We start from the raw sequence: 59,956 nt of genomic DNA, 5'->3' as shown, positions 1-59,956 counted from the left end.
TGTAAATCTCCCACCCGCTTCAAAGAAGCCAAGGCTAACAAAAGAGTAACCTTGAGAGTCAGAATCCGCTCTGGAGCTGACTCTAAGGGCTCAAAGGGAGCTTCCGTTAAGCCCTCCAGGACGACCGACAGGTCCCAAGAGGGAATTCCAGGGGAGCGTACTGGTTTCAGGCGCCTAACCCCACACATAAATGCTGAGACTAACCTCAATTTACCTAGGGGGTTCTCATCCGACTCCCTATGAGCGGCAATAGCAGCAACATACACTCTCAGAGTAGTAGCGGCCGCTCCAGAAGCAAACTTCTCCTGTAGGAATTCCAGCACTGAACCGACTGGGCAGCTGACTGGGTCCGTAGCATGTGTCGAACACCACGACTCAAAAACCCTCCACTTGGAGGAATATAACCTTCTCGTGGAAGGGGCTCTTGCACTCGCAATGGTCTCCTGGACGTCAGCGGGAAGACCAAAGCTCAAAGCTAGCGGCCTCTGATGGGCCATACGCATAGCTTCCAAATTTCGGGGCGATGATGCCATATCCTGCCCTGAAGCTGGGACAGCAGATCCTCCCTGACCGGAATCTCCCAAGGGGGGAGTTCCAGAAGAGGGACCAGCTCCGAGAACCACGGCTGAGAGGGCCAGAATGGGGCTATAAGTAGAAGACGGGCTTCGCTCTCCCTCACTCTGGACAGAACTGCCTGGATCAACTTGACAGGCGGGAATGCATAAAGTTTCTGCATCGGCCATGGGTGGGCGAATGCATCTATCCCCAATGGTGCTGGGGGGCTCAGGGAGAACCAAAGTGGGCATTGGGACGACTCCTGTGATGCAAAGAGGTCCACCTCTGCTTTTCCGAACACTTCCCAAATCAGGGCAAACTGTTCGGCGGTTCAACATCCATTCCCCCGACTTGAGCTTCTGCCTCGACAGAAAATCTGCTGCGAGGTTCAGGATCCCAGGAACATGGACTGCCCTCAGTGACAGGAACTTGCCCTGAGACCACAGGAGAAGGTGGCACGCATGCCTGTCCAGGGTGCGCGACCGTGAACCCCCCTGTCGGTTTACATGAGACACTACCGCCATATTGTCTGTTCTGACAATGACATGGTGTCCTTCGAGAAAAGGGAGAAAGTGAAGAAGGGCCAGGGACACAGCTCTCAGCTCCAAGCTGTTTATGTGCCAAGAGAGAGTCTCTCCAGTCCAGACCCCACATGCTGGCCTGCCCTCGAAAACCGCACCCCAGCCGGTCAGAGAGGCGTCCGTCGTAACCATTTGGCGACGGAAAACTGCACCCATGTCGACCCCTTTCCGAAGGAAGAGAGGGTCCCGCCAAATTGAAAGGGCGCGGAAGCAACTGCGCGACACCTTCAACAGATGAAGAGCCGGTCCTGTGGACCGGGCACCTGAGAGTTTCATCCACCACAGAAATGGTCTCATGTGGAGCAACCCTAGGGGAAGCACAGGGGATGCTGAGGCCATGAGACCCAAAAGCCTGCGGCAAGTGCCCACAGAAACACGATGGCCGGGCGTGAAGCGAGCCAAACAACTCAAAAGACTGGAAACCCGGGCAGGAGCCAAACGGGGCTGCATCAGAACGGAATCCAGGCGCACCCCTAAGAAAACTGTGCTTTGAGTTGGGGTAAGAACACTCTTTCTCTGTGTTCAACCTCAAGCCGAGAGACTGAATGTGACAAAGGACAATGTCCCTGTGGTGAGTCACTAATTCCCTGGAGTGGACTAAAAGGAGCCAATCGTCCAGGTAGTTGAGTATACGGATGCCCTGGAGCCGCAACGGGGCCAGAGCAGCATCCATACACTTTGTGAACATTCTCAGCGCTAGAGCGAGACCAAAGGGAAGGACCCTGTACTGGTACGCCCTCTCTCCAAAGGCAAACCTGAGGAACCTCCTGTGTCGCCGTACGACCTGAATATGAAAATATGCATCCTTCAGGTCTACTGTCACGCACCAGTCCCCTGCTCGAATTTGAGATATGATAGCTTTCAGCGTCAACATCTTGAACTTCCCTTTGTTAAGGGAGAAATTTAGCCGGCGCAGCTCTAGTATAGGTCGCAGACCTCCGCCCTTTTTCGGGACCAAGAAGTAACGACTGAAGAAGCCTTGCTCGACTTCCTTCGGAGGAACCTCTTCTATTGCTCCCTTGAGGAGAAGGGACAAAATCTCCTGCTGTAGTACAGAAGCCTCTGGGGCGCTGTTGACTACAGTTGGAAAGACTCTGTTGAAGCAAGGGGGCGGGCGACAGAACTGAAGTGTGTAGCCGAGCCGAACCGTGCGGAGAATCCAAGGCGATACCCCTGGCAGACGCCTCCATTCTTGAAAGAAATGAGATAGAGGAAGAGGAGTGTTGCAATGTGGCGGACATACCTGTGTTAGGGTGACGCGCTGACTCCTGTGGGGTGGCGTGGTCCAACGTGAAGGAGGGCACTTGACGTCCTGACACATAGTGGGAGGTACCACTGCCTGTTTGATCAAGATCATACGGTCTGCCTGTTCCTGAGGAAAACCGAAAGTGTCTCCGAGGATGCGAGCGGCAGGTATCAAACGCGTCGGGGGCAAGGGGAGAAAGCTGAACGCGTCTCCATCCTCCTGCGCCAGACGGTTTGAACGAGGTCGAGTAGTAACTGCACTTCGAAACACGCTGGGTGGCGAAAGTGACAGGTTTAGAGAAGGAGAGCAAGTGAGAGGAGGGCAGAAACGCTTTCGCGGTCTGTCCCAACCTCGTAAATCGGGGGAAGCTCTCCTTTTTCTGACCTGCGGGTCAGGAACGATTCGAGGAGGCTGGAGCGAAGGGTTAGTTAGACCGCTTCAGCTCCAGGCGCTTATGAGGTCGCTGGCGGGGAAACGGGCGACCGCGGGCTCCCCAAACCGTAGCAGGTGGGGGATGAACCGAGTCACTTCTCCTAGCAGCAAAATCCGGCCTATGAGACGAACGTTCTCTGGGTTGAGCCGGGAAGGGGTTAGAGGATTCCCTAGCCCTCCTGGGCATAAACTGCCTGAGGGCAGCTGACTGGGATTTTGCGGCCCGAAACTTGTCAACCACAGTGTTAACCGCCTCCCCAAACAGTCCAGATTGAGAAACTGGGGCGTCCAAGAGGAAAACCTTCTCTTTGTCACGGATCTCCGTGAGATTGAGCCATAGGTGGCGCTCTGCAGCAATCGCCCCCGCCATAGAACGACCTATAGCGCATGCGGTGTGCTTGATGACTCTTAAGGCCAGATCCGTGGCCTTACTAAGCTCTTTGACAGCTTCTGGCGTAATTCCTGTTCCCTCGTCCATCTCCTTCAAGACGTCCGCCTGGTAGGCTTGGAGGATGGCCATAGTATGTAGGGCCATGCCTGCCTGACCAGCTGCCATGTAGGACTTTCTGATAAGGGCGGAAGTAGTCCTGCACGGTTTAGAAGGAAGGAGGGGGCGAGATTTCCACGACGGAGCAGAAGACGGAGAAAGGTGAGTAGCCAACGTGTCCTCAACCGCTGGAATAGCGGAATAGCCCTGCTCCACAGAACCAACGAGGTTGGTGAAGTCAGCGGCTGCCGCGTTTGTTAGTCGCGCGGAAAAAGGCTGCTTCCAGGATCTGGAGATCTCGTGATGCAGATCACTGAAAAAGGGCAGCTTTCTCCGCCCAGGCCTTGAATTAGGGCCACTTAAAAATCTCTCGTCGAGTTTAGACGATTGTGACTCACGGGGCTCGTCGGGCCAGTCGATAGAGAGCTTCTCTGTAGCGCGCGAAAGCACGTCGATAAGCTCCGTGTAGGCCGCAGTAGGCCGCGCCTCCTGGCCGCTAGGCGGGAGACCGTCGGTAGCTAAAGCAGGCCCGAAATCCTCAGAGTCGGAGGCTGTAGTGTAAATAATATCTTCCAGCCCGAAAGAAACCGTCTCGCGCGCTCTCGGGCTGGGGCATAAATAATCATGCGAAAACTCGACTGGCCGAACACCGCGTACGTGCTCGGGAGAGGGAGGGAGAGAAAGGGCCTGGCCCGTCTGCTCGTACTCTATATCCTCGAGCTCTACATCCGAACCCCAGGTCGCGGATTCCAACGAGGCCTCGGCAGCCTCGGGAGCGCGACGGGGGGGGAACGAATGACTCCTTCTCAAAAACCGCGAGCCGAGAGCGGAGGGTTTTGAGAAGCAGGTTGTCACAAAACTTGCATTTAGACAAGCCTAAAACAGCCTCGCGCACATGTGAAAAACCCATACATTTAACACACTTACTGTGAGGGTCGTCGTTCGCAATAAAGCGAAAGCATGGCGGCGGGCAACGACGAAACTCCATGGCACTTCACTGCAAGGAGAACTGAGTTCCACTATTCGTAGTCGCTGAAGTGCAGATGAAGAATGCTGATGATAAATCCGAATTATTTTGGGCCAGAAAAACCGAGACCGAAGGGCTTAAGATGGCCGCTTCGTGAAGGCAGAGAAATCTGAGGAGCAGATGGCGCGCGCACGCTGATATAATATGACAACGCAAGAGCGTCGGGCGGCGCCCGCGCCATTAGCCAATGAATTGGCGTGATTCTATAAGGGCTTCAGACAATCGGCACACCCAGAGGGCGTTCCCACTGCGTCTTAAGCTACGCAGCGTTGAGTGAACCTATGAAAGAGAACTTATCTTGCTTCTTTGTTGAGCTGGGTAAAGAAAAAAAACAGAACAATGACGAACACAACGACAGCGAATCCCTGACCGCTCACGGGGAGATGGTCCTCACTGCAGAACACGAAATCCAGGGGGAGGAGTTGGATCCAGATGATCCAACTCCTCCCACCTTACGTATACCTAAACCTACCCATCTCCGCCCCCTGATCCATAACCCCAGCCCTAATCCTACCCATCTCCGCCCCCTGATCCCTAACCCCAGCCCTAATCCTACCAATCTCCACCCCTGATCCCTAACCCCACCCCTAATCCTACCCAACTCCACCCCTGATCCCTAACCCCACCCCTAATCCTACCCATCTCCACCCCTGATCCCTAACCCCACCCCTAATCCTACCCAACTCCACCCCTGATCCCTAACCCCACCCCTAATCCTACCCATCTCCACCCCTGATCCCTAACCCCACCCCTAATCCTACCCATCTCCACCCCTGATCCCTAACCCCACCCCTAATCCTACCCAACTCCACCCCTTAGATCTGGATCCAACTCCGCCCCCTGGATCTCGTGTACTGCAATGAGGTGCTACTGCTCACGGGTGCAAGTCACGTTACTCAAAAAAAAAGTGTCTGGATTATTTCTTATTTTAAATAAACATTTAGTTTGAGTGAACAACAAGATAAACTGTTACACCTTGCGGAGAGATCAAGTTTATTTAAAACAATTATACAAATCTTTCTCCAAAATGTTACAATCAGAAAATAATTGTCACTTTTGATTTCATAAAGTGACTACATTTCAAGCAAACACAAAGAGTGAGAGCCTATAACATGAAATGGAAAACAACAACAACACAATTAACAAAACTGTAGTAGGCCTAGCCTATGCAAAAGTCTGTATTTTTCCCCCCTATTGTGGCATACTGGTACCCTATGTCTGAGTGAAATGCTAAAATGAGAAAAAAATTAGGGCAGGACTTGATTTCATCAGTTGATTGGATCATAGGAACTTGGGCGTTGATTAGGTCATAGGAACTTGGGCGATGGAGGCAGATTGCAGTCAGTTGTGTAGGGACTCGTTTAAGGTTCGTTCACAGACTTCACGGATATAGTAATTACAGTAATTATGACATTTTAACTTGTAAAAAAGCCTTCATGTCCTCATAGAACTCGTAATTAGAACTTTTAGACTGGGAATTTTCTGAGAGTTCAGACATCAACTGACCGCTGCAGATTCAAATTTCCGTTGATAGTGTTGCAATAGAAACGCATAATTTCGAGTCAGAGGACATGAACAGCTCCGAGTAGAACTTGTGGGGGGGGGGGGGGGGGGGGGGGGGGGGGGGTAACGCATTACAAGTAACGCAAGTAATGTAATCAGATTACTTTTTTTTTCAATTAACTAGTAAAGTAACTCTACTTTTAAAAATACATCAAAATATCTTACTTATACTGAGTACTGAGATTAATAGCAAGAGGTGACATGCTTTATATGAATGAAATTATATAATAAATATAATTATATTATATTTGTCATCTTTAGAGATGACAAATGCAGTTATTTTATTTTTTCCAACCCATAAAATATATTTGAATGATTATTGTAAAAAATAATAAAAAATAAACATTGTCAGCAGTTGCAGCACAGATGAAAATAAAAGATCTGGATCTAATTGCAAGCAGTTCTTTTTAATTAAATCAAACACAGAATATCACTTCTCAGTGTAACATGAAAAAAACCCACAATACACAGAACAACCACTGTAACATAGATGAGATCATACAAGGACTGAGGCTGCTTCCGAAATCGCATGTGAGAAAAGAAGCATGTCCGAAATAACAGTACTCATAAAAGAGTAGGCAAAAAGTACCCTGGATGACCTAAAACTCCCACTTAAGTAACTAAAAATGGAAGACTTACACCGTTCATTTACATGACAATGGCGTTTTGGTAGCCTGACTACGTCAGACTTCCTACTTCCGCTAATTTCATTTCGCTCCTGTAGTCAGTGAGATAGCAGCCTATCTTTCTGTTTTCCACCGGCCTGAAAACAGCCTGGCCAATCAACGAACAGAGGGCGGGCTGAAAGCCGTGACATAGTCGGTAAGCGCCATGTTTAAGATTAGGTCAGGGAAATCGAAAACGACCGCTGATATGGAGACGCGGATGCAATTCGCTCTGTTGTGGAGAATATTCCCGGCATTAGCAAACTGAACCCCGAACACGAAGAGTGTGTATTAAACATTTTGAATGGAGGTGATGTTGTGGCCCTACTCCCTTTGGGAAAAGTTTAATTTATCAACTATTACCGATCGTCAGCGAGAAACTGGGGAGCCTTTTGACAGGTCAGTGTCTCTTTTCTTTTCCAGGTCTTAAATACCGTAAAACTTCAAATGATAGCCCGGGCTTTTATTTGCCCAAATCGTCGAACTGCACCGGCTTGTACTTGAGATAGGCGTCTAACTTATATGAGACAGCAACCTTTATAGTTGAGATGTTGTTCATTGAGATGTTGTTCCTAGAGTCTATAATCTCTAAAAATCTCCAAATGCTCCACGTGAAACCGCGGTCTTCCGACCTCTTACTATCTTGTCGATTGATTTTTATGAATATCCGCGAGGGAGAGAGAGCAAGACAGCGCTCGTGTTGTTTGTAGACGTGGGAGTGCGCGCGCGCGGCCGGGGCTCTCTCTCTCTCTCTCTCTCTCTCTCTCTCTCTCTCTCTCTCTGCTCGTTTGTGCTCTGCTCTGCTCGTTTGTCAAGCGCAGCAGTCATTCTATTACATCACTCACAGATCAAAAAAGTCGTTTACAGCCATGTTCACTCGGGTATTTCGCTCGCATCATCAAGTGTTTACAGTGGAAGTTCGATCATAGATTTGAGTTCGATGCATGATGTCTGTGGTTCGATGCGGCTGTGTCGGCGCATAACATACGTCATAAACAAACTTATCTGATTGGCTTACGGGTAACCAATGATTTTAAACTTCAGTACGCGCCCCCTAGCGAGAGAGAAAACACTTCTCTATTATGCTATCCCAGACTCTGTGTACGAAGCAAAGTGAAGTAGCAGAGTCTGGTATTACCAGGCTAGCGTTTTGGTGGCCTGAAAGCACAAACTTTTGAAAACGATACCCTTATCATCTCCATACGGACATGACATCATCACAAGTGGTTATGATGAGAATTACACAAATCAACACAATATAACATTTTGTCATAAAAAATGAAAGGTTCCTTACAACAGACTCAAGGATGATATGCTTACGAAGCATTTGTGCTCAAAGGTTTGGACATTTCCTTAAAGGAAGTAAAAATGGACTTTATATCAGAGGAGAACAGTCTAAAATTGGGTTTGCAGTGAATAGTTCTGGCTTTGTGAAGATGAAATTTACCCAGAAGACAAAGTAATAATACAGTATTGTCTCTGGGGTTCTTCGTCAACCAGTCACACATAGGACCTTCACGGTCATAAGTGACTGGACCCCTAAAATCAAATTTTTTATTTTTCCAGTAAAATCAATGAAATGTATTTTTGTTCAATAATATTTTTTCTTTTTTTCTTTGGTGTTTTGAGAGAATTCTATGATAATAATGAATATTTATGCAATAATTATGATCATTTTTTTCCCATTGAATAAAATAGAAAGTTTATATATATATATCATTTTTATTAATTTTTAATTAATGCTGTATTTCAGGTTAAATTAGAGACTAGGCCTATAGAAAAAAAATGTTGAAAGCAGATTGGAGCCATCTGTTGGAAGTAGTGAGCATAATTATCATGCAATATCATATTGTAACCACTAGATGGATTTACAGCTCTCTGTGAATTCTAGTTGTTTTGAAAAGATTTCCCTATTTGTTTCAGGTTGTGGATTTTAATATATAATAAGAGATTCTCAAAGACTATTTTTGTCAAGTTTTTTTTTTGAGAATTTTATGATAATAATGAATATTTATGCAATAATTATGATCGATTTTCCCCATTGAATATATATATATATATATATATATATATATATACACTCACCGGCCACTTTATTAGGTACACCTGTCCAACTGCTCGTTAACACTTAATTTCTAAGCAGCCAATCACATGGCGGCAACTCAGTGCATTTAGGCATGTAGACATGGTCAAGACAATCTCCTGCAGTTCAAACCAAGCATCAGTATGGGGAAGAAAGGTGATTTGAGTGACTTTGAACGTGGCACGATTGTTGGTGCCAGAAGGGCTGGTCTGAGTATTTCAGAAACTGCTAATCTACTGGGATTTTCACGCACAACCATCTCTAGGGTTTACAGAGAATGGTCCGAAAAAGAAAAAACATCCAGTGAGCGGCAGTTCTGTGGGCGGAAATGCCTTGTTGATGCCAGAGGTCAGAGGAGAATGGCCAGACTGGTTCGAGCTGATAGAAGGGCAACAGTGACTGAAATAACCACTCGTTACAACCGAGGTATGCAGCAAAGCATTTGTGAAGCCACAACACGCACAACCTTGAGGCGGATGGGCTACAACAGCAGAAGACTCCACCGGGTACCACTCATCTCCACTACAAATAGGAAAAAGAGGCTACAATTTGCAAGAGCTCACCAAAATTGAACAGTTGAAGACTGGAAAAATGTTGCCTGGTCTGATGAGTCTCGATTTCTGTTGAGACATTCAGATGTTAGAGTCAGAATTTGGCGTAAACAGAATGAGAACATGGAACCATCATGCCTTGTTACCACTGTGCAGGCTGGTGGTGGTGGTGTAATGGTGTGGGGGATGTTTTCCTGGCACACTTTAGGCCCCTTAGTGCCAATTGGGCATCGTTTAAATGCCACGGCCTACCTGAGCATTGTTTCTGACCATGTCCATCCCTTTATGGCCACCATGTACCCATCCTCTGATGGCTACTTCCACCATGTCACAAAGCTCTAATCATTTCAAATTGGTTTCTTGAACATGACAATGAGTTCACTGTACTAAAATGGCCTCCACAGTCACCAGATCTCAACCCAATAGAGCATCTTTGGGATGTGGTGGAACGGGAGATTCGCATCATGGATGTGCAGCCGACAAATCTGCGGCAACTGTGTGATGCCATCATGTCAATATGGACCAAACTCCCTGAGGAATGCTTCCAGCACCTTGTTGAATCTATGCCACGAAGAATTGAGGCAGTTCTGAAGGCAAAAGGGGGTCCAACCCGTTACTAGCATGGGGTACCTAATAAAGTGGCCGGTGAGTGTATATATATTATTTTTTTATTATTATTATTAATACTGTATTTCAGGTTAAATTAGAGACAAGGCCTATAGAATTATTTTATTTTTTTATCAGATTGGTGCCATCTGGTGAAAGTAGTGCATAATTATCATGCAATATCATATTGTAACAACTAGATGGATTTACAGCTCTCTCTAGAAAGGCTTCTGAATTCTAGTTGTTTTGCACATATTTGCCTATTTTTTTCAGGTTGTGGATTTTAATATATAATAAGAGATTCTCAAAGACTATTTGCCAAGTGTTTTGTTTGTTTGTTTGGTTTAAAATTATTTTTTGTACAATTCAATGAACAGTAACTCTTATTCAAAATTGGCAACAGCAATTATGAACAAAAAACTAAAATAACAGCAAAAGTATAATAATTATCAAACAGTAAATGGAAAATAGGATGATATTTAAAACACTTTTTTATTTCTCAATTTTTTTGACAATTATTATACTTTTGCTGTTATTTTAGTTTTTTGTTCATAATTGCTGTTGCCTTTTGAATAAGAGTTACTGTTCATTGAATATGCAAATAATATACACATATGTAAATATAGTTAGGTATTTAAAAGATATTTAAGATATTTAAAACTTTTATTTCTCTAACTATATTTACATATTATTTACATACTAACTGTATTTGTAACTAACTGTAACTATATTTTATTTCACATATTCTCACATTTCTGTTACAGTTTCACCAGTCTCATATTTCCGTGTGTGTGTGTGTGTGTGTGTGTGTGTGTGTGTGTGTGTGTGTGTGTGTGTGTGTGTGTGTGTGTGTGTGTGTGTGTGTGTGTGTGTGTGTGTGTGTGTGTGTGTGTGTGTGTGTGTGTGTGTGTGTGTGTGTGTGTGTGTGTGTGTGTGTGTGTGTGTGTGTGTGTGTGTGTGTCTATTTTGCAACCTTGATGGCTTACAGTCTAATGCTTTCATTGCTGTGTGCTTTTAATTCCTTACATTGATGAATAATTGCTTTTATTTCACACATTTCCCAAAATTAGCTTTTGCAATGACACACGTTCATTTGTGTGTGCGTGTGTTTTTGTGTGTATAAGTATGTGTGTGTGAGAGTGTATGTGTCTGTTTTGCACTCTTGATGTTTTAGAGATTCACCCCTTCACTGTTGTGTGCTTTTTTTCTGCATCGTGGCTGATTTGTAGATTGTAAACACAAAAAAACTCTGAATTTTCATACTTTTGCCAATTTCCCATTTATTTCCTATGGGCGGTCATTTATGACCGAAGGTCCCGAGTGTGACTTTTTTTTTACGACCACTTAGACTTTTCAAATCATGTCCCCAATTTTTTTGTGTGTTCATATACCAAGTACCATAAAAGTCACCAAGTTTCGTACCATTCCGATGAAGCTACGATTTTTAACAATTTTTTATTTAAAAACTTCCGGTCATAAATGACCGAAGAACCCCAGAGGGTTAAGATTAACATCCATAGAATGAAAATCTGACCAAAAAATGATTATGTAGTCTATAGGCATGTGTAAACAAACTTACAAACTTTATGTTTGTAGAGTCTGTCGAGCAACAGTTGTAAAAGACTACCGGTATTCTAAATCATTCAGTGTGAACCCGGTTTATATATTATAAATGGCTGTAAAAAAATAAATCTGCATTGTTTATCCTTTTGATCTTTCATTAAAAAAACAATTCCCCCATACAGAATCTCTCCAGAATCTTCAGATTCCCAGATTTAGATTTTTTATCTGTTGGTATTTGATAGAATCCACGATGCCATATATCTGAACAAGAAGTCCAGGACCTCCAGCAGAAAAATATGCCCACAACATTAAAGATCCTGCAGTATATTAAATTGTACACGTGGGGTACTTTTTATCATTGTGCGCACTAAACCCATCTGTGTGTTTGCTGCTAAAAAGCTCTTTTCTTAGTTTTTTGCTGCACACCAGAATATTCTATATTCGTTTTACTCATTGTGATGGATGATTAAGGGAATTTGGCCTTTGTGTTTCCTAAAATTTAAACTCCTGTGCTGTGAAACAAAAAGTCAAAGCTAGACAATTTCATGTTCCTAGTGCTAAAAAAAAAGATACATATTAATGGAAATATACTTCAGAGATATTTTACTCGTAAAAAATTCTAGAGGTGCCAATAATTGTGGCCAACATGTTTTGGAGAAAAACATTTATTTCATAATGTGCCAGGAAGAGGATGTGTCTCTCAGAGTTTGAGTGGCCAAAGACTCTCCAATGTTTTGGAGAAAAAGATTTATTTCATAATGTGATTCAAACCACATAAGAATGTAACTCGAAACGGATTTGTAAAAATCGCATTTCATGGGATTTTTTTTGCCATTCACACGTGACACTGACAGTCTGAACGAGGCCTAAATGTCACTATACTTCCAAATCAGATAAATAAACAACCAACAAATCTTTTCTGAATTGGAAACTGATTAACATCAAGTATTTAGATCAGTACTGGTTTACGTTTTTGCGTAATGTGTCTATAAGTCACTATGCATAACAGATTTTGTTTAAGGACCGCAATTATTGAAAATAAAAGTACATAAAAAAACAAAATACCAAAGTCAAAAGCAAAAATTCAAATAAAGAAACAAAATATTTTACAAAAAAGAAAATGTTATGACAGTCAAACTTGAAATGTAGGCAGACAGATTCTCAAATGTACATAAATATGATTTAATATATACACAACTCGTGTGCATTGCAATATCCTGTGGTTCGTTCAATCATATTAAAAGATTTAAAAATATTGGTTAAGAGCACTGAAATTATTTATATAGATCAGTGGTTTATTGACATTGTATCAATGGAGAAAAGTGTAGTGTGTTATCTCCAGAAAACTAAACTATGTGCAGACTTTTGATCAAATAGACAAAGAATAGACTGCACAAAAAGTATAAAGTGAATCAAGGTAAATTGTGCTACTTGTGTGAAAATGTGGCTCAGCGTACCAAAATTCATTTCCCCCACTAGACAACAATTTTTACAGTTGTACTACATTTACAGTTGTAATCTGTAATGTAAATAAGACATAGGTGGTATAAAAACAAAATGATTGAATCGTATTGTTTGATACAGCTGATAGTTAAATACTGTCTTTTGACATCTTCAATTTGGAACACAAGTGTACGGTATACTTTAAAATTAAATACAATTTGACTAACAATGCTATGTTAAGCATCACATCAAGAAATTTGTGCATCGTTACACCCCTACAACATATGCACGTGACATATCATATTTTCATATTTTAAGAAAAACATACTACACCATTAAGTTAGGACTACCTCTATCTCTATCTTCCCGTCTGCCTTCTCATGCAAATAACTGCAAAAATCACAGATATCGCACATACCAATAGCAGGACAGCGACAACAACTCCTATGTGACGTCTGGATGGTTCATGTTCTAAAAAGAGGAAGCATTTAGAATCAGATCAAAATGTTAAGATTTTATCTGATACTTTCTATTTCTGAAAAAGCTCATTACCTAATTCAATGATCAGTGTGTTGTCCAGACTGAGGTGTGTGGCAGAGCAGCTGTATTTGTGTTTGTCTGCACTGATCTCCAGACTCTTCCTCATCTGGTACGTCCCGTCACCATTGGGCAGCAGATCTCCTCCAGTGATCTCATGATCAGATACAGGCTGTCCATCTCTGAACAGGGTCAGGTTGATGTGACGAGGGTAAAATCCTGTTGCCAAACAACTCACACGAAACCCTCCAGAATCTGAGTTTGCTTTTTGGGTGAGTGTGATATTGGGCGGTTCTGTAGGGGGAGGAGGAAAAAAATAAACAAGAGGTGATTCAGAGAACGTTTTACATGTATAAATACATGGGTTTATTTTTAATCCTGAAGATTTACTCTAAACAGTTACATTTGTTTTCATAAAACAAATTTAGGGAATTTAGATGTGCCCTTGAGTACGTACTTTTTCTGTTAATTTGATCTCTTCTCTTTTTGAGGTAATTCTTTAGAGTTCTTATACAAAGTGGGTAAAAGGTCTTTGCAAATTCCTGCTTAAATTCTTCCAGGTCAGGTTTGATCAGTTCTTGTTTAATATTGACAGTCACAGTATAAGTAAACGTGTTGTTAATGTAACACACTTCATCTGTGGTGGAGCCTCTGGTAGCATCTGTAACAATCATCTTTCCCGGCTTGTCGAAGTCCAGCAGCTCACACACAACCTGTGTCTGATAAACATCAAGACCTGTGAGGGAAATGAGGGAGAATGGTTATGGGAGATTGTCATGGATTGGCCTCCTTCATCTTACACTCTTTGTTTAGCAAACCATTTTGAAGAGAAATATAATTTAAAAAACTCTATAAACTCTTAAATTGTCTGTAAATAACCACATGCTATTTCACAACCTAAACTAACATTGCCTTGTAAAAAAGTTATAAAAATCAAATTATCTGATCGTCACGGTTTCCCCTAAGTGTGTTGACTCTTACTTTGTAGTATTTCCCGTTTTAGTTCCTGTTCCCCATACGTTTCGGGTGCTAGTTTGGTAGTCCCCTTGCAGTTCCTTGATCATTGGTACCATAGACATAATAAATACATAGACGCCCTATTGGCCGCTTTGGAACGTTGCTGCGATACGTCAACGGGTCCGCCATTTTGCGGAGGGCAAGACTGCGCTGTAATCAAATGTAAGTAAACGGGGGAGCTGCGTTTTTTCTGGATAAAAACAAACTGTTTTTACATTTATCAACCGATTTCAGTGGTTTGTATGTGGTGTACAAAAAGTTCCATCTCTAGTTACTTAAAATCTCGATAGTTAGACTTGTAAAATATATTTTTTTTAATAAAGAATGGTCAAAGCTCAGGCTTGTCGGTCCGTGTATCTTTTGGTCATTTGATTTCCTGTTTGGAATGGAATAACGAGAAATGAAATCCAGCTCGTTTATTCGTTTTTTTTGTTTAGTTTAAAAAACGAAAAATTAGATTTTGGCTCGATTTTTCATTTTTCGTTTGTGGTTTACAAATCGGTTTATGGGTTCGATATTTCATTTGCACACGTGGGCGGCGCTGAAACGCCCCTTTCATCTGATTGGTCAAACCGCTCCGCCTTCAGTACAAGCTTTTCTTTCTGTCGGGCACAATAAGAGAATTAATAAATGCACTTTAATAAAACAATGTCTGAAACCACCACTCACTGTTAACTACGCACAATATTTGAAGCAGAAATGTTGCTGGTCACGTAACTCGTGCTGCTGCGACTTGCAAGCGACCCCAGTAATGTGAGCCACAGTAGACCTAGGCCTATATGACAGATTACTTTAGCATGATGTATTTCCCATTGATAAATACAGTGCAAATAGTTCCGTCTCTTTGGATAAAAGGGAATAGGAAAAAAAATAATCAATAACTGAACTGTACCATGATAAAATATGTCCGTAACATTAGATGTCCGTAGATGACCTACCCATAACGGTTACATTAGAGTTAGGGGATAACACAGTTTGTACAGTATAAAAATCATGATGTCTAAAGTTCCCATAAAACATGAAAACCCAATGGGAATATATCCTTGTTGTTGTGTAAAACATCCGTTCATAATCTGTGATTACACAATAGCACCGGGAGGCGTCTGGAATAACTGTGCAATGATCAATCCGCATTTTTACGTAAACCAGCTAATTTTACAGTAGGCTATGTCCTTCTCGTATAACACACAAATGGGCTTCCTTTGTGAAATATAGCAGACCGCCTTTTTTTAAACTGTTATTTAAGATATATTTGTGCATAAATGTTTGCATTCAAGTTTTTCATATAGTCAGTCCGACAGATAGATAGATAGATAGATAGATAGATAGATAGATAGATAGATAGATAGATAGATAGATAGATAGATAGATAGATAGATAGATAGATAGATAGATAGATAGATAGATAGATAGAACCTTTGTAAGATATTGTAAGATATGCGCTCGTCTTCACAAAAACTACATGCAGGGTTTTTAAACATCTCGTGTGGAGAAAATATAGTTTATTCTGGGCAGTATGGCAAGCCATGGCAAAAAGCAGGCTAACTTGTAGGCTATAGCCTTGAAAGGAAAACACATTTGCCGAGTTAAAACAGAGTTTTTGTTGTTGAATCATATTTTTTCTAGTACATCTTAAAATATAGAGCTCATGACAAATAAAAGTTCCAGATGGACTAATATTAAATGCAAAAACTAACAATATCTTAAAAGAAACTATAGAGTGGCAAACTTTGAAGTAGGGTTCAAGTTTTAATTAGTTTTACAGCTTGAAATGTAAAGCTTGTTCTCATACACAGATATGGCCTATTTATGAATGAAATTCATGCTTTTATTTGTCATTTAAACTGATGTAAACAGGAAAAGAGTAGAAAGACGTATTATCCTGTCGCCCCCTCTAGTGGACAGCATTAAGTATTACGCCCATTGCTCAGATAACGCAAGTCAATGGATTTTTTTGGGAAAGTAAGTCTGACCAGTTAGAAAAAGATATAAGCGAGTCAGACCAGTCTGAAGGTCTGAGCTGAGTTTGGTGAAGCATTAAAGTTCTAGGCGGAGTCAATTTCTCATAATAATAATAATAACGTTTAAATATATGCTTTCTCAAGCCAACATAATAAACAGAACTCAGAGAAACATCGACCAATTCAGTATGTAATAAAATTGTATTAGTTTTATAATAAAACTAATAACATTTTAAAGGTATGCCGTGCTCTTCAACTGTCATGATTTTAATTAATCCCAAACCCTGCTAATTTTGAAAGTAGCCTAGCCTACGTTCTGTACGTTCACTGATTCTAGCTTCTCTCTTTTCTGTCTCTTTCTTTTCATGTGAACCGAGTAGGCTATAGCCTATGCTTACATTTATAAATATAAACTTTATTTCTATTCAATTTTCAAAATTATTTAGGCATATACTGTGCATGTCACACACACACACCTTTTGATGTAAGTAAAATACGAGAGTGGTAAATGTTATGAACATATTATCATGTTACAGTTCAGCCTATTATTGATTTTTATTTCCACTTCCCTTTTATCCAAAGAGACGGAACTATTTGCACTGTATTTATCAATGGGAAATGCTAAAATAATCTGTCATAGGTCTACTGTGGCTCACATTACTGGGGTCGCAGAGCCCCCATTACCAGCAACATTTCTGCTTCAAATATTGTGCGTAGTTAACAGTGAGTGGTGGTTTCAGACATTGTTTTATTAAAGTGCATTTATTAATACTCTTATTCTGCCCGACAGAAAGAAAAGCTTGTACTGAAGGCGGAGCGGTTTGACCAATCAGATGAAAGGGGCGTTTCAGCGCCGCCCACGTGTGCAAATGAAATATCGAACCCATAAACCGATTTGTAAACCACAAACGAAAAATGAAAAATCGAGCCAAAATCTAATTTTTCGTTTTTTAAACTAAACAAAAAAACGAATAAACGAGCTGGATTTCATTTCTCGTTATTCCATTCCAAACAGGAAATCAAATGACCAAAAGATACACGGACCCTTGTCATGTATCTGGCTTTTTATTCTTGGATAAGAATGGTGAAGAAGAATGAATAATTTAAGTTTTCTTATTGTGGAAAAAGCATTTTCCGTGATTGACCAGATTTTAGCAATAACAAAGATAACTGATGGATCCTTTATAATAATACGTTATGGTACAACTACAGTGCAATGCAAATAGTAAATATAACATAAAGTGAGAAGGAATAGTAAATAGTTTAGTCAATAAAAAAAAAATAGTATACAGCAAATAAAATAGTAATGATTAGTATAATTATATCATATCATAAGTACAATAATACAATCATAAAAATATTGATAATAGCATAGTTTATTAATAATACTATAATAATAATAATAACAATAGAATAAGAAATATCAATTACAGAATATACACAATAAAAAATAAGTTAAATAGTGACTTTAATATTTAACTCTTTTTGTTAAATTTCAGTTTTATTGATCAGTAATAGCCATTATAACAGAAGTAGCTTCAGTCAAACATACAGCAGGATACAATGTTAAAATAGCCTAAATATAAAGTTATGAAACTTCACTTTGCCCTCAGCCAAAACGATTTACCAGGGAACCATTTATAGATTAATGAGACCAAAGATCGCCCGTTAGATATACACAAGACAAATTATATCTCATGTTTAACCACTAGACTACAGACATCCGAGTCAGCGGCAAAACTTCAGAAGCACTGGCCGAGGTACGGCTGTTCCAGGCGGGGTAGACGAGCGCTGAGCGCATCTTACAACTCCGAAAACGTCAGATCAAATTTTTAAATAGGCGCTATCTTTATAAACAAACCACATATTTGAGCTTTAAACAACTACATTGTCGACTGAAAAACTATTTAAACTACATTTCGTGACACAATAACAGTAGTATTTTTAAATGTATCCTCTGAACGTTACTATTACTAATTAAATCATGACCAAATACAACCAAAAACAAACGTTCAGTCTTGCTTGTGAAAGGTAATTCCTCGAAAGCTGTTTTCAATTGTGTGGCGATGTGTACAGCCCCAAACAGCGCACAAAACATGCATTTTTCTCAATTCCCGGTATGAGTATGGGAAAGTTGCCATCCCCAACATGGCGGCGCCGTTGACGTACGCTCCAGCATATGGCAAGCCGTTTTAACTTTTATTCATTTCCAGGATATGAATACTTGATATCAACAATTCAATTTTCACTAGTTAAAATTATAATTATTGATATCAGGAATAATATTTCTACTAGTAACAATGGCAATTTTTGATATCAGGAATTACATTTTCACTAGTAACAATGGTAATTCTTGACATCAACATTTACATTTTCACTAGTTAAAATGATAATTCTTGAAATCAACAATTGAATTGCAACTAGTAAAAACTATCATTTATGATATCTGTAATTGTATTTTCACTAGTGAAATGTCACCATAGGCTTATGGCAAGCCGTTTTAGCTTTAATTGTACCCAGCCTTACTCGTCGTAATTACATTTTTACTAGTAATAATTCAATTAGAGAGCTCTACAATTCAATTATTACTAGTAACAATTACAATTAGAGAGCTCTCTAATTCAATTATTACTAGTAACAATTACAATTAGAGAGCTCTCTAATTCAATTATTACTAGTAACAATTACAATTAGAGAGCTCTATAATTGAATTGTTACTAGTAAGAATTACAATTAGAGAGCTCTCTAATTCAATTCTTACTAGTAACAATTATTATTAGAGAGCTCTCTAATTCAATTATTACTAGTAAGAATTACAATTACAGAGCTCTCTAATTCAATTCTTACTAGTAACAATTGCAATTAGAGAGCTCTACAAATGAATTTTTACTAGTCATATGTCTCCATTGACTTCCATTCATTTTTAATTAGAGAGCTCTATAATTGAATTGTTACTAGTAAGAATTACAATTAGAGAGCTCTCTAATTCAATTATTACTAGTAAGAATTACAATTAGAGAGCTCTCTAATCCAATTCTTATAGTAACAATTACAATTAGAGAGCTCTCTAATTCAATTCTTACTAGTAACAATTACAATTAGAGAGCTCTCTAATTCAATTCTAACTAGTAAGAATGCAATTGCAGAGCTCTCTAATTCAATTATTACTAGTAAGAATTACAATTAGCGAGCTCTCTAATCCAATTATTACTAGTAACAATTACAATTAGAGAGCTCTCTAATTCAATTCTTACTAGTAAGAATGCAATTACAGAGCTCTCTAATTGAATTTTTACTAGTAAAAAAAACAAATTAAAGATATGTATAATTGCAGAGCTCTGTAATTGAATTAAAGAGCTCTGCAATTGCATTCTTACTAGTAACAACTGAATTAGAGAGCTCTCTAATTGGAATTCTTACTAGTAATAATTGGATTAGAGAGCTCTCTAATTGGAATTCTTACTAGTAATAATTGGATTAGAGAGCTCTTTAATTGCATTCTTACTAGTAACAATTGAAATAGAGAGCTCTCTAATTGAATTAAAGAGCTCTGCAATTGAGTTGTTACTAGTAAGAATTGAATTAGAGAGCTCTATAATTGAATTGTTACTAGTAAGAATGCAATTAGAGAGCTCTATAATTAAATTACAGAGCTCTTTAATTGTAATTGTTACTAGTAACAATTCAATTAGAGAGCTCTACAATCAAATTGTTACTAGTAAGAATTGAATTAGAGAGCTCTCTAATTGTAATTGTTACTAGTCATAATTGGATTAGAGAGCTCTCTAATGGAATTGTTACTAGTAACAATTGAATTAGAGAGCTCTCTAATGGTAATTCTTACTAGTAACAATTCAATTGTAGAGCTCTCTAATTGTAATTCTTACTAGTAACAATTCAATTAAAGAGCTCTGTAATTAAAAATGAATGGAAGTCAATGGAGACATATGACTAGTAAGAATTCATTTGTAGAGCTCTCTAATTGGAATTGTTACTAGTAAGAATTGAATTAGAGAGCTCTGCAATTGTAATTGTTACTAGTAATAACTGAATTAGAGAGCTCTCTAATTGTATTTTCACTAGTAAGAATTGAATTAGAGAGCTCTCTAATTGTAATTGCTACTAGTAAGAATTGAATTGTAGAGCTCTCTAATTGAATTAAAGAGCTCTGCAATTGCATTCTTACTAGTAAGAACTGAATTAGAGAGCTCTCTAAATCAGTTTTTACTAGTAATAATTGCATTAAAGAGCTCTCCTAATGTAATTCTTACTAGTAAAAACTGATTTAGAGAGCTCTCTAATTTAATTCTTACTAGTAAGAATGCAATTGCAGAGCTCTTTAATTGAATTAAAGAGCTCTGCAATTACATTCTTACTAGTAAGAATCGAATTAGAGAGCTCTCTAATCGCAATTGTTACTAGTAAGAATTGAATTAGAGAGCTCTCTAATTGTAATTGCTACTAGTACGAATTGAATTGTAAAGTTCTCTAATTAAATTTTTACTAGTAAAAATGAAATTACAACAAGTAAGGCTGGGTACAATTTAAGCTAAAACGGCTTGCCATACTGGCTGCCATTCAAAATCAATTCTTGATATCAAGAATTGATTTCTACTAGTTGAAATTCCAATTTCACATATCAGAAATACAATTCTTACTAGTAAAAACCACTGATCTATATAATGACTGGATAGCTCATGACGTTCTAAACTGCCACCAGGCAGTGAAGCCACCGGAAGTGTTCGAGCGGCCATCTTACGATTCCCTACCAGCAGAGGGCTCCAACGGCCGTTATACAGAGATAGGTAGCTCCGACGGCACTTTTAAGATGACCCGCTGCGCATCACCAAGTGTAAAACGAAGATCACCAAAGGATCTTGAAAAACTGCTCACAGGTTTTACTTTAAGCCCATATATAGTAATTTATATGCACAATTGTCGCTAATTCCGTGTTGTTTAAAAAAAAAAGTAAAGCCTACTATGCATTCTTTCACAGACGTATTCAAGTTTAAACCCAATAAACGTATTATTCAATGCATTACTTCTTATAAATTTAATTAAATGCATATATGTAATATTTTCATGTCAATCCGTGTTCAGTTTGACCACGAACCATGCGCTGTCACTTTAATTCAGCGCCTGCAGCACAAACGATCTCTGCACGCACCGCACAGGACGGGCATCCGCGTGCAGTGAAAGCTCCAACCTGTTGACGTGGGTATGGTAAAAAATATGCACTGCAAACGGGAGTAGGCCTATGTGTAAACCCCTTATTTACAGTGCACACATCTACGGCGCATTATGGCTCCGACAATGTTTTATTCCTACATTCACACGGTGTCAACTGACACCGGGAGCATTTCCACGTGATTTGCCGATTTGTGGGCGCGATCAGCTCCGGTAGCCGTGTCGCAGCTGTAAACGCGCCGCAGACGTGTGCAGTGTAAATAAGGGGTAAATAAGAGGTGAAACAGGTGTACATTAACCCATACAATTTGTATTATGCATTTCCTGGACATGTTCTTGCTAACTAATCAAATACTTGAGCAGACTACTGATCTATCTGTAAAACACAATCAGAAAGAGCTAAATTTTAAGTTCACAATTCACATATACTTCATTTTTAGTAAGCAGGAATAATTTCCGACTTTAAACAAATACCCATTTAAATGCTTAGGATGTTTGCGTTGTAAGACTGTTCAGGGAGACTTTAGATTTAAAGACGGTGTCACAGTCTCGTTATGCAATGTTTTCTCAGTCAAATCATACAATTTCCTATTGATTCAATAGAACGCGTGAGCTCACTAGGGAATCACAATATGGCGGCGCGGTGGCTTCACTGTTTATGACGTCATGAGCTATCCAGTCATTCTATATAGATCAGTGGTAAAAACCTTTATTTTTGATATCAAGAATTAAATAGTCACTAGTTGAAATGTCTATTCTTGATATCAACAATTGAATTGCTACTAGTAACAATGTTCATTTTTGATATCAATAATTCAATTTTCACTAGTGACAATGTTAATTTCTGATATCATGAATGTGATTGTTAGTAAGAAAGCCATTTTAGATATCTGAAATAATATTGATATCAGAAATACATTTTCAGATATCAAAAATGAAAATTTTTACTAGTAGCAATTCAGTTGTTGATATCAAGAATAGACATTTAGACTAGTGATAATTTAATTATTGATATCAGGAATTCGCATTTTTACTAGTAACAATGTAATTATTGATATCAAAAATTAAATTTCTACTAGTAGGAAATCAATTCTTGATATCAACAATTAATTTTGAATGGCAGTCTATGGTGACATTTCACTAGTGAAAATACAATTATTGATATCAAGAATTACATTTTTGATATCAATAATTCAATTGTTGATATCAAGAATTGAATTGTTGATATCAACAATTGAATTGTTGATATCAAAAATGTAATTGATATCAAAAATGTAATTGTTGATATCAAAAAATGTAATTGTTGATATCAAAAATGTAATTGTTGATATCAAGTATTCATATCCTGGAAATGAATAAAAGTTAAAACGGCTTGCCATACCAGCAGGCCAATAGGGCGTCTATGTATTTATTATGTCTATGATTGGTACCCCTTGATTGTCTCCGCATCTTGTTATCTCGTCTTGTTATCTTGCCATTATCCTTGTTACCTTTTCTGAATAGACCTGTGTTTGTCGATCGTTGTTAGGGATGGCCCGATACCGATACTGGCATCGGGCCGATACTGTCCTCATATACTCGTACTCATAAAAATTCGCCGATACCACGCACCGATACCACGTACATTTTGCAAAACGAAACTGGCCGCCGCGAGTGCTTTGTCGAGGTGAACTGAGGCATAGGAAAGTATAATGTCGGCGGTTTGGGCTCATTTCAAGATAAGGGATGATGACAATAGCAAGGCAGACTGTAAGTTATGTTAAGCTAAGGTGTCGAGAGGAGGGAAAGAAAGTAGGCTATATCGTTTAACACCAGCAATCTAATTAAACATCTGAAGACGCATCATAGATTTGATGCCCGAGCGCGCGCGGTAATGCACTCACTCTGTGTGTGCGGGAGAATAAAACGATTCGCGGGACTCCCGCAAACTAGAAATATCTATGAATAAAACATAAAAACTAATAGATTTTTATTCATCTCTTGCAGAAAAGCAACAAGAACAACTACAACAAAATATTAACGATTTACAGGCCAGTTTCTATTCATAACATGGTTACAGCGTTGAGCGATGTAGCCAATCACAGACATATGTGTTGATTTCTGGAACGCAATGGTGAATCAGAAGCATTTAAGATAGACTCCCCTCACCGCTCAAAACGGACTTTTTTGTTCAGTGCTGAATTCTGTATGCTGGCAAATCCTCTAATTATAACAAACAAATTGTGGATATTATGAAAGATGCATTGTGCAGTCAGCTTCATTGATAATAACAGAGATGTGTGAGATCGCGATGAACTGTCAGCTTTTAGGATTTATTAAGGGAGCGCACTTTGCGCGCATTCAGTCATGCCAAACCATGCACGCAGTAGCCTGCTTGCTTTTATGTTAAATTAACAGTGGTTTGTGTGTTAATTTATTATTTTACTAATTTTTATTTATTTTTAGACTTGTTAAAACAAGCAGAGAAGAAAATAAAAACAGTCTTCAGCTGTGTTCTAAAATAGTCGTCTTCTTTTCTGGGAGCCTACTTTTGCGGTAGAAATATCGGTATCGGTACTCGGTATTGGCAAGTACACAAATCTAAATACTCGTACTCGTATCGGTTTGAAAAAAAAAATGGTAGGCCTATCGGGCCATCCCTAATCGTTGTCTTAATAGGGAAGCTCACACTACACAACTTTTGGCTGGTTTTCGCTGTCCTAAACAGATTTTCAAGGTCTGCTGCTAAATCGGTGCTGGTTGAAGTCGCCGATGCTTGTTAAGTTTGAGCAGGTCGGCGAGTCTTAAGCATTCACAGATGCTGCAAAATCTTCAAACCTGTTTGATATTATCGCCATGTGATCTTGTAGCAGGGTTGCCAGGCCAGCTTAACATAATAGCCTAATGGCCAATCAAAAATAACCCAAAAGTAGCCCAAATGACCATATCCCAAATATCAAAACATGCCATTCACATACCTTATCACTTACCCATTCATACTTTACAGTCACTCTAAATGCAAAATGAAACCCATCGTAGCGATCATAAACACAGCTCAAAGGCTTATCACACATACATTTTATTTTTCAGACAATATTTTAAAAATATTAGAAGCATATTAATATTTTTTATAAAGAAACGATAATAGAAGATTTTGCAGAAATTATAATTAAGTTATTCTTTTAATTGTGATACCACAAATGTTTTCTCCTAAAAAAAAAAAATTTTTGAAAATCAAACATTAAAAATATGCTCATCAAAAAGATAAGCAATTGAATATGTACAGTATGAATAGCATTTCGTGAATTTAAAAAAAATGGATTAATAGATGTCATTGAGCCAGATACTTACTGCCATTTTGGCTGTCTTGCCTAAACAGTTCTGATCTTCTCAAAAAGGAGTTATACTTGAAGTCACTTATAGCCTTTATATAAACTGAATCAATCACATCATCCTCGTTTGTTGTATTCCCTCTTGGAATATATGTCTTTGAATTATAGTATCCAACTGTGATGTCATCCAAAGTTGTTATGGAACTAAATTCAGGAAATTGTGTTTTTCCACGAATGTAAGTTGAAAACAACCACAAAGAATGAGAACCTGAAAAACAAATTGATTATTGGTGATTACCATGGATTATTGTTTATTATTGATTATTTGATTCTTGATTTGATTCTTGATTGATTGATATCTACCATAGTAGGCTATGAGACTGTATACAATAAAACTTTTAAGCTTTATTTTATTTATTTTTAATTCAAAACAGAAGACTTGGAATCTTGGCAATGACTTATACTTTCATTCAGAATGAAAATGATACGAGTAGGGGAGAGCGGGGCACAACCTGACACTTTTTGACTTTCCAAGTTTGTATAATTCCACTTGGGGTTCAGATTTTTCTTTATTTTTACACATTAATTTCACACATGTATAGTACAAATATGTGGTCTTGTTTCATTAATATAGACTAGTGTATCTTTTTTTTTTTTTTTTTTTTTTTTTTTATGAAGGTAGAATGATGCCATTAAGAATCGCATGTGCAGGGTAAGATTTGTGAAGGTGTAAATCGCCTTTCAGGCTTAAGAAAAAATATTCGTAAGTGTAATTCATGTATTGTGAAACTGCCGCTTTATGCTAATGCAATTTAATTTTCGCTTACAATCTTATGTTCACTTTCATAAATCTTACCCTGCGCATGCGATTTTTTTTATGCCAAAATTTTACATTCATAAAATAAAGAAAATAGTATACACTGTATTAATGAAACAAGCTAAGTAGTGAAGACAACATGCCCATAGGGTACACAACATGAGGGGCACATTGTAACAACCATGACAGCTTAAAATGTTGTCTGGTCTAATAAAAAATATATATACTAGACAAACAAAAATATTTTTTAAATAAAATACAATTATTAACTTTTTCAAATAAAATAATGCCATTTTTTAATCATTAAAATAAACAACATTTGGAGTTTGACAATGAACACACTGCAAATACAGCTATAAAACATAGTACAAAACAATGTAAAAGCAAAATAGCAAAATAAATAGATGAAGCAAAAGCAAAATAGATGAAGAAATGCATTCAGAAAAATACAAAGCTGAACACAACACACCCCATCCACACACAGCTCTCATGGAAGTGCCCATTACGTGCCCCACCACCTCAACTGGGATTTATATCTGCTAATGATCTTTCTTGTTTTAGAAAAACTGAGATGAAAAAATAACTTTAGTAAGGAATTTACGTGCTATTAAATATTTGTTCTGCCATATCTTTGTTATGCATATTTGCATAATGCATATAGTGTTGAAATGGCAACAAGTAAATGGGTCACACAACGTTTTGTCATGCTAGCATGGAAACCTTAACCACCACATGTGTTCCAACCAGGGATGTAGTGGAGGCTAAACGCACGTAAACGCCGTTTACGCACCTCCCAATATTCGGAAATAGCGTTTACCCACCTCCAAAGTGCGTTTATCCACCTCTAAATAGCTATAAATTAAGCTTATGTCGTTTTAGTTTCATATTGTTAATTATTAGTTTCATAGGTTGTTAAACCTAAGACGAACTCTTTCATATTGCGCTGCATTACTGTCAGTGTTGTTGACTATTACCATACTGACGATGGTTGCGCTGTTGACGCTCGCGCGGCCTCTCGAGGAGAAATCTACACAAATGAGCGCACACACACACTCAGTTAACAACATACTGCCTATAAAAAATCTAAATGTGGAGTTTTTATATTTTTAACATATGTTAAGCAACCTCAATTATTTTTCCTGAACACCATCGCGATTGAAAATGTGACATTGATTTCCTACAACAGTTCAATAAACAGTTAAAATTAAGTCACTTCCATTTTAGATGCAATATTGGCTGTTTTTGTTCTGTTTCAGCAGCGAAAATAGTTCCAAACAAAAATCACAGCAGAACCACGGCGCATCTCACAACTCAACCTGTTTTCATTACTGAATGATTCAGCATTTTGAACGAATGATTGAGTCAAAGATTCAATGAGCCATTCATAAACAACTGTCTCAATCTTGAATGAATCAGCTGTTTGAACAAATCGTTTGAATGAATGAATCAATGACTCACTCATTAAGAGGGTCGCCTGCCACCTACTGGCGGTTTCGTGTTATGTTTAAAAGTAGATCATTCTTTCCAAGTTTCTTATTTGTAAATTTAAATCAATTTCATAACATTATTTTATGTAATTGTAATTTTTCAGAGTACATGATTTAATTTGATCAGCCCTATAGTGTCTTATTATTCGAAATAATTGAATTTATTGATCAAATTTAGGAATTTAAAATGAAAGATGAAGCATACATTTAATAATATTGGGGGAGGGGATGCCCTTTAAAGGTGCAAATATTACAATATGCCGATTTAAATATCAAAGATAATTGAACACTGATGAGAATATTGTTTCAGAATAAATTAACACACACACACACACACACACACACACACACACACACAAAAAAAAATCCGGACGAGAAACTTTTTTACTCATACAAGTGAATGACAGATTTACTTGTCCGAAGGACAAGCGTATGAAAAGGCTTAATGTCGAGCCCTGCCAATGTCATCAGGATACACATACACCGGTAGGCAGTGGCCCACCTTACCGGGTGACCACGTCATGGTCCCAGAATTTATAGTTTACCCACCTCTTTTTTTACCACTACACCTCTGGTTCCAACAAACCCCGTTTAGGTTGTGCCCCGCTCTAACACTCTATTAAGGCCAGGGAGGACATGCAGGCCTATGCGATAACCTTCATTAATCTTGAACTTATTAAAAGATTAGGTTTTAAAATTCTAATATTATTTAAAAACATAAACAACTTACCATCTGAAGCAGAAGGAAGTGAAAGTGCAAGTAAAAAAAAGACACACGATTGTGTCCATTTGCACTGCATGCTTTTAGTCTTAAAATATTTTGCAACAACGTAGGCTACCTGCAAAGGTGCTAAATAAGGAAATGACTGTTTCTTCTTCAGTGTAGTGTAGTCAGTGTAGATGTAGACGCTGCTGAGCGTATTACTGCCCTCCACAGGTCAAGGTTTAAACTAAATTCTTACAGTCCTGTGTCATGCAAGAACTGAAGAACCGACTTGGAGATCAGTTTATGCTCGTCACTGTGTCCAAACAAAGATAAAACAGAAAAAGCCTTAACTCCAAGTCCTGCCAGTTTAACAAAGAATATATTTCTTTCTGCCCTGTACTTTCTGCATTCTAGGAAAACATGCCATAGGCTACTGTCTCAAGACTCCCACATGCACACAAGCCAGAAATATGCTTTCCTACAATGCCTTATAATTCAACCTTTTTAAACTTAACATTTGTAGGAGATGTTGGAGGTAAAAGTACAAGTAACATGATAATTCTAACCATTTGCCCTGCATTCTTTCAGTCTCTCGTGTTTTAGAAAATGATGTAGGCTACATTTTTAAACTACCGGTATATCTCTCAATAAGTAACAACTTATACGTTGTTTATCGGGTGTTGCCACCAAATACGAAAGAAATGCCTGCATGCATAATTCATTTTCCACATTCCATTCTATTTGAGCGTTAAACCACACATGCGCTGTGGTTACCTGTCCGCACAACAAGCATATATGAAGTCATTATTCATAAGCTACAAACTCAACCAAAGTTGAAAGGCGATGCTACTGTTTTACAGTATTGTAGAACTTTATAGTGTGGATCGTCTCTGCTCTAGAGGAGGATAACATGAGCATGAAATTCAATATGTATACAAAAGAAAGATTAGTTTACCACATATAGGGCCCTAAGGCTCTTGGTAGAAATTATTATAAGATTATTTTTCATTCCATACAGGGATGTGCGGTAGCCTATGATAATTGTTTTGTTGTTCTGAAATAAAGTTTCACTCACAGTATTTGTTTTATTACAGAGCAAAATTTTATTTAATAAACAGTTAAAATTAAAGGCACACTGTGGAACTTTTCAACCTTTATAATATATTACCAAAACCCATTGAGATGGTACATCGACTTACAATAGGTTGAATGACACGTCTGCCGTAGCCTGAAGGTGTCTGTATCGCTTTTACTAGCACTATGTAACTTCGGGTTTCGGGTAGGAACCCGAGCACAAAAAGAACTACAAAATTCAACCGCTTTACGGCATACGTCACTTCCCCCACCACCCACAACTTCCTCAGATTCTGACGTGAGTGCTCAACCCGCGTTTGATTGCCGTCTGTATGTTTTCGTCATGGCCGAACCAACAGCTACAAGGAAGAAGGCAAAGGTTTTGTCAGAGGACACTAAAAAAAAGAAAAAGCATAGTGACAAATGAAAAGCCAGGACGAGGATCACCATTGGTCTAGCGTTCGCTCGCTGGCGTGAGCTACAGGAGGAGGGGTGCCCGACCGATGCTGACGCTTGCCTGCACACAAATGCCGTTTCCAAGGTGACCCAGATAAATCATATAAGTAGTGTAGTATTTTCTGGTATTCCAGACCACAGCCGATGGTATTATGAGTGTAATAAAATGCCCAAAGCCCATTGTTCATTTCTACACACAAACACAGCCCGCCACAGTGCAGGGCTCGCACAATAGTCGACTCATGTCAAATGTACATTAAATGTAGTGAACGTTCCCACAAACACTACACACAACATGTCCCACGGTTTCTGTAAAACGAAACCAACATACATAAGTTACAGTCAGCTCAGGCCGACGGTGTTTTTAGTGCAGTAAATGTGCCCGGCCCGCCGTCCCGCGCCCACATTCACTCACAGACATGTTAGCACTAACCCCCACGGGGCTCGCCCCGCTCGCTCTCTCTCAGCAGACTGCTATAAGGGAATCGAGCGCGGCAAGGCTGCCCGCCTCAAACACTGCACACAATCTAAAGACACAGGAGGCTGACCCACTGTCTATGGGCTGACCGGTTGACTGTTTGTTGACTTTTGCGACAGTGCTGCGGAGCTTGTGGCCTCTAGGGACGCTAGACGTGAAAGTTACAGGTGGAGCGCCACTAGTGGCCAAAAGTTCCGCGGTGTGCCTTTAACTGGATAAACAGTTTTTTTGGTAACACTTTACAATACGGGTGCACTAATAAGCATTAATTCATAACTAATGCACAGATAATCATGAGTTAATGTATAACTCATGAAGAACTAAACCATTAATTAATTATTGCATCAGCAACTAATAAAGAGTATATGATTAATAGATTAAGTAATAAATGAATTGCTATTAATTAAACGGGTCATCATGTATTAATTCCTTAATAACATATTTTATTAACTAATAGTGTAAATGAATGTGTTAATTACCACAATTAGTCAACGCTATGCACTTCAACTTCCAGTTGTCTGCTTTAATTAATCATTAGTTAATGATTTGCAAAGATATCATTATGTTATGACTTTACTTGTTGAGGCACATGAGTCATGACTATTAACTAATTGTTACGCCTATATTGGCACATTGTAACAGATTTATGTGCACGGGACCACCACCACCTCAACTGGGATTTATATCTGGCTAATGTCTCCTGCTTGTTAGCGACGCATTAAAGTAACACTATGTAGTTTTTCAACCTTCATAATATATTTCCAAGACCCTTGTGATGGTACATCGACTTAAAATAAGTTAAATGACACGTCTGCCATAGCCTGGCGTGGTCTGTATCGCTTTTACTGGCACTATGTAACTTCGGGTTTCGGGTAGGAACCCGTGCACAAAAAGAACTACAAAATTCGACTGCTTTACGGCATACGTCACTTCCCCCACCACTTCCTCAAATTGTCTGTGGCCATTGCAGACATCCCAAGTCTCCCGGGAGTCTCCTGCGTCTCCCTGATGCCCGCAAATTAGTTCAGATCTGCCGGAATCTAGAGCGTGCATGCGAGACAGAACATACTGCGCGCATAACATACATAGCGCGAGCACGGCAGAGAGAGAGAGAGCAAGAGACCTTGCGAGTGTGCCTCACGAAAGCTAGTCAACCGCTAAACTGGCACGGCACATCCGGTAGCTAGTTCAATCGATAAAAGATTGTTTTTTAGTTAGCCAAAACTTTAGCAAAATGTCAAATAACGTTAACACCGTAAATGTTTTAAATTGGGAGCACGGAGAAAACTTCGTAAGACGATCAGTTGGTCTCACATTGTCTCATCCATCGTCATTGTTAACGTGGCCAGTTCTAACTAGAATACTTAATTCATTTAAGTTTTAAAGGGAATCTACAGAGCTTACATAGGTTTAATAATAAATGACTGACAGGTAAAATCTGGTCACATTGTAAAGGTTTATAAAAATAACTTAATAACAGGTCAAATCTGGTCACATTGTAAAGGTTTATAAAAATAACTTCATAACAGGTCAAATCTGATCACATTGTAAAGGTTTATAAAAATAACTTCATAACTGGGCACATTGTAAAGGTTTGTAAAAATAACTTCATAACAGGTAAAATCTGGTCACATTGTAAAGGTTTGTAAAACATAACTTCGTAACAGGTAAAATCTTGTCACATTGTAAAGGTTTGTAAAAATAACTTCATAACAGGTCAAATCTGCTCACATTGTAAAGGTTTATAAAAATTACTTCATAACAGGTCAAATCTGGTCACATTGTAAAGGTTTATAAAAATAACTTCATAACTGGGCACATTGTAAAGGTTTGTAAAAATAACTTCATAACAGGTAAAATCTGGTCACATTGTACAGGTTTACAAGAAGGACAAGTTTCACCTTCCTTTCATAGAGGAGATCAGTAATGGTGAAGCCTCTGTCTGCCATTACTTCATCGCCTGGACGAAGTTATTAAGTGCACGATATTGAAGAAAAATGCGATATGTGATAACTAATTAAACAATGCGATATTCGATATGCGACACGATTATGTTTAAAATGTATAAAATTAACTTAAATTAGATTTACAATTATATAACCTACATACATGTTTCACTTTTTTTTTTTTTGTGACAAGAAAACATCCCTACAACTTGTGAAAGTGAAGACCAGTGTTTTACTGTAGCATAAGAAGTGTTATTTTAACATCAGTGTAAACCACGGGGTTCAGGTTATCTTACATTAGGTCTATTTAACAACAGAAACTGAATAATCAAATGTAAAAATAAAACACTGCTTAGTTTTCACTGTATGAATTAAATTTATATATATATATATATATATATAGGCTATATATATATATACACTGATTCTTATTAAAGCTAAAAAAGTTATGCATATTGCGATATATTCATTTGTTATATTTTGATATATTGTGCAGCCCTACATGTTGTGTTTGGAAACACTTCTCCATGATGTCAAGCCAACGCGAAATCACCTTGCTTACAATGGAATGAGAAACACCAAACCTTACAGCAAGATCACCCTGCAATAAATTAAGACGCAGCTTCATCAGAGTCATTAGGAGCTGATCTCAAGTGTGTAGCTGAAAGCTGTTGGTGTATGAACTGGTAAGGTGCTCGGCAACTGAATGGAATGAATCTAATGTCGACCCGCTGACAAAGGTGGTCGTTTCTCAGCAGAGTTATGTACTATAGCACTGGCTCAACGCATTGTGTTCCCATTTCAGATGTAGGTGGCTTCAGGTTGAGTTGAGATATTGAAGCGTAGTTGTGGCCAGAGACAGATGGATCCTCCCATTGTGTTTCTGCATCACAGGTCTGGGGCATGTGGCTGTGATCCTCCTCACAGTTGTCCACTGCAACACTGACGCTCATTGATGATCTAAGGAAATATTATAACCATAAACATTTTTACATTAGTAACAGTTACTTAAAATAGATAATGAGAATTAATTTATGATGGCATTCATACTTAGAACAGTGTGAAAAAGAGAGATGCATTAAAAACGAGACAGTATACACACAATCTCCTAACTCGCCGTAGGTCAATATCAATATCTGAATGAAAGATGTAGCTAGCTGGCCTCCTTACAGGAATAATGTGAGCTATTATAAGACTGTAATATATATATTATATTGTAGTTTTATTATATAGTACCAATATATTGTACTTCTATCGTGAATATTCATTTATTCATTCTTTATTTCAGACCTTTAGGTCCATAACTCAAAGTAAACGAAATATAAGAAATATGACATATGGTGGCCAATGGTAATCATGCAAGAATCGTTGTATTTTGTTAACGGCTCGTTAATAATCTTAATGTATTCATAGATCGGACTTCACGAATCTAATGTTAGGCTAACATAAACAAGCACATAGATAGGTAACGTTAAGTTAGGTAACAACAGTTATGCAAGTTAGCTTACCTGAATCTGACAACCTGTTCAGCACCCGGCGATGATCTTTACCAGAACATCGTAGCCGAGCCTTTACTCGGGGTAAGGGTGTTCGTCAGTCGGCTTCCCGTCCATAAAATGGTACGAACACACATAAGAGCGCTTGGGTGGGCACTTCAAGCTTATCGCCTTCCGCCATGGCCTCAGGTGCTCCTCGTATTTAGGTGGTGTGGGTGTTAATCGTGAAGTACACCACAACATTCCGATCGCTTTACATTGTGTTTGTGACACCGTTTGTTAAATTTTTCTATCCTCTTAATTCAATTGTTAAAAAAATTACATATTTTGCCATTTTAACTATAGAATTACGTCTATAAGCTAGCCCAGGTCCTATCAGCCGGAAGTAAGATGACAAAATGAACGTAATGGCGTCACCCTTGTTGTCGTGGAAAATAAGGTGAATAGTAGATGAAAAACGGTATGTGAGAAAAGAAGTATGTCCGAAATAACAGTAGCCTACTCATAAAAGAGTAGGCAAAAAGTACCCTGGATGACCTAAAACTTCCACTGAGATTGTGAAGTGTGCATACAATGGACACTTTACTATCCCATGAGGCCACATTGAATGGTATGAATTTATGAATGGTAGTGAAGCGACATAACTGACGCTGGTAGGTCAACTGATAATGACAACATGGAGAATGTAATACGTCCAGATTACATTCATACTACACACTCATACTATATAGAAAGTTATTTTTTAGCGGTCATGAAGTAATCACTTCTTCAAAATAAGTACCTACTCAAGAGAGTAACTAAAAATGGAAGATTTACACCGTTCATTTACATGACAATGGCGTTTTGGTGGCCTGAAAGCAGGTTTTGAAAACGATACCCTTATCATCTCCATATACGGACATGACATTATCACAAGTGGTTATGATGAGAATTACACAAATCAACACAATATAACATTTTGTCATAAAAAACAGACAACAGACTCAAGGATGATATATGTTTACGAAGCATTTGTGTAGGAGCCATTTCAATGTTTATGTCCAGGGTTGGCCAATAGGTGGCACTAGGGTCATGGCATAGCTATTGTGGCTCAGCTACTTAGGAGGGTAGCTGTAATCAGTGACAGGTGTTGCCAGAGGGGAAAGGGCCAACTAGTTTTTGACCGCCACCGAGGCTGTGGTGAGATGATTGATACTGTGACAGTGTTGGTGAAGATGGAGTATTGTTCCGTTATGGAAGATGAAACCCTTGTGTAAATCCAATAAATGATATCTCTCACGACAGAGAAGAACACAGAACTTTAATGTTGTTGCGTTATTACTGAATCAAAGCGACCACGTCAAGCGCGTCAACTAGCCTACTTCAACCCTCTGCATAACCCTCAGCTGGCTTAAGCTTAGGCTTAGCGGTTACACAAAGTCAAAAACTAACCTTTAAGAAGCGGGAAGATCGTCGCGTGTGGAGTTAGATGTTCACCGTTAAAGACATGCGGAGTGGCCGCTGGACATCGGACATCTGAAAGCTGCTCATTGTGTATCTGCCCGGCCGTGTTACACACCGGAACCCGGCGAGAGGACAGGCTGAAGCGGAGTCAGCGGGGAGATGACTCGCTTAGCCCAGCATCGGTGAGAGGATGCGGCGGTGCTCAGCCAGCCCGGAAACATGCCAAGGTGTGCTCAACTGTTCGAGGACAACGAGAAACTTCTTTCATCATTCATCAGTGTGAGGACATCGTGAGACGGTTCTTATTCATCTACAAGGCGTCCAACGTAAGGTATGTTGTAGCGCTACAAAGTAATTGAATGGCCATTCATAAGTTGTGTGCACACTACTCATACTTACCCGGGTGTAAAAATCCAATGCATTGGTGAAGAAAGAACTGAACAAAGTAACTTTGTAGTGGAAAACAAATTACATTGACTTCTGATTATTATCGTTGTGACGTTTAAGTGCACTATGAGTTTACTTGAAAAAGACGTGTCAGCTGCTGAGGCGGTTGCGCAATCAGCTGAATTGAACAGTAAAGCAAATGGTTCGGGTGTGTTAAAAGATAAAGAAAAACGTGTTGTAACATTAACTGCAAAGGCATTTGAACAAAAGCTGGAAAGGCTGCAAAATGATAGGAAGGCTAAATTAAATAAGGCTTCTAAGCTAAGGGAACGTATCAAAGAGCTTATGCAAATAAGTGATAAAGAAGGTGTACAATGTACAATGGGTGCTCTTGTTGATTTGTGTGATGAGGCAAAATGTGTTCATGATTCCTTGCTGGGCATATTACCTGAGGGTGAAAAGGAAAAACATGATATTTGGTTTAAAGCAAAAATGATCTGCAATGATGAAATTCTGTCTGAGGTAAACCGCTGGTTATATGCTATTCAATTAAAAAAAGGTAACAAAGGTGATGAATGTGGGGATGAAAAGGGTTCTCAAAAAGGTACAGGGGATGAGCAGGATAATGATGATATCAGGCCAGAGGACAGTGTCTCAAATGTTCCTAGCAAGCAAGCAAGCAGGAGGAGTAATCGTAGTGGAAAATCTACTAGCTCTACAAGAATAAAGGAAAAGGCAGAAAGAGCTGCACTGCTTGCTCGGGCTGCATCTTTAAAGGAACTGCATGCATTGGAGGAACAGGAGCAACAACTAAAAAGGAGAAGAGAGCAACTTGAGCTGGAAGCTATGCTAGCTGCCTCCAATGCCAAATTGGAAGTGCTGGCCTCTGACATTGACACTACATCTAATGGAATGAGTTCTTATATGAGTAAAAGCAAAAGAACGGCAACTGTTAACGAGCTCAATCCTATGGCAAAGGAATACAGGCCTGTAAACCACCAAAAAGCACAGCAGGGCCAGGATTGGTCACTGCCAATTGGCAATCCACAACCTACAGCTATGCTAACTCAGCAGGCTAGTCAACAAAGCCAGGCCGGGCTAAACCAGAGGATTGGTTCTCAAACGGACGATCATCATATTTTACCACCACAAGCTTTGGGACCCTACTCGTTCAATGCTCAGTCAGTAGAGGAACAGCAACGGGGGAACATCTGTTCCATAATGGAAAGGCAAAACGAAATAACTACTGCATTGGTCCAACAGCAACGCTTTATGTTATTGCCTGCAAGAGAGATTCCCTTATTTGATGGGGATCCTCTTCAATATATTTCATTTAAGCGAGCATTTGAGCAGGTAGTGGAGGATAAGGTCAGTCAAGGTGATTGTTTATATTACCTGGAGCAATTCACGAGAGGACAGCCACGGGAACTGGTGCGAAGCTGCCAGCATATGACAGCTGATCTAGGTTATGTTAAAGCAAAGCAGCTGCTTAAACAACATTTTGGCAACGAGTATAAGGTTGCCTCTGCATATATGGAGAAGGTTTTTGCATGGCAGCCTATAAGGGCAGAAGATGTCAATGCGTTGCAGGCCTACTCACTTTTTCTGCGCTCATGCTGTAATGTCATGGAGAACATACAATATATGCAGGAGTTAGATATGACGAGCAACATGAGAACAGTCATGTCTAAGCTCCCGTTCAAGCTGAGGGAGCAATGGAGGTCAGTGGCACATAAAATAATGCATACATCTGACCGCAGAGCTCTGTTCAAAGATTTGGTGGCATTCATTGAGAAACATGTCCGTATTCTGTCAGACCCTTTGTTTGGCGATATTCGGGACTCAGCACCAGGAACAGGTGTTGCTAAGGTCGACAGGCTGAAGTCGCAGCCAGGCACAAGATTGAAAGGAAACAGCTTTGCCACCACCATTGCCCCTGTACATTCAGCTAGGAACTTTGGAGAGAGAAAGGCTGTCTTGCCAGAAAATGGTTCTACTATTAGATCAATCTGTGTGTGTTGTTCGCAAAGTCACTCTTTGGAGGAATGTCAACAGTTCAAGAGGAAGAAGCACCAGGATAAAATAATCTTTCTAAAGGAGAAGGAGCTTTGTTTTGGCTGTTTATGTGCTGGGCACATGAGTCGCAATTGTGGAAAGCGTGCGACCTGTGGGATTTGCAGTCAAACACATCCTAGTGTGCTTCATGTTGACAAGAGAGACAAAGCCAATGCATACACAGAGCGACCTAAGGAGCCTGTGAGACCTAACACCACAGCGTCTAAAGAAGCATGTGGTCGTGTAGGGGTCGGAAGTGATCGCTGCCTCCTTTCCATCTTGCCAGTCCAAGTCAAATCCATCAAAGGGGGCAGAGTAATACAAACATATGCATTTCTGGACCCTGGCAGTTCAGCCACTTTCTGTTCGGAACATCTCATGCAAAGGCTTGGGTTGTCTGGTAAACAAACCCATTTTCTGCTACAAACTATGGGACAGGAAAGGGTCGTGCCAGCAAATTTATTGTTTGACTTGGAGGTGTCTGGTGTGGAGAGCAATGTCTTCTATAAGCTACCAGAAGTCCTCACGCAGAAGAAAATGCCTGTAAGTGCAGACAGTATTGTCTCTGAAGGAGAGTTGGCAAAATGGTCATATCTGGCAAAAGTACAGATTCCCAGCTTAGAGGCTAATGTTGACCTATTGATTGGAAGCAATGCTCCCAGGATATTGGAACCTTGGGAGGTCATAAATAGCCAAGGGGGAGGACCGTATGCAATTAAGACAGTATTGGGCTGGGTCCTTAATGGCCCTTTGCAGTCTAATGACAGCAGCTTGGAAATAGAAGCTCCTTCAGTAGTTGTCAACAGGATTTCCGTGAGCCGATTGGAAGAAATGCTACACAGCCAGTACAATCATGATTTCAGTGAAAGAGCTACAGAGGAGAAAGGCCCTTCAATAGAAGACATCAGGTTCGTGGAGATTATGGAAAGTTCTGCAACACTTGAAGATGGTCATTACAGTTTGAAGCTGCCCTTTAAAAGGAACAGTGTATCTCTGCCCAACAACTTCTCTGTGGTAAAGCAAAGGTTGCTCGGGCTGAAAAGGAGATTCCTTAATAGCAAGCAGTTTTATGAGGAATACAAAATGAACCTCAACAGGGTGATTAGTCTGGGCTATGCAGAGCAAGTTCCAGAACAGCAGTTGGATCACAGTAGTGGTAGGGTGTGGTATCTCCCGCACCATGGTGTATATCACCCCAGGAAGAGGAGTCTGCGGGTGGTGTTTGACTGTGGTGCGACCTTTAAGGGAACATCTTTGAACCAGCAGCTCTTGCAAGGTCCCAATTTGACCAGTACATTGCTTGGTGTCCTGCTCAGGTTTAGGCTGGAACCTGTAGCGGTTATGGGCGACATACAAGCAATGTTCCATCAGGTCAGAGTTGCAAAGGAGGATAGAGACTTCTTGCGCTTTGTATGGTGGCCAGAGGGCGATCTCACTAAGGAAGTAGCTGAGTTTCGTATGACTGTCCATCTGTTCGGTGCAGTGTCCTCACCGAGTTGCGCTAGCTTTGCTCTGAGAAAAACAGCAGATGACAATCAATCTGAATTTCCGGCTGAAATTCTTCAAACAGTCAAGGAGAACTTTTATGTGGATGATTGTCTGAAGAGCATGCCCTCTGAAGAAGAAGCTGCTTCCATGGTCAAAAATTTAATTACTCTCTGTCAGGCAGGAGGATTCACTCTGATGAAATGGATTAGTAACAGCCGCACCACACTGCAGACTATTTCAGAGGAACACAGAGCTAAAGATCTGACTGAACTGAATCTGGATAGAGACAAACTTCCTCTTGAGAGAGCTCTTGGCTTGCAATGGTGCGTTGAGAGTGATTCATTCAAGTTCAAAATGGAGATCCAGCAGAAGCCAGTCACCAGGCGTGGAATGTTGTCAGTGGCTAGTTCTGTGTACGATCCTCTTGGCTTTGTCGCACCTGTGGTGTTGCCTGCCAAAATCATGCTGCAAGAACTTTGCAGAAGAAATTATGGATGGGATGAGACTGTACCACAAGACATCTTACAGCGGTGGTTCAGGTGGTTGGAGGACCTGGATATGCTGTCTGAATTTAAGGTTGATCGGTGCATTAAGCCCAAGGGCTTTGGACAATCAAGACATGCTCAGCTGCATCACTTCGCAGATGCTAGTGAAACAGGATATGGAGCAGTTACATATCTCAGGATGCTGAATGATGGGAATGACATTCATGTTGCATTCCTGATGGGCAAAGCCAGAGTTACACCTTTAAAGACTGTTACTATTCCTCGCCTGGAGCTGACTGCTGCTGTGCTTGCCATTCGTGTTGATCTGATGCTGAAGGCTGAGTTGAGACTCCAGTTGCAGCAGTCCATTTTTTGGACCGACAGCACTTCTGTGTTGAAGTATATAAAAAACGAGGATAAACGTTTCCATACATTTGTGGCGAACAGGGTTTCGACTATAAGAGGAGCCACTAAAACTTCACAATGGCGATACATCAGCTCCAAGGAAAATCCAGCGGATGAGGCATCCAGAGGAGTGAGGGTTGGAGACTTCATTCATGGCAGGAGGTGGATAGAGGGTCCAAGTTTTTTGTGTAAACCGGAAGCTAACTGGACAACAAATGTGGTAGAAACTATCATAGAACCAGATGATCAGGAGGTCAAGAAGGAAGTCACAGTGAATGTTGTGTCTGTGGATGGCTCACAGGTTTCCACAAACCGGTTACTGACCTACTTCTCCAGTTGGAGTAAACTCAAGGTGGCAGTAGCCTGGTTACTTAAATGGAAAACCATTCTGTTGGAAAAATGCCGCAGGAGGAGGGAGGAGAAAGCTGGGGTTGCTGGTAAGCAGAGCACAGACAATAATATGCCACGGAGGAGACAAGGGTTCAAGGACAAGCCTGGAGGGCAAATTTTGTCCATAGATGACCTTTTGGGAGCTGAGCTGGCTATCATTCGATATTGTCAGCAACAGAGATTTGGAGAGGAAATTGCCATGTTGTCAGCTGGGAAATCCACAGTGAGCAGGCGTAGTACAATCCACAGGTTGGATCCGCGCTTGGATGATGGGCTTCTCAGAGTTGGAGGGCGGCTGACTAAAAGTTCCTTGCCAGAGTCGATTAAGCATCCGCTAATCCTCTCTAAGGATCAAAATGTGGCCACTCTCATCCTCAGGCACATTCATCAGCAGCAGGGCCATAGTGGTCGGAATCATACGCTATCAACACTGCGGAAGAAGTATTGGGTCACTAGCGCCAACTCCGCTGTAAGAAAAGTCATTACAGAATGTTTCTGTTGTAAGAAATATAATGGAAAGATGCAGGAGCAAAAGATGGCAGATTTGCCTGAGGAAAGGATTCTTCCTGACAAACCACCATTTACCAACGTTGGCATTGATTATTTTGGCCCAATTACAGTGAGGAAAGGACGTGGTACGGACAAACGCTATGGCATGATACTAACCTGCTTGGCAAGCAGAGCAATCCATCTTGAAGTGGCTGAGTCTTTGAACACTGATGCATGTATCAATGCTCTGCGACGTTTCATCTGTAGAAGAGGTCAAGTTTCTCATATTTTATCTGATAATGGAACTAACTTTATAGGAGCAGAGAGAGAACTAAGAGAGGCTCTCGCAGCTTTGGATCATGGAAAAATTCAGGGAGTTCTGCGGCAAAGGGGAGTTAAGTGGAGCTTTAATCCTCCAGCAGCTTCACATCATGGTGGGGTTTGGGAGCGGGTTATCCGCATGGTGAGAAGGATTCTAAGTTCAGTTCTTCAACAGCAGACCCTGAACGATGATGGGCTTCAAACAGTTATGTGTGAAGCTGAAGCCATCCTAAATGATCGGCCTATCACCAAACTCTCAGACGATCCAAATGATTTGGAGCCACTTACTCCCAACCACATTCTTCTGATGAAAGGAAATCCATCATTGCCGCCAGGGTTGTTTGAGCCACATGACTTGTATTTAAAACGCAGATGGAAGCAAGTTCAGTATATTGCTGAACTTTTTTGGAAACGTTGGGTACGGGAATATCTACCCTTGCTGCAAGAGAGGCAAAAATGGAATAAAATCAGGAGAAATCTACAGTCTGGAGATATTGTCGTTATTATGGATCCTACTGCCCCACGAGGCTCTTGGCCACTGGGAAGAGTGTTGGAAGCTTTCCGGGATAAAAAGGGATTTGTGCGTTCAGTGCGTCTGCAAACAAAGTCAAGTGTCATTCAACGTCCTGTAACAAAGCTCTGTCTGTTGCTTGAGGCTGCAGATTAAATGGGCAATTTCAGTGTTAATGTGTGTGAGCTCGCTGTAACTAACATAATATGTTACGTCAGGTTGGTAATGGCTCCTTAATTTGTTTTGTTTTGAATTGTAATGTTTGTTAACCATTCCAATTGGGGGCCGGTTGTGTAGGAGCCATTTCAATGTTTATGTCCAGGGTTGGCCAATAGGTGGCACTAGGGTCATGGCATAGCTATTGTGGCTCAGCTACTTAGGAGGGTAGCTGTAATCAGTGACAGGTGTTGCCAGAGGGGAAAGGGCCAACTAGTTTTTGACCGCCACCGAGGCTGTGGTGAGATGATTGATACTGTGACAGTGTTGGTGAAGATGGAGTATTGTTCCGTTATGGAAGATGAAACCCTTGTGTAAATCCAATAAATGATATCTCTCACGACAGAGAAGAACACAGAACTTTAATGTTGTTGCGTTATTACTGAATCAAAGCGACCACGTCAAGCGCGTCAACTAGCCTACTTCAACCCTCTGCATAACCCTCAGCTGGCTTAAGCTTAGGCTTAGCGGTTACAATTTGTGCTCATATGTTTTGACATTTTCTTAAAGGAAGAAAAAAGGGACTTTATATAAGAGGAGAACAGTCTAAAATTGTGATTGCAGTGAATAGTTCTGGCTTTGTGAAGAAGAAATTTACCCAGAAGACAAAGTAATTATACAGTATTATCAAGATTAACATCCTTAGAATGAAAATCTGACCAAAAAATGATTATGTAATTTGTGAGGCATGTGTAAACAAACTTACAAACTTTATGTTTGTAGAGTCTGACGAGCAACAGTTGTAAAAGACTTTTCTAAATCAAACAGTGTGAACCCGGTTTATATATTATAAATGGCTGTAAAAAAAAAATCTGCATTGTTTATCCTTTTGATCTTTCATTCAAAAAACTATTCCCCCATACAGAATCTCTCCAGATTCGTCAGATTCCCAGATCTATGTTGGTGCTTCTTCTCTTCAGTTCACTCCACTCATCAGGTCAGGGAACTGGGACGGTCATGGCAGACGCTTCATCTTGTGCTCCGTAACACATTTTTGTGTTGATTTTGATGTTTGTTTTGGATCATTGTCCTGAATGATGGAAGATCCAACAACGGTGCATTATAAGATTTCTAGCAGAGGCCGCAGGTTTTGATGTTTTATCTGTTGATATTTGATAGAATCCATGATGCCAAGTATCTGAACAATTAGTCCAGGACCTCCAGCAGAAAAAAATAGGCCCACAACATGAAAGATCCAATGGTATATTAAATTGTACACATGGGGTACTTTTTATCCTTGTGTGCACAAAACCCATCTGTGTGTTTGCTGCCAAAAAGCTCTTTTTTTAGTTTCATCTGACCCCAGAACCCTTTGTCGTTTGAAGATTCAGTCGTGTCTGATATGCTGGAGTTTGTTTTTGGAGGAGCGAGGAGGATTTTTCTTGAAACCCTCCCCAACAACATGTGGGGATGTAGGGGTTGTTTGATTTTTTAAGGCTTTTTGACCCCAAGGCTCAACTAATCTCTGCAATTCTCCATCAGTGATCCTTGGAGAGTCTTTGGCCACTCAATCTTTCCTCCTCACCGTGCATTAAGACAATATAGAGACACATCCTCTTCCAGGCAGATTCATAACATCTTTAGTTGATTGAACTTCTTAATTTTTGCCCTGATGGTGGAAATGGGTGGAAATGGAAGATTGGGGACAATCTTTTGCTGCACACCAGAACTATATTCTTTGGTTTCACTCATTGTGATAGATGATTAAGGGAATTTGGCCTTTGAGTAGTTTCCTCATATTTATACTCCTGTGAAACAAAAAGTCAAAGCTAGACAATTTCATGTTCCTAGTGCTAAAAAAAGGTAAATATTAATGGGAATATACTTCAGAGATATTTTACTCGTAAACATTTTTAGGGGTTGCTACAAAATGCATAGAAAAACTAAAATGAGGAAAAAGCATATGACTACAATATAATCTGTTATTATTTTGTTGGTTCTCTCTTGTTTTTACATGCATTCATAATTTTTCTGTATGACAGCCTAGCCATAAATTATGTCCGCACAATAAGTTATCAGAAATAAAACAACTGACTGTGCAACATGCTTACAAAATTAATCTTTAACACATATTTAAATAATATTTGAACAAACGGTAGAGATGTCAATTTTCCCTGATTGGACATCACTTTATATATATCCTTAACCGTAAAAGCTGAATGAATGTTCATTTTTAAACGATTATTAAAAAATGCAGTGTAAAATAGTAGATAGAGTAAAATTGCTTTAGATGTGGTTCCTGTACTGGAATAGCTCAGCTGATTGAGCATGGCGTAATAACAAGGTCATGGGTTCGATCCCCAGGGAACATACATAGGCTATATGACAAAACATATTAACAACCCAAACCATGTAAAGCCGACAAAAAATACAACTCAGCCCCCATGCAGACCTGTGTACATGTTAGGCTGTTTCTTCAATGCACACTATAGCACATGCATATAAAAACATGGTGAAATCATACCTGTTAAAACAGATGTTGAAACTAAAAGCAAACATGCAAGAACATAGGATGTGTTCATTTTGTTCAAAAACTGTCCTTAGATTATAGACAATGCTTCGTTTTGTTTTGGAAATCAGAGCAGGTTGACTGTCTAACAGGAAACATGAGCCGTGAAGACTACGCCGTATGTATGCCCTAAAATGTGCTGTATGTCACAGTGTTGGTTTATGTTCCCTGGTGTCCACTAAAGGTCCTCTTCCCCCACGGTGTCATTCACATTAGGAACTGCATCCCCCACAATCCTTGTCTGCACTCATCACTGTTCATTGCACTCAGCTGTTCCCCATCATGATTGTTAGTTTCTGTGTGTATAAATACCCTGCCTGTTTAGTGTTTGTTAGGGAGTCCTTGTTATTCTTTACACCACTTTTGAGGTCTGTGTTCTTGCTTTATTTCTTGTTTATGGATTGCTTATATGGATTTTGACCCCTGCCTGGACTGGTTTTATGATTTATGGATACCCATTAAACTGCTATTGGATCTACCCCTGTTTCCTGTGTGTGGTATCATGACAGAAGGACTCCGTCATGTATAGATCCAGCGGTATGGGTTTTCGTGGCTCTTCCCCAACCACCAAGAGGGAGAGGAAGCAGCAGAGGGTGAATTCGCAAGCTGGAGAGGTTCCGCCTCGTATGAACATTTTTCAGTGCTTTACGTTGTGGGCCCGTCAGACTGAGGAGACTATGGTGGTCAATTCCCCTGAGCACCCTTCCATCAGGCATGGACAATCTTTTGAGGGAACCCGTCTGGCCAGTTTTTCTGGGACCCGTGGAGGTCGCAGGAGAGGAGGTGCTAGAGGTGAGCCCCGGCACCACTCTCCGCTTCGGTCCCTCCTCAACCCTGGGCTGGTGATGTCCAGCCCAGAGCTCCATCCGCCGCTGATTCCGCCAAGAGTTCTGTTCGCCGCGGTATCCTGTCCGGCCCAGAGCCTGCACATCGCCATCAGAAACGGCGGAGGAGGGGGAAGACCTCCAGCCTCCACAATAATCCGGAGGCCGTGCCCGAGCAGCCCGCTGCCTTCCCGGAGGTTGTGCCAAAGCTGCTCGCTCTGCCGGCCCCGCCCCAGTGACCTGGCACGTCTGCCGATCCAGAGACTGTTCAGGTCACGTCTGCCGATCCAGAGACCGTTCAGGTCACGTCTGCTGTAATAGCAAATTTTCTATTAAACAATCATCAAAGCGTAAGAGACAGTTTGAGAATTAAAAATGATTTATTTCTTGCAAGAAAGGTTCAGTTGCCCCACAGAGGTAGTCAATGTACAGTCTGCAAAGCAAGTGGCACACTGAGAGGAGGGAGAGAGTGGTTTTTATACAGCTTATCTCAAGGTCTGTTCTTCTACCCATAGATGGGCTAGAACTCGGTTCACTATCGTCAGGAAAACTTGAGCTTCAGAGTTTGGCAATGCTCTTTCGCTCGCTCTAAAACCGGCCTGTCCTTTGACCTCTGGGGTCAAAGTCCATCCGTCTCTCTCTCCGTCCGCCCCAGTCACCTGCTCACAGCAATCAGCAGCAACAGCATTTATTGGTTTGAAGAGAAAAGAATAAAATTGCCATAACATCTGCCGATCCAGGGGTTATGTCACAGTGTTGGTTTATGTTCCCTGGTGTCTACTAAAGGTCCCCTTCCCCCACGGTGTCATTCACATTAGGAACTGCATCCCCAACAATCCTTGTCTGCACTCATCACTGTTCATTGCACTCAGCTGTTCCCCATCATGATTTTTAGTTTCTGTGTATAAATACCCTGCCTGATTAGTGTTTGTTACGGAGTCCTTGTTATTCGTCACGCCACTTTGGAGGTCTGTGTTCTTGCCTGTTCTTGTTTTATTTCTTGTTTATGGATTGCTTATATGGATTTTGACTCCTGGCTGGACTGGTTTTATGAATTATGGATACCCATTAAACTGCTATTGGATCTACCCGTTTCCTGTCTGTGGTATTGTGACACTGTAGGCCTATGTGTAAAGAATGTCAGTAGTAATGGTAGAAACAAAGCTTTCTGAAACTAAAGGCGAACAGACGGTTTTTTTTGCGACTTTAAGACACTTCGAAGGGGTGAAATCACGCTAACAAAGTAGTAGCTATACATGATGACATTCAAGGAAGCAGTTTCATTGTTATGATTTGTTAACCCAAGAGGAAATATTCCTTAATCATTTTCATGGTTTACCAAGCGCTAGACTTAACTACTACAACCCTCTACGTAAGAGCAGATTTAACCAATAAGCGGGATAAGCAGCCGATTAGGGCCCCGGGGCATTAAGGGGCCCTTGACAAATACCAAGAATCCTATATAAATCATACTAAGTTTGTATGGCCTGTCTATAACAATTTTTTAAGTTTTAACGTTATTATTACGGGCCCCCCTCCCCCAGAAGCTGCAGCAGCCCCTCTCCTGCGTCCGCCAGCTGGCTGAATCAGAAATCGCCCCCTTATACGCTCAAATAGGACGTTATTTGAGGGGACAGCCATTTGCAGTGGTCTCCGAAACCTTAGTGGACGTTATTGAGTGCACTTATTCAATCCCACATTTCACTGCAATAACCGATGTACGGTCAACGGCTGTCCAACGGCTGTGTTTTCATTCACTCCTTCAAGTGAACAGTATTAGTAGACTAACGTATAGTGTGGTAGATTTTTTTCTTTCGCACCTGACTTAAGTCTACCAGGGTCTCGCTACAAATAGATGTCCCTGAACATCTTCACTCGATGTTAGTTTCCTGGATCTAGCCTACAAATCGACGTCACCAAACAATCATATTCTAGCGCGTCGCCTAATCGACATCGGCTGAGTCCCCTAACCCTAACTTGCTGCGCAGCAATAAATAAACAGACTCCAGACAATGCCTTTGAATATGCTTTAATCACGGCCGGAGGATCTCAGAAAAATTTCAGAGAGAATCCCACCAGCAAAAAGAATACAACACTTTTTATAGAATAGGAGCATGGCAAAAATGACATGATACATTACATAATTTCCCTACAATTTTATTGGTTCTTCATATGAAAATCGTGTTACTAGGTAGAAGAAAACTCTGTTTTCTTGATTGCTTCACTTTGTTCTTTAATCACGAGTTTATAAATTTAGATATCTGTCTAGTTTCATTTCCCCTTTTTGTTATATGCAGACATGATTCACTAACACACACTCAGTCATGAGTTTATACCAAAGGGTTTGGAACCATTTAGGATTCAAAAGCATATATTATTCCTGCATAATGTTAGTTATAATTAATTAAAAAATCCATCACAATAGGGAATGGTGAATGAGGGTTTAGGTTAAGTATGCGATTTCAGAAGCAGCCTCAGTCTTTGTATGATCTCATCTAAGTTACAGGTTGTTCTGTGTATTGTGGGTTTTTTTCATGTTACACTGAGAAGTGCTATTCTCCGTTTGATTTAATTAAAAATTGTGTAATTTTTTGTGTCTATAAGTCACTATGCATTACAGATTTTATTTAAGGACAGTAATTATTGAAAATAAAAGTACATAAAAAACAAAATACCAAAGTAAAAAGCAAAAATTCAACTAAAGGAACAAAATATTTTACAAAAAAGAAAATGTTATGACAGTCAAACATGAAATGTAGGCAGACAGATTCTCAAATGTAATTTCCAATCCAAAAAAAACAAGATGAATATGTAAAATTACATATATATGATTTAATATATACACAACTCGTGTGCATAGCAATATCCTGTGGTTCGTTCAATCATATTAAATGATTTAAAAAATATTGGTTAATAGCACTGAAATGATTAGATCAGTGGTTTATTCTGACATTGTATCAATGGAAAAAAGTGTGCTATCTCCAGAAAACTTAAGTGCAGACATAGTATACTTTTGATAAAATAGACAAAGAATAGACTGCACAAAAAGTATAAAGTGAATCAAGGTAAATTGTGCTACTTGTGTGAAAATGTGGCTCAGCGTACCTGAATTCATTGTAATCTACAGTTGTAATCTATAATAGCCTATGTAAATAAGACGTGGTCTTTTGACATCTTCAAAATGGTACACAAGTGTACGGTATACTTTAAAATTAAATGATAAAATAAAAAATAAAATAAGACAATTTGAGAGACAGAAGATAGGCCTAAGCCAGAACAAGACATTAAACCAACAACAACAATAAATGACAAGAACACTGAAGCATTGCAGTTTTTCCGAATTTGACTAACAATATGTTAAGTATCGCATAAAGAAATGTGTGTATCGTTACACCCCTACAACATACTCTATGCACGTGACTAACACAAATATATATATTCCATTTAAAGTTATTTTTAAAATAATATAACTTATAATAAGAATTTAAAAATTCAAATAGATCATTTTTCATATTTTAAGAAAAACATACTAAAACTTTAAGGTAGGACAACCTCTATAGTCTCTGTCTTCCCGTCTGCCTTCTCATGCAAACAACTGCCAAAATCACAGATATCGCACATACCAATAGCAGGACAGCGACAACTCCTCCTATGTGACGTCTGGATGGTTCATGTTCTAAAAAGAGGAAGCATTTTGAATAAGTTCAAAATGTTAAGATTTTATCTGATACTTTCTATTTCTGAAAAAGCTCATTACCTAATTCAATGATCAGTGTGTTGTCGAGACTGAGGTGTGTGGCAGAGCAGCTGTATCTGTGTGTGTCTGCACTGATCTCCAGACTCTTCCTCATCTGGTACGTCCCGTCACCATTGGGCAGCAGATCTCCTCCAGTGATCTCATGATCAGATACAGGCTGTCCATCTCTGAACAGGGTCAGGTTGATGTGACGAGGGTAAAATCCTGTTGCCAAACAACTCACACGAAACCCTCCAGGATCTGAGTTTGCTTTTTGGGTGAGTGTGATATTGGGCGGTTCTGTAGGGGGAGGAGGAAAAAAATAAACAAGAGGTGATTCAGAGAACGTTTTACATGTATAAATACATGGGTTTATTTTTAATCCTGAAGATTTACTCTAAACAGGTACATTTGTTTTCATAAAACAAATTTAGGGAATTTAGATGTGCCCTTGAGTACCGGTACGTACTTTTTCTGTTAATTTGATCTCTTCTCTTTTTGAGGTAATTCTTGAGAGTTGTTATACAAACTGGGTAAAATATCTTTGCAAATTCCTGCTTAAATTCTTCCAGGTGAGGTTTGATCAGTTCTTGTTTAATATTGACAGTCACAGTATAAGTAAACGTGTTATTAATGTAACACAGTTCATCTGTGGTGGAGCCTCTGGTAGCATCTGCAACAATCATCTTTCCCGGCTTGTCGATATCCAGCAGCTCACACACAACCTGTGTCTGATAAACATCAAGACCTGTGAGGGAAATGAGGGAGAATTGTTATGGGAGATTGTCATGGATTGGCCAATTTTAACCCATTTTAAAGAAAATTCTATTTGATAATTCTAAAATTGTCATTGTAAATAACCAAATGCTATTTTACAACCTAAACTAACATTGCCTTGTAAAAAAGTAATCAAAATCAAATTATCTGATTGTCATGGTTTCCCCTAAGTGTGTTGACTCTTATTTTGTAGTGTTTCCTGTTTTAGTTCCTGTTCCCCTAAGTTTCCTGTGCTAGTTTTGTAGTCCCTTTGCAGGTATTGTGCCCTGAATTTTTCAACCTTCTGAATACCGGTAACACCGACTATCGTAGCAAGCACCTTGATTGCCTCCGCATCTTGTTATCTCGTCTTGTTATCTTGTCATTATCCTTGTTACTTTGTCTGTAGACCTGTGTTTGTCTGTCGTTGGCGTACACGGTGCGGTTTTTGCTGTTTTACGAGCTCGCAGATGATCTGTCATTTTTCTATTTGAAGCTATAAGGGGTCGGGAACCTTTTTACCAAGAAGAGCCAAACAAACAAAAAAATTTAGAGAAATTTTTCAAAAGAGCCACAGCAAAGTTTACACTTGTGTATTAGAAATATTTGCCAATTTTTATTTAATAACAACACCAGTAGGTGGCAATAACGCTGTTTTTTTCACTCATTGACACCCAAGCTAAGGCTACTTCATACTATCATACTTTCTAGCACTCCTAAGACACCACAAAAATTGAGAAACGGGCATCATAAACAAGTGATTAACAAGAAGTGCATTGCACCCTACTTACATTAATGAGATTTTTGTTGCTGCATAATTTTGCTGAGTGCTTTGTAGTTGGGGTCGTAACTAGTGAGATTCAGCTTCATGCAGGCATTAAGGCTTTCATCTCTTAACCTTGAACGCAGGTTGGTTCTGATGTTGTTCAGATGTGAGAAGGACTGCTCACATGTGTATGTTGAGCCAAACATTATCAGGACAGCAACACTGACGCGACGCATTGTGCTGAACGTGGCTGGAAGTTCGTTCCAGGTTTTCAGGATGAGATTGTCTTCAGGTTGGAGTTTTCTCATATCTGCCCACTTATGTTGCTTTGCCAGTTCGTCCCGCTGACAAGCGAGGTTTTCCAATTCGGAATTCAAAGTGAAAATTTTTTACACCCACATACCCGTCACCTTCAGTTCAGCAGCTTCCAGCTCAAAATCTCCGATGGAGATTCCAGGGAAGACACTCAGGTTTTGTGTATCCACGGTGCACACATGTGGATGAGTTATCACTTTGAACAAATCGGCATGTCTGCGGAAGTCCACAAAGCGTGATTTGAATGACATCAGTAAATCAGACGTAAAGGCTGCAAGCTTACGGAGGTCAAAATGATGAGCGGCGTCCCTCGCTAAGCATTCCTCTCTGTATGCCCGCAATGTTTCGAAGTGCAGGAGACGGCCACTTTCTATCTCCCTGATAAACAGCTCCAGCTTTGTTTCAAATGCAAACACTGCCTGTTGCAGGGACAAGATTGTGTTTCCAATGCCTTGCATTTTCACATTGAGGTGGTTCACATGACATGTAATATCCACCAGGTAGTGAAACTTCAGGAGCCACTCAATGTCATTGAGCTCGGGATGAACATTTCCTTTCATTTCCAGAAATGCCCTCACTTCATTTATACAAGGCAGCAAAACGGGCGAGTGCTTTTCCCCTGGATAACCAACGCACATTGCTGTGCAGTAGCAGCCCTGGATAATTACTCCCCACTTCATCCAACAGGGCCTTAAACTGGCGATCATTTAAAGCTCGGGCCACAATGAAGTTCACAATGCGAACGACCAATGACATCACTTCGCGAAGTTCCTCTCCACACGACTGACCACACAGTGCCTCTTGATGCACAATGCAATGAAAGTTTAAGATGGGCCACTTCTCTTGCTCACACAGAAGGGCAATGAATCCTTTATGTTTCCCTAACATACTGGGTGCTCCATCAGTACACACAGATATAAGCTTATTCAGTGGGAGCTTTTTCTCTGCAGCAAAGTCCATCAGAGATTTCAACACATCCTCGCCTCTTGTTGTATCTTTCATCGGCAAAACAACGAGACTCTCTTCACGCACTGTATCACCCGTCACATACCGCCCGATTATGCTTAGCTGCGCTATATTGCTCACATCGGTAGACTCATCCAAGGAAAGAGAAAAGTAACTACCTGCACTGATGTCGTTGATTAGCATCTCCTCTATCTGGCGTGCCATCACCAGTGCACGATCATGAACAGTTCTTGCAGAGAAAGGCATGTCTTCGACTTTATTAGTCCATGATAGCAGCTGCTGCTGTACGGTTTCCATTCTCCGCTGAAGCTCGGCGCAAGCTTTTCTCCTGCATTCCCCACCGGGATGTTTTGCGGCAAATGCTGCATGGTGCGTCTCAAAATGTCTCTTAAAGCTGCCGTCGGCAACATTTTTTTGATCATATTCAGTGAAATCGACACTATAATCCGACAGAACAACATAAATAAAGTGGTTTTAGAAAAAAACCCGAGCTTCTAACTCCACCTGGAGCGTGTTATTTGTTTTGCAAAAATCCACAGCTCCCGGTTCATCATGTCCAATCAGCGCAGGGGGGTGTGAGATCTGACTGTCAATCACAGATCGGGCACACGCCACCCCTCGCGCACGTTACAATCACATGCACACGCCTGACGTTCGCGGAAGTTCGCGCAGTAACGAAGAGTGATGGCGGAAAATCAAGTACGCTCATTTAGAGTATAAATGATGTTAGCAATTGCAATCTATCGGTAGATTAGCCAGGACAGCATACCTCCAAATACTCCATGGTGTTGATGGATGCTGATGAGACGGGCGCGTTCCAGGGCTCTCAAGTTTTGAAGACAGGTAAGAGTGACACCCAGCCGACGGGGGGTTGAATACATTTTTGTCATTGGTTGTTGCGTTAAATCTTACCCAGATACAATAGTGCTATTTTCTGATTGGCTATTGTGTAGCTCGACGAACAACACCAGAGGAAACGCGCTTGATTCATGCCGGTTCCACAGTGAGAGCGGCGCGGCCAGAGTTTTGGGCGCTGCGGCATATTAAATATATTTCAAATAGTTTTTCAGCGTGAGAAAAACAATGTGTGGCGGGAGAGCGTGACAAAAGACCGAAATGAGTGACTGTCACGCTCAATGCGTGACACTTGAGAGCCCTGGCGTTCACTGAAAATCTGGTGCACACGCACGCACTGACGAGCATGAACTGGATGGGAGGGTATCCGTTGATAGTGGGGGAGGGGCATGAGAGTTGTAAACATTCAAAATTTTCCTGAATCCACTCAATCTGCCAGACTTGCCGACTGGAGCTTTAATATTTGACTTTTTGAGCGACGCAATACGTTCATTGCAAATGAGTCGTCCAATCAGGCCGAAATGAACGGTAATCGTCGTCTTTTTTTCTTTTCGCCATTTCCTCTCGTTGATGATGATTTTTAATTCAGCCAGCTAGGTAGTTGTTTAACTTGATCTTGACTTGACGCAGGCCTAACCGTCGGCCAATTAAAATTCAGCACTCTGAAAGGTAGGCTAGCTACAGGCCAAACGCCGCTGTCAATCATATTAAGCTGCGAGTCCCTTACCTAAATATTTTGAACATATTTAATTTAATTTTACATATTCATAATTACATTAATCAGAAATGCTAGTTTCAAAATAATTTTATCATCATGTTCGAGGGTGTATTTTCAGTCACCATTTGAAAATTGGAGAGCCATATAAAATCCGGAAAAGAGCCATAGGTTCCCGACCCCTGCAACATTGAAAGCTCCGGTCTCTGTGTTTAGCGCGAAAGCTCACGTGATTGCCGCCGGCTCTGGATAAAATGCGTGCAGGACAGTCGTGCCGTGTACCAGCTGCTTTGACGCGATTATCAAGTTAACTGACTGTAATATCTCACGACCTCCCTAGTGTCCGAACTCGCACCGTGTACACCCGCCTTTAGGGAAGCTTACACACTACACAACTTTTGGCTGGTTTTCGCTGTCCTAAACAGATTTTCAAGATCTGCGGCTAAATCGGTGCTGGTTGTAGTCGCCGATGCTTGTTAAGTTTGAGCAGGTCGGCGAGTCTTAAGCATTCACAGATGCTGCAAAATCTTCAAACCTGTTTGATATTATCGCCATGTGATCTTGTAGCAGGGTTGCCAGGCCAGCTTAACAAATTAGCCTAATGGCCAATCAAAAATAACCCAAAAGTAGCCCAAATGACCATATCCCAAATATCAAAACATGCCATTCACATACCTTATCACTTAGCCTACCCATTCATACTTTACAGTCACTCTTGTGCTAATGAAACCCGCTATATCGTAGCGATCATAACCACAGCTCAAAGGCTCCCTGCAGTGACACAATCATAGTGGGTCATATGGGTTTGTGTTTTATCTACATGTTGATTTTACTACATTACATATTATTTTTCAGACAATGTTTTAAAAATATTGGTAGCATATTCATATTTGTTTATATTTTAATAAAGAAACAATAATAGAAGATTTTGCAGAAGTATTAAAATGTTGTTGTTTTTTATTCTGATACCATTAATTATTTCACCTAAAAAAAACAAATTTAAAATCAAGCATTAAAAATATGCTCATCAAAAAATGTATTTAACTAATTGAATATGTACAGTATGGATAGCATTTCATGCATTTTTTTAATAGATTAATAGATGCCATTGAGCCAGATACTTACTGTCATTTTGGCTGTCTTGCCTTAACAGTTCTGATCTTCTCAAAAAGGAGTTATACATGTAGTCACTTATAGCCTTTATGTAATCTGAATGAACCACATCATCCTCGTTTGTTGTATTCCCTCTTGGAATATACCGGTATGTCTTTGAATTATAGTATCCAACTGTGATGTCATCCAAAGTTGTTGTGCAACTAAATTCAGGAAATTGTGTTTTTCCATGAATGTAAGTTGAAAGCAACCACAAAGAATGAGAACCTGAAAAACAAATTGATTATTGGTGATTACAATGGATTATTGTTTATTATTGATTATTTGATTAGTGATTGATTGATTTCTACCATAGTATATACAGTGGTGTGAATAAGTTATTACCCCCATGCTAAAGTTGCCTAAAAAGAGGAATAAAAAATCATCTTTTGGAAATTGATCTTAATGCCTTAATTAGAAAAATGAGGAAAAATCCAACCTTTAAGGACACCAATTTTCTTTGTGTATGAATAATGTATCATAAATAAATAAATGTTCTTCCTTAAAATACAGGGTGCATAAGTCAGGCCCCCCCCTATGTTAAATTCCCATAGAGTCAGGCAGATTTTTATTTTTAAAGGCCAGTTATTTCATGGATCCAGGATAATATGCATCCTGATAAAGTTCCCTTGGCCTATGGAATTAAAATATCCCACATCATCACATTCCCTTCACCATACCTAGAGATTGGCATGATGTTATTTCAGTTAGCCTAATAGCTGGTTTGATTTGCATTGAAAGATGATCTTATGGAAAGTACCCCATGCCAATCTCTAGGTATGGTGAAGGGAATGTGATGATGTGGGTCTATTTTAATTCCATAGGCCAAGGGAACTTTATCAGGATGCATATTATCCTGGATCCATGAAATAACTGGCCTTTAAAAATAAAAATCTGCCTGACTCTATGGGAATTTAACATAGGGGGGGCCTGACTTATGCACCCTGTATTTTAAGGAAGAACATTTATTTATTTATTTATTTATGATACATTATTCATACACAAAGAAAATTGGTGTCCTTAAAGGTTGGATTTTTCCTCATTTTTCTAATTAAGGCATTAAGATCAATTTCCAAAAGATGATTTTTTATTCCTCTTTTTAGGCAACTTTAGCATGGGGGTAATAACTTATTCACACCACTGTATGAGACTGTACATCATCCTATTCATCAAGCTTCATCCTATTTATTTTTAATTTAAAACATAAGCCTTAAGACATAAGAATCTTGGCAATGACTTATACTTTTATTCAGAATGAAAATGATAAGAGTAGGGGAGAGCGGGGCACAACCTGACACTTTTTGACTTTTATAAAGTTTGTATAAATCCACTAATTTTTTTTTTTTTTTTTTTTTTTTACACATTAATTTCACACATGTATAGCCTACAAATATGTGGTCTTGTTTCATTAATACAGACTAGTGTATACTTTTTTCTTTATTTTGTGAAGATAGAATGATGCCATAAAGAGTCGCATGTGCAGGGTAAGATTTGTGAAAGTGTACATAAGACAATATAAATTAAATTTGCATGTGCAAGAGTAGATTTGTGAAGGTGTAAATCGCCTTTCAAGTGTATAAATATTTGCAGCATTTAACTGTTATTCTGTAATTCATGTATTGTGAAACTGCAGCTTCATTCTAAAATGCTATTTAATTTACGCTTACAATCTTATGCACACTTTTTATAAATCTTACCCTGCGCATGCGATTCTTATGGCAAAATTTTACCTTAAAATTATGGTATTAATTTTAGCTAATGAGTGAACAATGACAACATGCCCATAGGGTACCATGAGGGGCACTTACGACCATATAAAAAGCTTAAAATGTTGTCTGATCTAATAAAAAAAATATACTAGACAAACAAAAATATTTTGTAAATAAAATACAATTATTAACTTTTTCAAATCAAATAATGCATTTTTTAAAATAATTAAAATAAACAACTTTTGGAGTTTGACAATGAACACACTGCAAACACAGTTATACAACATAGTTTAAAACAATGTGACCAAAAGCAGATGACGAAACGCATTCAGGCATTCCGAAAAACACAAAGCGGAACACATACCGTCACACCCCATCCACACACACACAGCTCTCATGGAACAAGAGACAAATGGATAAGCCAGAATGCTTTGCATTTCATGAAATAATAATTTCTGAATATTGAACTCAACTCGCAGTCGCCTCTTTCTCGTGGTTTGCAAACATAATTCATAAAAGTTATGTGTTAGTAACATCGCTAACGTCATATAGAATAGCATAGTTCTAATAGCGTGGCACATTGTAACAGATGTAGGCTATGTGCTCACGGGCCACCACCACCTCAACCGGGATTTATATCTGGCTAATACTGTATCTCCTACTTGTTAGCGACGCATTAAATAACTTAGACTGCTAAATAACAGATTAGAGATTAAAAAGCTGATCTTTCTTGTTTTAGAAAAACTAGGGAAAAATAACTTTCTATTTACTTGCTATTATTAAATATTTGTTCTCCCATATCTTTTTTTTATGCATATATAGGGTTAAATGGCAATAAGTAAATCACACAACGTTTTGTCATCCTAGCATGGAAACCTTAAACCATAAACCAACCAGTGTTACAACCATACAACTAATCGTTTAGGTTGTGCCCCGCTACCCCAACGCTCTATTAAGGTCAGGGAGGACATGTATACGGGTGATTCTTCAACTATGGTACTCTTTGAGCTAGACAGTTTCAGAAAATAAAAACATTTCTACAAACAGTTTTTTAGTATCATTTGGTTTCTCAATCTGTCTAGAAACCTTCCCTTAAGTTGGCTGTGCTGATTTGTATTGAATAATATATATATTTTGCCATTTTTATCTGACAGTCCAAGAAAACGGTCATTTCCATCACATAGCAAAACTTGTGTTTTGAAGAGAAAATAATTAAATATCTTCTGTAATAAATATATTTGATTAAATAGCACACACATCTCTGATCAAATTTGTAATTGATTTATTTTTCAGAAATGTAACTGTAAAGATTTTACAATGTTTACACTAAAAACACCTAAAACTAGATGCCTGGAACATTTCATTTACTTAATATAGCTCAAAATCATGTATTTCTTAAAGTGTATACACATATCTTACCCCTAACTGCACAATTATCAACACCACTGAATATATTTGGTTTGATTGTATGTTTTTTATATGTTTTACTTTAAAATATGTGTAGTGGTGGAAATGACATGGCGTGGCGGAAGAGACAGTATGTGGCGGAAATGACATAGATAGGCAACTTCCACTTAAAAACTCTTTTTCTACTGCTCTATGTGGTGAACCAGAGCAAACCAATAAGCAACAGCATTAGTAAACAAAAACATATCAATATTTTTAAATGAAAAACAATCCAAAAATGAAAAAAAAAACATGAATATGTGTTAAAAATCAGCAAATCATTTATTCACTGCTTTCTACATGCTGAACTTGGACAAACTAGTTCAAATTAGAGCAAACCCTTTATGACATCATTACCTTAATATAACCTTAATACTGTATACACAAGACACAATACACAACCCACAGGGTCCACATCCTGTATAATGCCAGGGTAAGGATCCCTATCATACCGTACCACACACCAACTTCCAATCAGTCCCTCACACTGTCAAAAATTGCTGTAATAAAAGGGCAAAACTTTGACAGTAACATGCTAGTTTCCATTAAAACAGCAATATACTGTAGAAAAAATGCATTCTGGGTGATATATGTAGTTTTCGAGAAAGTAGCCTACAGGAATATACTGTGAATTAACAGCGCGTGTGCTTAGAATTATAAGGTTCTTTCTCCGTTTAGGGAAGTTCTGAGATATTGAGCATCAAAGTTTTTACATCCCTGCTGGTTTGTGAGATGGAACCTTTTTATTTTATTAATAACTACTAACAAAATATATTTTTTTACAAAAATAACACCACACAGGCATTAATAAACACCTAATGGATAAGATTATGTCAAAAACTCAATTTCGACCAAAAGTGGAGATAGAACCTTATAATTCTAAGCTCACGAGCGCTCAAAGTCAACACTCAGAGACTGTGTTCCAAATCACACCCTATACCCTTATTCACTATTCCCTACATTAGTTCACTAATATAGTCATTTGACTGAGTGATTAAAACAAGTGAGTTAATTCAGACACTGATGAACACCTGCTGTTAACAAGCAAAATCACTGAAGGAAAGAGGAACAAGAAGAACAGAAAAAAGATTAAATCAACTGAAGATAAAAGACATTAAATCTGTGAAGATCTCAGCAGAGGAGGATTAAACAACTCCACAAACAGCATTACCAGCTTTACTTATTACTATCCAGTTTGACTTTATGTCTGACGTCTACAGAAGTTCTTATTAAAAGGTGACAGAGGTTTAGATGTAATTTTATTTTCATTTGATGTTACCATGATGGTGATCAGTGTTTGGTTTAGTTGGGCTCTTGACCCTTCACTTTTGAACATTAGTTTTTCTTTGGCAGTGGTAACAGTGTTTTTTAAATACATTTGCTATTGGAAAAGAAAAACTGAAAGAAAACAGGATTAGATGACAGTGACTATTTGTTAGGGCTATAACGATACACCAAACCCACGATTCGGTTCGTATCACGATTTTTGACCCACGATTTGGTTAGTATCACGATTCTATAACGGGGGCGGGGCTTAGGGGTGAAAAAAAAGATTTTGAGAGAAAGAAAATATATTTTTATTAAATAACATCTGAAAACCCTGTGTAAACTTAACACCAAAGAACAATATTAACTATGCAAATTATTATACTAAACTAAGCAGTGTAGGCTGCTGATTTTGGGTTTGCTTTCTGTGCTTCAACTAAATTGATTTCGGGATGGTGCCGTAAGATATGCATCTGCATGTTGGACGTGTTGCCGGTCATTTGAGGAAGCTTCTTAAAACACTTACGGCAAATTGTGTGGGTCTTGTCAGTAGATCCAATGCTACCACATCTTTAAATTACTATTAGTATTATTTGAACTTAACATTATAAAATATGTAGACCTACACCACAAAACTATTGAGGATCAATTAAAATTGGGCAATTTCAGCGTTATGGACGTGACATTTGCAGTCAAAACTTGAAATATAAATTCTCAGAAAATGCATTTAATACCAATATATTTTTATAAAAAATAATAAAATATTTCCTTACTACCTTAACTTAATTAAATGTTTTTTTGCATTTAAATTTTAGTATTATAGCCCAAAATAATTTGCTGTTTAGCATGAACAATGTCATTTCCACCACAACCTGTCTTTACCATCACAATGAACACCGTGGTGGAAATGACTGTGGTGGAAATGACATTTCCTCCCTTTCCCTCTAAAATATCATGCTATGTTAGCCTGCTAATATTCATTTTAGAGTTAGCATTAAATATACACAAATTACACATCATTAAATTAAATTTATCCAGTTATTTTTACGTCCATGTGAAATATGAGCCGTTTGGAAATGACGAACAATAAACATACTCTCAGTTTTACTCATATTTACCTTGATTTTTCTTCTTTACATTACCCCCTAAAGAGGTCACCCTTTCGCCCAGCCATGTGTTCCACTGTGGAGTTTCTGTTGCTATGGTTACTAAGTAAACAAACCTAAAACAATGATCCCAGGATTCTATTTTGTACTGTGTGGTGGAAATGACAGTGAACCCAAGGGACAGGGGTTCTACTTATGAAAAATATAGGAAAATGTTAATAAATATTGCAATATATAATATGTATAATTGAAATAGATATTATTTTATCATTTGTACTTAAAATCTACATTATTTAAATATTTAATTTAGAATTAAGCAAGGTTGAAGGTACAAAGTCTGGCTTAGGGACAGAGGCAAAACAGTAAAAAT

The 59,956-nt window shown here is 39.4% G+C and overlaps 1 protein-coding gene across 2 annotated transcripts; it reads right to left on the bottom strand.

Annotated features, from left to right (window-relative positions):
* Nucleotides 1–13,135: 13,135 nt before the first annotated feature.
* Nucleotides 13,136–54,292, bottom strand: LOC130085181 (hereditary hemochromatosis protein homolog). 2 transcript variants are annotated; one of them, XM_056250788.1, is made up of 5 exons: nt 27,850–27,960; nt 24,835–25,083; nt 13,797–14,075; nt 13,355–13,633; nt 13,136–13,273 (listed from the first exon to the last, which is right to left on the bottom strand). In XM_056250788.1, the coding sequence occupies exons 1-5, from the start codon at nt 27,917–27,919 to the stop codon at nt 13,161–13,163; spliced, it is 990 nt and encodes a 329-aa protein (XP_056106763.1). In that variant the 5' UTR covers nt 27,920–27,960; the 3' UTR covers nt 13,136–13,160. The 2 variants fall into 2 exon arrangements, with proteins under 2 accessions (XP_056106763.1, XP_056106764.1); XM_056250789.1 differs by lacking the exons at nt 24,835–25,083; nt 27,850–27,960 and adding an exon at nt 54,033–54,292 and having other exon boundaries at nt 13,138–13,273.
* Nucleotides 54,293–59,956: the final 5,664 nt, after the last annotated feature.

Source organism: Rhinichthys klamathensis, unplaced genomic scaffold (genome assembly GCF_029890125.1).
Source record: "Rhinichthys klamathensis goyatoka isolate OS25496 unplaced genomic scaffold, OSU_Roscu_1.1 h1tg000076l_1, whole genome shotgun sequence".
Lineage (NCBI taxonomy): Eukaryota > Metazoa > Chordata > Actinopteri > Cypriniformes > Leuciscidae > Rhinichthys > Rhinichthys klamathensis.
This window is presented reverse-complemented; position numbering and strand designations above follow the sequence as displayed.

Excerpts from the sequence above, each read along its gene's own strand:
- LOC130085181 (XM_056250788.1), bottom strand. The coding sequence starts at position 27,919 with ATGCAGTGCAAATGGACACAATCGTGTGTCTTTTTTTTACTTGCACTT. Across the intron at positions 13,634-13,796 it reads AGATCAAATTAACAGAAAAA|AACCGCCCAATATCACACTC; the intron begins GTACGTACTCAA and ends CTCCCCCTACAG. Across the intron at positions 13,274-13,354 it reads CACACTGATCATTGAATTAG|AACATGAACCATCCAGACGT; the intron begins GTAATGAGCTTT and ends TCCTCTTTTTAG.